Here is a 62295-nt window from a genome sequence, read left to right on the forward strand (position 1 = left end):
TCCTGAAAATCAGGACTTGGAACTGCTCTCCCTTGGGTGTAAATCAGCATGGAAATTGACTTAGTGTTATTTAGATGTAGCAGCTGTAGGCTCTTGTATTAGCTGGAAGTAATGAATACATTATTAACTGTGTTTTGCAGCAAGCAGAATACATTCATTCACACTACTTTTATTTTATGATTCATCTGTAGTTTTTCATCTGTACAGGGAATATGCATCATGCACATGAAAAAAAGCAAACAAAAAGATGTTTGAAAAAGTCTGTCATCAGGTTCCTCTTTTCTATACCCTTCCTTCTGATGATCATCCTTTTATGCCTGCATCATCACCATGCTGAAAGCAAATTAATTATATGTTTCCCAAATATCATTTCATATAACTGATTACCAGTTGAAGTAAACCTCAAAGGAATCTCAGTTCTTAATTTTGGAGGTCAGTAAGGAACCATTTGCAAATCCAGGGCTGTTTATTAATATGCCCTTTATTCTGGGGCATTTTTCTACCTTGTCAGGTCAAAGAAATCCATATTGAATATTGATTTATTATTTATTTAACACTATATATATTGTATGTACACTAATATCATAGGAAATAAGCAGTTATATGAAAGCTGCTATCAAACCAATACATTGGTACTGAACCTCAGAAATTGTGGATATCTTAAACACCAGTTTTGTCACCTGTGGTTGTGTCTATACTTTTGCCAATGCAAAAGAACAGGCATATCTGAGCAGGCCTTGAACTGTGGCACTTCAGATACTTCAGCAATCTCATTATAACTGCAAAATTGGCTGTAGATTGCACATTTCTCTGGAGTATCATTATGCAGTGACACTGTTGCTATGCTGTACCCATAAATGCATGGGTAGCAGTGTGGGGAGAGAAGAAATTTCTTTTGGGAAATGAGGGAAAACTGAAGACTAGGTCTTTTATCGTGATTGCAGGTGTGAAATTTTCATCAGTTGAGGAACACCATGGACCAGACCTGCTTCAGACTTCTCAGAAGTGCTTACAGGAATAGAGCTATTAACTCACTGTACTGATGAGGTCAGATTCCTGTTTTTTGGGGTTTTATGTCACTTTGTGGTTTCCAATGGAGAAGTGACAAATCACACCACTGGTCACTTTGCCGGCCTCCTCAGTGCTTCTCCCTGCCACAACAGTCTGCTCCCACCTGACAAGGGACATAAAAAATATTGGTGGGGGCAGACTTTTTTGCTTTTTCCCTTTCTGAGATATTTAGCAAGATGTTTCATTTCTCAAACTGCCCACCTGCCAGTAACAGAAATCTCGCTGGGGCTTGGTGCAGGCATTCATCAGCATTAAGAGAAAAGATTTTGAGACCGGGTTTTCTAACTACTTAACCTGATGATGCATGAGCCAGAACAGGATACAGGTCTTTTTCATCTAGATTTGAGCTCCACACTTAAAATAAATAAATAGAAACAATTGTAAGGAGGATAGAGGATATCAGATACTGCACACTAAGCACAGCGCTGGCACAGCCACTGCCTTGCCTCAGTGCTGCTCAGTGTGGGCAAACTCAGCTCTCTGCTCACAGAAATAACAGAGGGTTGTAGCTTTTGTAATCTTCTGAGATTCATGTTTGAAGACTAAAGACTCAGGTAAGCATGGTGCTCTTTGTGAGGTGCTAGCCTGAGTTTTACAATATTTTTAGTTGTCACCTTATTTGTCACTTCAAAGCACTGCAAATCTGTCTTGCTTCTGGCAGGGAATTAAAATATGGCAATGTAGATTTTGGCTGCCTTGGGCAGATGGAGGGACTAATAGCTCTTTCTCTTCTCTGATTTTTTTTCCCCATTTAATTAAGAGATTTATAGACGTGCATGCAAGTATTATGACACAAATGCTTTGACCCATATTTCCTCTCATATTAAAAAAAATTCAAAAGAGTCCAAGGGCACAATGGCTCTTGCTTCTCAAGTAAGAGGAAAAAAGTATTCAAATACTTGTGTAGGAACATGGTAAAATATGCTTCATGGTATATTTCCTGAAATTTGAGGTAGCTAAAGTTTGCAAAGTCATGTATTTTGTGTTTCTATAATTTTGGAACTCAGGGCAGTTGTGGTAATGAAGGGAGTTATTTAAAATTCAAAGGCAGATGATTTATTAATTAATAAAAGATGTTTGGTCTTGGGAAATGAAAAATTAAGATTTTTTTTCAAAAAAGAAAAGAAAAAGGGGAATGTACATTATTCCTGTTCTTACATATGTATTTCTTATTAAATTTGTTTGTTATTCAGACTTTCTAAGATTGGCTATCTAAAGATGCTAATGCATTCCTGATGTCCTTTTGAAAATAAGCTATCCAAGTTGTCCATGTGACCAAAATTCAATAGGTTGTTCCCTAGAAAAATGCCCCCTCTGAAGTGCAGACTCAGGTGTGAATCCCTAGTCTCTCAGTATGTGACTGAAGGCAACCTTTCCAAAATCACACAAGTAATTTGCAGCTTTACAGATTTTAGAAGTATTTCTCTCCCTCTCTTAAAAGCCAGTAAGAATTGAGCACAATGGATCTTTTCAAAATATGCTTGTCTGCAATATCTGACTAAGTTCGGACACAGTGCTTAACTCCTCTAGAACCTCCCCAAAATACCAAACGCACTGTGATCTCAGTAATTTTGAAAACTATACTTCAATTTCAAAATCCCTGCCATGATTTTTAAAATTTTGCTTCAAAACTGAGTATGTGAGATCTATAATATCTGATGTTGTTTCGTTATTGCCATTGCTCCTAGGTCGGTACAAGCAGGTGTGTGTCAGACCTTATGTAACTGTATATCTCAGTGTAATGCTCCCTCTTTTTCATGAAGTTTAATAGTGCTTGCTCAATGAAATGTAAATGAAGAAAATGTAGATTGAATTCAAACTGTCAACTTCATTTACTATTAATCTCTCAAGGTCAAGAGATTAACATTGTTATAAATAATTGATCCGAAAATAATTCAAACAAATTATTGACTTGTGAAGTGAATAAAATACTGCCTGTTAACCTAAAGATTTTAGGTTGTAAATTTTTATGTACTGAGAAACTAATCTCTTTTGAATTGTAGATCATTGTCAAATATATTTTTTGTCTTTAGAGCAGATCAAGCTGGAAAATAAGTGTATGTGTGCATGTATATATATGTATGTATATTTATATATATATATATAACCTTCAAAATATTAGCTCTGTAACAAGTGATACTCCTCAAAAAATATATTTCAGTATAGATTATGTTTTAAAAATCTTGCAGAGGGGTAAATTAAATAATGCAATAAATGGGGGATTAAACATGAGTGTATGAAAAGTGGGTTTGAAGACCAGTGTAAAGGTGCAACATGAGCCCACAGGTTTTCAATGGAAGGCTAAAACCAATATGTAGTGCAGAAGCCCTGACAGAAGAAAAAGTATGAACACTTAAGAGACATGAAGGTGCCCTCTGGTTTGCTCTCATTTGCATTGCATTTTGCTCTCTGCCCACATCTGTGGGGTGGGTGGGGAAAAAAGACAAAAATACCCCAGGTAAAACTTTCATTCTGTTTGTAATTTCCAAAAGGTTCAATATTTTAATGTTTGGGCAGTTTTATTGCTTTAAGTCTGCACACTGTGTAAGACAAAATCATAAGGAATTTAAGAAAAGCTGGTTTGTGGAACATCCATTTCTTGAAATCTGTAGAGGGAGGGACACTTTTTTCTTGCAGCTTAGTTCTTCCTAGCAAGCGAAAAGGACACTTTTAGATCAATGATGTGTGATCCTGTCTCTGCCCAGTCATTTGAAGCATCAAAGCACGATGGCATGGTCCAATGGAGAGTGGCAGAGAGGCTGTGCTGTGAGTTATTTGGCTGAAAAGGGAATGCATAGAATGACTATTCTCCAGAATACTCCTCCCCACCACTAAAAATTTGCAATGTAGGGGCAATCTGAGCCAAAGATGGGTTTCTGTGAAATAAATTAAATGAAAATTAAATAGGACAAGAGGAAAAGGTCTAGCGTTGTGCCAGGGCAGGTTTATATTCAATATTAGGAAAAAATTCTGAACTGAAAATGTTGTCAAGCATTGGAACAGGCTGCCCAGGGAAGTGGTGGAGTCACCATCCCAGGAGGTATTTAAAAGACCTGTAGATGTGGTGCTTAGGGACATGGTTTAGTGGTGGACTTGGCAGTGTTAGGTTTAAGGGTGGACTTGATGATATTAAAGATCTTTTCCAACCTACATGATTTTATAATTCTATGAACTAAAACCCAGCAGCTTACTTGTTTAAGTGTCAAGTATCCAGTGACAGATCTTTTCCTCCTAAAGGCTTTTTATGTGGGATGTGAGACTAAAATCTGCTGAAAAACAGGTTTCTGATCTACTCAAATCTTTTTTCCTCCATTTTTCCCAAAGCCCTTGCCCTGCTCAGAAGAGAAGGAGCAGATATGAATCTTGAGGCATGTATGACACTCTTCCATACTTTGCTGGCTGACAGGATTATCAGTGTGAGAATAAGTATATAGCAATTACCTGCTTCTCTATGGCTTATATTGACCTCTGTAATGCTTTTAATTAGGGAAGCCATCATGAGGAGTTGTTGAGAGCACACTGAGCTCAAGCCCTGGCTGCCTCACTGACTCATCCATTTACAGACCCAGTCCTCAGCTTTGCTTGGATGCAGATGCCCTTGGAATTCAACAAAGTGGTACCAAACTGTTAAAGCTGAATGTCCCACCTTGGAAAGCACTGAGATATTTTTATTTTGAGGAGCAAGTCAAACATAACAATTGTGAAGATTGGGGCTGATGGGTTTGAAACTGGTCTCTGAACATGAAGAGCAATGGTTAATCTTTTTTGTTATTCAGGTGTTGCCTACTTACTGACATTTATCACAATGTAGTGCCTCAGGTTCTACTAGCCACAACTTCTAGATAAAAAATAGCTGGGTGTCTCAAATACAGTATATGAAAGTTGGTAATTTTTGAGATACATAGGGAAAAGCTGTTTATTATACACAAAGATCTGCAATATCAAAAGTGACAATTTTGGAGGCACTTAATAGAAGCAAGATTTTTGGTTAACATGTGCCTCTCCTAGACAAGACCCAGTTCACACATCTGGAAATGGAATATCTGAGTCACTCATATTATTGCTAAATTCAAGGCAGTGGAACTGGATGGAGGTAAAATGAAGAGACACCCATGTCTGCACTGAGAGCTGCTCCGCCATGTCAGAACAGGGCAGAGTTGGGCTCCCCCTCTGCTGAAAGGGGATAAAAATCCTAACCCAGCTATGAGCAGTTCCTGGAGATTCAAGTAATTCTGCCATAACTCTTTCTAATTATTCCAGTTTTCAACAATATTTTGTCAAAAATTGGCACATTTTAACTTTCAATATGAATGGCATGCAAGTACTGTCAGAAATCCCCATCGGTCATCAGTCTTGTCCTCATTTAGCTATAGGCATAGCTTCCTACTCAACCTAATTGATATGCCCAGAAAATGAAAAGGTTCAGGTTTTCTTTTAATATTTACCTAGTGGTGGTGAAATGTTACAGACAGAGCTGCTGGCAGGGTAAGCTTAGGTTGGACCTAAGTGAGGAAAACAGGAAGGAAAGGAAGAGATATGGGAAGTATAATGACTACCTACGTGTGGGAACTGAGAAAAGGCTTGAGCAAAATTAACTGAGATGAATTTTACTTATATTACTATGTAAGTAGTAATTCCTGTACAAGTAGGAGCCTCAGTATTATGCACACAGGTACATGCATATGTGCCTGCATACGCACCACCACAACCTCAACCATCAAAGTGTTCCTATGTGGTAGCTGAGTAACCACCGCACTGTTTTATAACCTTTATCTTCTGCATTTTTGCTTTCTCTCTTGCTCTTCATTTCCTTCCTCCATTGAGTCTAAATACAGACCGCAAGCTGTTCAGAAAGGCTACCACGTTTCGTGTTGCTTTTTCAAAGGCAATGAGCAAATATTCAGGATACAAAATCAATCTCTCATTAGCCATTCAGTAGTAGCCTGCACTCATGCGTGGAGATGTCTGAAGCTAATTCTCTCAAGCAATGTGGTGGAAGTGATTTTTTTCCAATAGCATTTACAAAGCAAGAGGTAGGCAAACAGATTTCTGAAGGATGTTTCATGTAAATAGGAAAGAGGAAACTAAGGTGGAGATGGAAGGAGGACACAGAAAAAATAACTGAAACTGCCATTGCTAGCAATGCAGAATTAACAGGAAGGAAAACAAATCTGAAATGTCAGAGCAAGGAAGTGATAAAAGGCTCTGAAATCAAACGTGAGATGCTAACACAGTTGACCTTACCCTGTTTAATTTTTGATCCAGCTTATTACTACCTATATTTTATTCTAGAAATTTTCCATTAAAGTGATATCAGCTTTGCTTTTTTCTCTACTGTTTGTGTGGACTCTTGGTCCTGTAGAAGGTGCCGCAGTTCTGCAGTGACGCTGCCACAAAGTAGCTTTGAGACCTTAGTTTACAATATTTCCCTCTATATTTCTGATGTCAGCGTTCTTTAAAAAGAAGTTCTAAATTTTTAAATGAAAAATGCTAATAACACTATGAGCCAGTGAAAACAAGAACACAGGAATAAGATGAGCTTTAAAAGAAATGTTTTATTTGGTAAAAAATAAAAGTAATAAATTATTTCAAGACAATTTTTGGTTTGTATCTGTACATACACAGTATATCTATAACATAGCTGCTATGTAATCCAGGAATTCCATCTGAGAAAAAGGATTTACATATCAAGTAACAATTTTAAATGAAACCAGCAGTCTTCTACATCTGTCAGTATTGAAACCAACTTGATGGAACTTCTTTCCCTGCCGCCCCGCCCTAGAAGTTACCCAGTAATATCTATTCTGGGTCTTGTGTGTTTGTAGCACCTCTCATGCTTGTTTTGTGTCATCTAGATTAGTATTTCTCAGCTTTTTTTAATCAAAGAGCACCTGGTTCTTCTTTTTTTTCCTGCCGTGTTGGTGTACCAGCTTTCATTTTCAACTGGTAAAAAGTACATGATGAGTGTTCACTTATGACTTTATCTTCTGATATGACTTGTTTCCTTTGCTTTATGTGGAAACATGTGCAAAAACATTGTTTTGTCTGGCTGCATTTTTTCAGTCACCTGAATTCACTTCCATGTCACCTTTTGAAATCTTATGCCAGACATGATGTCAAAACATCGTGTTGCCATGGCCCAAAGAAAATAAAATGTATTAATATATTCAACAGTCTTCCAAAATACATCAGCTAGGACTACACTGAGATCTTTTACTCTAAAATCTAAAAACCATATATGCCTGGTGTTATGCTTTATCTAGGGACTGCCTAGTTTAAAAAGCTAAGTGTGTGTTTAATGCCTTGTTGGATCAGTTCCTCAGATTATTATTCAAAGGCTTGGGAAGCCGTAGACAATCACTCTGAATTTTGAGCATGTTGATTGCTAAATGAGGCAAGAACAGACAATGTACAACAGACATGCAAGAGTCCTGTGCCTGAATGCTAATAAATGAATTGCATTCATTTTTCAAACACAATAAAATATTGCCACTGGTGCGTAGTTTTAAAAATATTTCTACTTCAATTGTCAAAAATTTTGTCTGCTCTGGGAAGAAGTAATTTTTTCTCCCAGCTGTATTTACATAAGGAAGCAACACTATCAAAATAAATAAGTTTCATGGGCCTCTTATCAGAAGTGATTATTTCCCTCCCCCAACTGTCTGTTGCACTTATTTGTGGAATTTTTAGTTAGCGTAACACACGTGGTGGGGAAAAAATGTCTTCATAGTCTTCACAGCAGCTTCTTCTGAAGAGATGTCCAGTCATTTTTAGTAAACCAGATTCTCTTCCAGAAATATGTAAAGATATCTTCAAGATATACAAAGACTGATTTGGGAATCTAGCACCCTATATTCCCCTGGCTTTTCATAAATAGGACTTGACCACTTTTTAAAGTGTTACCTATAGGAAAACTGGTTTTAAATACGGACTGGGGTGAGGGGGGCCATTCTAAGCAAGAAGGAGGTTAAGGGGATTAAAACTTAATGAGTTAACACCAGTAAAGCAGAAATTCCCACTACTAGCTTTGCTTAACAGCAAAGCAGCTCTGTTCTGAGCTGTCCAAGATCAAACGTTTTCTCCCATCCTGTTTCTCAATACAGAAAACAGTTCTCAGAACATGCAATATGTCTTTGGCATCATGTCAGAACCTGAAAAATGGAGACCTAACTGTAGCTCCTTAGTTTTGAGTTGAAAACGAAAAATTTCAGACCTTATAAAAAGGTACCAAGACATATGTAAGCACCTGTAAGAAATAAAGAATGAAATGGCAAGATGGCCTTGCGAGCACTGCAGTCTCCCCTCTTGTCACTGGGGTGCTAATGGAATAGGTACTGATTCAAGTGAAGACAAAATTGGAGTAACATGTCTCAGTTATCTGTGAACTACTGTGGCTTTATATTGCTCTGACTCTCCTGACTTAAATGAAAACAAACTAAAAGACCCCCAAATACTGTACTGCATAGTATAATATTGTTATGGGGAATAAATTACACTAAGTACCACAGCAATCTCACTGATCTCTCTCCATTACACAGTTGCAAAGCTACTTGTTGTTGGTTGTACAGCTTATCCCACATAACACTACAAAAGAAAAAAATACATATTTATGATACAGCTTAGTGGAGCCATTTAAAATTTTATTTTTACATTGTCTTGCAACAGATTTTGGTACTATTTTTCTTGTGACTTCTTTTACAAATGACAACATTTCTTAATATGTTTTAGAAAGCTGCAAAATGATCCAACAGTTTCTTCTCTCAATAGTAATTTTTCACCTATCAATGCACAAACATCTATTGCCTGATAAGCTTTTTTTTTTTTCTTCTCAAGATTTGTAACAAATACTACTACCCTCCCATATTAAGACAGCTGGAGATTTAATTTTTCTTAATTTTTAACCTTTTTTTACATCTAGTTCATGTTTGCTGGATGAATAAAGATTGCAGTGCAAGTTCATTAATAAGAGAACAACATCTCACAATCTGAGAGGCAGTAAAAACTGTTTATTACAAGGCTGAAGAAATTAAGCAATTGATTCATTAGGTTTTATGACCGTATGCAGGGGTGGTTTATTTACGATGTGAACTGAATGGGCACCACATGAGGAGCCTGTAGCACTGCCCTCCGCTGCCGATGGTGCTCCCAATGCTCAGCATTGCATAACTCTGATCAGCTTCTGCACAGCCACCCTCCTAGGTCTATTATGGTCCTAATGGAGTTTTATTTAATGTGGAAATGACAAGTCATTTTTTTATGGGTTTCACAACTCCGAAGCCATTTGGCCAAATGACCGCCATGCATGGCAACAGCTATTACTTCACAGCCTTGCAAAACTGGGAGTCACACATTGGGTGTGTCCAGGGTGTAACAAATTTGCAATGTGCAGAGCACGCTTAGGACACATTGAACGAAATACACCTCCGTGGAAAAGAAGAAACATCAAGACAAGCTTTCGGAAAAGGAAGTTCAAAAATATACACTCTATTTTTCTCTCCAGAAATGTGCGTATTCTTTTCTTTTGCTGATGCAGGTATCTTTCCCCCCCAGTCCTTATCCTTTCTATTTTGTGAACAGCTGGATTCATATGAGGCATATCAGACAGGGCTGGGTGAGCACTGTTTTCCCACTTTTAACACACAGTTCTGGAGGGAACAAAATACAAGTTGGTCCTTGAACCACATGTGGAGCTCCCCACAGCCAGGGCATCGGGCTGCTCTGCCCATGGGGTTAGAGACTTGTGCTCTGCAAGCAGCACTGGATCTTATAACATTTCTAAAATAGTGGTGTTAGTACAGTAAGTGCCTGATCCTACTTCCAACTGAGGTCCGTAGTGGTCTTTTGCATTCATTTCAATCAACCTCAGATCTGGCTTTAATGTAGCAATATTCCTATGCAGGATCTCTGAGGAGAGATATGGAAAAAAAAAAAAAAAAAAAAAAAAAAGCTAGTTCTACAGTGGGGGTTTGTTTTTTTTTTTTTCATTATTAAGTTTATGAGCAGGCTCTTCACTGAAGGCTCTTAATCTTCTGTATAGGTACAAAATAAAAGTATGTATCTATAAACATAGATGACTTGGTAAATTAAAATATCTCCTTTCTCAGGACTCTCTAGTTAGCAATCTACTTTGAAAAATACAGTAAAATATTTCCAAACTATATCAAAATAGATTTACCAAAGTTTACTGCAAAATGGAAAGCACTGTCACTTCAAAACTTGCCCCAAGACCCTTGTTCTCCCTCTTTCATTTCATTCCCAAATATAGCACTGCCTACAAGTCTATGTCAGAGTTCATAAGAGTACAAGGGAAAACTAACGATCCTCCTAAAAACTACCCACATCATTTTTAGCACCCCCTGCATTTCATTAAGTTCCTTTGTTGCACTGTTAACTCAGGCACCATCCTGAATAACTGTCTGCCCTGCTAAAAAGCATTAGAGTTATAAAAAGTACATTATTGCATTGCTGTTGGCTGCATGGCTGTGGAAGTTGTGCCTATACTGAAAACAGGCCTGGAGCACGAAGGAGATGCTCCTTGCCTTGGGTCTGAAAATGCTACCTCTATCGGGACAGAATAATTCAGTATAAATGTTAATTTGGGAAAAATATCAACTATGGCATTTCAGCAAGGAGAGAACAAAGTGGCCAGTGTTCATCAAGAATTTAATAAAATCTCTTCCATGGTTACAAGTAAAGAGGAGACCTAAACTTTCAGCAGAGGATTGAGATGCAAGACTTCGTCACTCTCATAAATAAATACCATCCCCACAGTGAAATATTTATGGCTAACCTAATAAGGCTGCCTGAGAAACAGTTTTGACAAAAAGCTGACACTGCTTCACTGAAATCACTGACAATAATTATGGTGAGTTCACAGGAGCTAGAGCAGATTCTTGGTGAGAAGTAGGTTTCTGTATAAAATCTCTTCTCAGGGTCACAGGTAGAAAAGACAAATGCACTCAATCAAGCTGGTGCATGAAATGTCTTTTTGGTGTTTCTTTCTAAAGAATAAAGCCAAGACCTTCCTAGTGGGACTACTCCATAGACTGCTGTAGGACCTTTGGGATCCAAGAGTGGCCTCCTAAAACATGCTCCTGAAATATGAAGACTCTGTATAAGGATTATAAGGTTTTCACAAATTTCTGAATTAGGAACAAAACTGTTGCAGAGCATCTTGCAGCTAAATCGTTATGGCATTCTCCTAAGAGACAAACTCCACATTCAGGAGGGCGCGAGCCAGCTGGATGTTCTGGCTGCACATTGCAGATGAGAAGAGCAGATGCCATGCTGCTGCCCAAACACCCCACCTGTTTTTGGTAAGCACTAACCTGGCATAGGCACTTAGGAAATTTTTTATGACTGAGAGGCTCAGATTAACAAAAATGTGTCCCTCAGACTGTAGTTAGGTACATGAATACCTTCATTAAGATTAAACACTTGCTACTGTCACTCTTTGCTGACACTTTCTTTGGCTTAGGAGAGGTGCCTTATTGTTGACGTGGTGACTTCTACGAATCTCCTTTTTAGATGTCTAATCGCTTCTGGCCTTGTAATATTCATCCGGACATCAGGCAGCATTGCAGGATTGAGCTTGCAATCTTTCTCATACGCATGGTCCAAGCACTTGCAACCTTATTTAAAAACCTAAGTTATTAAAGCCAGAGTTGCAAATATATCTAGCAACATTTAAAACAGACTGTTTCATATGAAACTCAAAAACTTACCTGAGAAATGGAAGTCCATGGACAATTTTTTTTTTTTAAACACCAAATACAAAAATGTAACAAAAAGCTATTTTTAGAATACATTACAGAATACTGGCATGTTATACAAATGTAATTAACCCACTGAAATTTAAATTAGTTGTCATTTATGTTCAAGGCACCTTTTTCATAAATATTTTTTTAACATTCATCCTATATTCATGCAAGTTTAACCATGTAAACAAGTCTGTGAAAGCTCAGATTAAGGCCACTTTAAGATCTGTGTGATAAACATTTTAGAAAAATATCATATTACATGGAAAATTCAATAAAGTAAGATAGATCCATCTGCTGCCCAAACAGTTCAATAGATGCTATGGGGTAAATTAATAACAAGATGAATCCTAAAAGAGATTTTCAAAAACTAGTTTAAAGATAAGTAACATGCAATGCATTAAAATTTGTGTTTATCATTTGAAAGTGTACATAAATGCTGAAAAAATGTAAGCCACTATTCCTAGTGATATCCTATTTTTAAAGGGCAAATCTTTGGAAACAGTATTATTTGAAGTTTAAAAACATCCTCCATCTTTTTTCCCTCACATTTAATCTTACAATATGCTAGTACACACTTTCTTCACAAGGAAAATGTATAAAATTAATCTTACAATATCAACACTATAAACAACTCCCTCGAGACATCTTCTGGACACAGAATTTCTGTAAAGACTTCAGTCTAACAATTCTAGGATAATTATGTAAAAATATGTAAATTCATTCCAATGTCCTAGACCCAAGAAGAAACCCGAGTAAGCTCAACAAAAGTTGCCCATCAGTCTCGTCGAGTTAAGATTATGTCCAGCTTTGCTACTCTTGCTGTATTTCAGAATAATCAATGAAGTTTTACTTGCTTTTATGTAGGAAATTCCCAAACTTTTGCATAAATCCTCTCAACTTATTTTCATTAGGCTGCAATGGATGGTAAGCAGTTGAGTTGTAGCTGACCATGTGATTACTCCTGCCATAATTATTCCCTGAAGTCTTGCTTTTGATTTCCGAGAGATGCAAACTGCTGTTGAGTGCATTTCCTGCAGGCTGGCTAGCATTTTCCATCTTACAGAATGGCTCAAAGCGGCTATAAACACGCCTTTCACTCAAACGAGGTCTTAGCTCCTCTTGGCGTTTTGAGCTAGCCAGCTGTGGTGTCACTGAACTTGCTCTTTGAAGAGCAGAAACAGGGACACTTTCAGGAGCAGTATTTGTGGCAACTTCTTTTACATCTTGATACTGAATCTGTTCTGTATTAAACCTTGGGGTAGACGCGTCTCCTGCAGTTTCTATGAACTTACTTTCAAGGGAACACAACAGAGGACACTTTTTATTGCTTTCATCAGATGGAGGTTTTTGAGGTTTTGGGGACTTTGGGGACTTTGGAGACTTTGTTGGGCTCCCAGTGACATCTTCTTTACTTCTGTTCAAGCTACTTTGAGAATTTGATGATGTGTTTCTCTTTCTCCTTGGGGAAGAATCTGTCTTATTCTCAGATATCTTTGGTTTTTGATTCTCTTCTTCAGAAACCAATGTGTCAGAACTACTACACATTCTGTAAAAGGCAGGACCTTTGTTTTTTGACAAATTTTCCTTCTTGTCTGGTGTGAGGTTAAGAAGTGACCGCAATTTCTGGGATCCTTTCTTTAGAAAACTTGGGGAATTCTTACTTTCTTTCTTTGATGTGCAATCCTTACTAGACTCCTCTTTGCTAGCTTCAGTGAGAGCAGCCATAGAGATTGCCTTGCTAGCAGTTGGGCTCTTCAGCTCTCCTCTGAGGTTCTTTTCCTCCTGTGGCAAGTGGTTGGTCACACTGTGCAAACTTTTAGAGCTCTTCAGTGTGTCTTCTGGAAGTTTTGGACTAGCTGGCTGCTTAAGTCTATGCCTAGTCAATGTGCTGTAAACATAACTGGATGCATGTTTGTTAGCACCAGGGTCTAATATGGACTTTGAATTAAACATGGGAAAACTTCTCCTTTTTAGCATATTTTCATTTTGAAGGTTCTTCAAATTTTCTGCATGTTTGTCTGCATGCAGTGTTGTGTACAAGTAGAGACATGAGTCGCCTGCTGTATTTGAATTTACACTAGGTTTTGTGTTGTCTCCAATAGGAATTTTGTGGGTTTTTGATGCATCTGATTTAAGTGGGAGGCTTGTGCTAACCTCTTCTAAAACATTACCTGTTCCATTTTCCACACTTGGAGCATGATTAGATGACCCTTTAGGTGTTGCACTTCCCTCTGACCCAATTATAGTTGAATTTGAAGAACTTGCACAGCTGCTTACTTCCTGCTGTTCAGGTAAAGTTGGCTGAAACACCAATGATGATCGTAAGCGAGAATGAGAATACAGTGCATGAGCTTTAATATTTTCAGCTGTTTCATAGCTATCATATCTGTCACCCAAGGCTGATCCATTAGACTCCACCGGATAATCTGATTGATCATTCAAATATGACTTAATTCGCCAGTTACGTAGGAATGACTTTGTCGTGTGTTCGAGGGTCGGCATCCTTTGCTGCAGATGGCGGATATGATTATCAGTCCCATTAAAAGACCTCCGTACAATTGAATTTCTTTCTGCAAGATTTACCTTTGGTCGTGAAAACTGATCGGCAAAACTTTGCTGGGGTGTATTGTAGTTATTTGCATATCCTCCTCGTAGTGAAGAAACAATACTAAGGCTATCAGATGGCATTTTCCAAGTATTTGATGGATTGTTGGCTCTATTAATAGCTCTGTTGAGCAATAGGTAAGGTGTCCTTTCTGGCTTCTCCCCAGCATAACTATGTCTCTTCCAGTGCTCATTTTTTTCACTAGGCTGATACTGCTGGATTGGATTTTGCATATTAAAACCTGGATGAAATGGTTGTTTATTATACGCTTGATTTCTCAAGCCATATTTATCTACTTCATTTACTGCATATCTTCCACGACTTTTCCAGCAAACAGGATCTATCTTGTGAACCGCGTCTTGCCTACCAAAAAGGTTTCTTTGGCTAGAAACCGAAGCCAAGGAAGAAACTGAGTGTTGGTATGTATCATTATCCCAGAGTGTCCTGTGACTGTTTACCCGCACTAATTCTGGGGCAAATGAACTAGGAACAGAAGAACGGGCATACAGTGTCCTGAACTCTTCATCAAAGGATTCAACCAGCTGTCCTGTGATAACTTGAACCATACTGAGGTTGGTTTTTTCAAATGACCACATAAAGCTGAAAGAAGAACAAATGACCATTAGAAGCAGTTACTTTGAACTGAAGTATTACACTGGTCCTTCTTGATAAGAAAGCTTTCACTCAAACCTGGATTTTGTACATGTACCTTTCTAAAGAAATAAATAAATTGTGGGCTTGATTCATGGAGTTTGGATTTGGAAGGTCTAATCTAATACCAGTCAAACTCAGCTGGAGACTTTCAGTGGGAACAGAAATGAGTCTAAAACTACTGAATTGCCCTTATAAAAAGTGGATATTGCAAAAAAGTATCCACAAATGTAGAAGAGTGGAGTACAAATGCCTAACGGCACAAAATTACCTCTACAAAGACTAAGCCAGGATTGACTAGACCCACTGTCTTTACTCCTGAGTCAGAGAACGTTAATGTGTGGTTATGTTGTGAAAGAAAATGCATTTGAAATAACAGGAAGAACTGCTTCAACAGTTCTGAATGTACTTCACTCTAAACACATTTTCAAAAAGATGCACCTCAGAATTGTTAAAAATTTTACATTTTCTACTATGCATACCAGATTGGATACAAACATTTCTTTTAATTGCAATGATTTTCCTTTTTTCTATTGCACTTAGAAAGGGTGAACGCACGCTGAAAGCTAAGGAGCTATAGCTACTTTATAGCTACAAATGAGATAAAATACATTAACATGTACATTAAGGATGTTTCAACGAGCCTAATATCATGGTGTCAAAAGCATGCAATTTGTAGATTACAACAAAGAAAAAAATCTGTTTTTCAATCCTATTTGCATGCAAAAAAGAAAGAGTGAAAAAATTAAATAAATGACCTTGTTTTATTTGCATTTGTTCTTCTGGATGTTAGAAAATATGTTTGTTGTATTTATGTAAATAGCTTGCTGATTTAATTTTGTTTTGTTAATTTTGGTTTTCAGGAAAATAGTGTGCTGAGTTTAAATCAAATCATGATGCATAAGTTTTTTCTATTAATTTTCATAATTAAGAATAATATATTATGTAATATTTGGGAAAAAAAACCAACTTGAAATTGAGTTCAGAGAGTGAGAATTCAGAAAGAGGTGTCCTTCCTGTTACAAATTACTAGATTCTTTTACAAAGCAAGCTTAATTTCTAAAGAAATTGAAAATTCCAGCTTCTGTGGTACTAGGTCTTAAAGCAGTGTTACTTTTCAAAATGAAATGACAAAAACTATCATATTTTCACAGACTCTAACACTTTGTGCAGATGTCAAAGCAGGCAGACTCTTGCTGGACAATCTCACACTTACTCATTTATGAATTTGTCACTTACCTCACTACCATTTATATACATCAGTCTGAATTTGGGGATGGCTGAGTCTCAGAGGAAATAAAAAATCAGATTTTTGAAAGCTTACAGTGGTGGAAATCTGTGAAAGTCAGTGGCTGTGGATCTGGGACCCAGGCACTATGCTGGCAGAAATTAATTCAGTAGACCAAGGGAGAGCATAAAAAGAAGGAAAATATTTAATAATGTGTGAGATAACACTGTCCCTGCTTTCATGTCATGTTTTTTTCAACTCTGCAAAGCTCTAAGTTCTTCCAGCCTATGCTTTGCACACATATACTGAAACTAAAATGGAAAGTAAAATAAAGAAACTTAGTAAAATATAAAGAGAGACTATGTCAACTTCACTTGGCCAGTTCTGAATTTGACCATCATATACTAGAGAGTGCCACAGGATAGATCTATGTTAGCTTTACAAAATTATTATGAGGAGGAACTATCCAAGAGAGCTTATGAAATATTTTTGTTAGCCTTTTCTGAAGTGAATGTTAAACAAGAATAATTCAGACAATCTAAGACAAATCAGGATTTTTGTCTCTTTTATCAAGTCTTCAGCTGTAGTATAAGCTATATTCTTTATTTCTTCTTTGTGAAAAACTAATAGAGGACCTCAAAATTTGTCTCTGTGTTAGGCTACTTAGCATTAAATATCTATGGCAATTTGTTAAATTACAGAAAAGATAATTAAATCACCCAGAGATCTTCCTGGAAAAATTTTAAGAAATAGAAAAAAATTGCAAGACATCTAAGTGACTGGTCTTACCTGTAAGAACCATATATGACTTTCTTACAGTCAACAAGAAGAAATTTTTGCTCCATTTTTCCATGGAATTTTGCTCCTGTTTTAGAATAGTAATCTTGTCCTTTTACTGTTCGCACCCTCATGTTCTGAAAAAGACAATTGAAATACTTTAATTGGTATAGACTATATTCCATATTTAGCGTCTGGGGGGTTTAAAAGTCAGAGGTACTGTAAGAGAATAATTAAGTTACTGCATATTAATAAACTCTGCAGAGAAGTAAACTCTAATCAAACTTGTCCCCTAGGGACCCAAAATGGTAAGTTATTGGGGTTTTTTTCCCAAACTGATGAAATTTCTTAGGTCAAAGAAAACTGAGTTTCACTTTTCCATAGCCACCTCCCAGAAAGGAGGTCATGGCATAAGACATCTTTGACAAGAGAAAGGTTTTGTACTGAAAAAAAAATATTCTTTTCAGCATTTGCTGTACAGTATTTGGAAGACTTCCAAGCATATCAGCTGATCAGAAATAACATCTAAAGAGCTAGGTTCACCTTCCTTTTAATTGAACAAGGCTGTTAGATCTGCAAACCCAGACACCCTACTCTGCAATGATCCATTGACTGATACCACTTGGCCCCAGAATCCCTTGCAGTTTTACCATGGGATCAATCACATTTCTAAATTCAGAGATGCTTTCACAGCATGCATAGGTAGCACAAACTCTATGTGGCAGTTAAGTTTGTATTCCAAATTATCTTCAGAAGCTTTATGTTTTACTCATGCCATCACAGTAAATTGCACTGGGAAAATTTTCTGTGATGGATCTCAAAAATGTGCTCAATTTTTCTCCCAGAATGTGGATGAAAGTGAATCAGCTAAGCTAGCATCTTTTTTCCTTTTTCTCTATTGTCCCTTGTTTTTTTTAAGCTTCTAGAAATAAAATAATTCAAAAGAAGTGTTACAAAATCTTCTGGACTGTACTAATAATTTTCAAAAAGTTCTTACATGGATGTAGAAAAAAATCAAAAAGCATTTATCAGAAATTGTTATAGAAAGCTGCTTATTTATAGAAAAAAAAATATATTCAATGCAAACCGACCTACAGCACTTACCTCATGTGGCTGTGAGATAAAAAGTACTTCACAAGACATAAAAATGGCTCGGAATACAGCTGTGAGTGATCACAATATTTACTGTAGTTTCTAGCCTTGCAATATTTGTTCTAGCAACACTAATTTGCGGTAATTTGTAATTTACAAGTATTCCAGTGAGAGTGAAATCTGTAGTTTAATAGTGGCAGTAAGAAAACAGAATCTATATGATTACTACATAGACTGTACCTACAGAAAGAATGGAATGTAAGACTTGTGAATATAGACTTGCTTCATGGGACTGCTACAAGGGCAAGTTGACAATTGCAGCAGGCATGTGCTCTGTTCATGAAGCAAAATGGATCAGACTGTGAACAGTGTAAATTCAGCAAAATCAGGGGGATAAAATGTTTAAACTTTAAAAAGCCTTTAGGACTCCAGTCTACAAAGTATGACTGAGCATGCAAAATTTTAATACCTAAAGTTACATAAACCTTTATTGTCTATGGGAGTACTTAAACATTTACCTAAAACATATAAAGTTCTAATAGACATGTAGGAGTTGTAATGATACAGTGTGTACTGCAGTCCAATGAATTTTCTCTCTCCAAACAGAAATTTTAAAAAATTAGGAGAAAAATTTCATTAAATGAAAGCACATTTCCAAATAACACATGCTTTCTAAATCACTATATATTTTACTGATGCTATCTTAAAACATTTATCAAAAGAAAAATCAAATCAAAGAAGCAAGAGTTACGCTTAAAAGCCGCTGAGCTGGCAAACTGACTCAAGCTATCTAAGTTCTTTAAATTGCATGTATTAGGTGAGATTTTACTTAGCATTTTTGTCAAGCGGTATTTAGACAAAAATGCAACTCAGTTAAAATGTACAAAGACAACATTTAAAAATTATTTCTGTTTCTGACCTAAATGTCTTGCAAATTCTATGAAATGTACTAGAAATATAAAATGAAGTTTATCTCTTAACTTGGCATATCAAATTTATCACAAAAAAGAAGAAATAGTAAAATTTTAAAAGGTATTTGGGCTCAGTAAAAATACAGGTGGATGCTTAGGTATGTTTTCAGAAACAGATAAAAAAGAATAAATGAAAATAATGACCCAATTTACATTATTGAATGGGAGGTTAACATTACATGTCACTTTGCATCTCTAACTGCTAATCACCTTTGACAATCGAGCATTGTGTCCTTTGAGTTTTCTCACTTTGATTTTAACCTGGAACCTAGAATAAAAAAGTTTATTTTCCTGCTTTTCAAGTGCTGTTTTTGTTGAAATTTGAACAAACCAATCCTGGTGAGGAAAATTATCCTTTCTCCATCAAGTACTCAAGCTGAAAGTAATTAAATAAAAAGTTTTTCTGAAAATTTGAATTTACTAGAATGATTAATTGTTTTACAGACTCCTATGGACTATTTAATTATATTTATATGTCAGGTTTATATTTAACTATATTAAATTATATTTATGTCATTATCATTTGAAAAAGGTACCTTGAGAGGCAGCTTACACATTTTCAAATAACTATAACAAGTAATGCTGGCCTAAACACATGCCAGTTGAGCACATCAAACCTCACTGAGATAAGGCCTGATCAGTATTGGATAGAATATCACTTGGGAATCTGGAATGCTGGAGGCAGAAGCAAAGCTAATGGCTTGCAAATTACCACACTATATATAAAAAGTTTTGCCTTAGGTACTCATAAGTTGAAATATAATTTCAAGCAGGCATATCTGCAATTTACATTAAATTGCTGCTTTTTAAAAAAATCCTAGTCACTGCTTCCTCTGTTCTCCTTTTTATTTTCCTTCTTCACTATTATTCCTCCTGCAGTTTTTCCATCCTGTTTCCTTAATCCTGCCAACTCTTTCCCTTTCTCAGTAGGTCATTCACTAACAGACAGAAACGTGGCATTACAAAGGCATGTGCCAGAAATCACGCTCACTTTTCTCACATAACACTTTCCTTTTCCTCCACAGCTCATCTGGCATTGTTCACCTACTTCAGACCCTCTAATTAGGTTCCAGGGATGCATACTTTGAATAATCACCCAAAATACAGGCTATATTTGAGGATATATAGTAACAGTGCATTTCACTTAGGATTAGAAGCAGTAGATACGTATGTACTGAATTACAAGCTCCATTTGGTATGAAATGCTGAGCTTCACCTTCCTACTGGGTTTCATCCTAAGGCTATAGGACTGCCCTGCTAACAGTAGCATGTCAGTGATCACTGCACAAATGTTACACATCATTGTGGATAAAGAAATAATTCCTTTATGAATCCTGAGAGGAAAACTATAGAATCATGGAATGGTTTGGGTTGGAAGGGACCTTTAAAGGTCATCTAGTCCAACTTCACTGCAGTAAGCAGAGACTACTTCAACTATATCAGGTTGCTCAACTAGATTAGGGCAAACCATAAACCACACATCAATGAAGGATCCTGGCTAGCCTGATGGAGACACACAAAAATATGCAAAATTTGCCATAGCAAGTTAAATGGAAAGTCTGTCTCGTCCTGTAACCTATTTTTGCCTGAGACTGCTCGTAGATGCATATGGAAGAATAATTTAATCAAGGACTTGATGTTCAGGTTACTGAAGCCAGACACAAGATCTTCTCCGTCCTCTAAAACCAGGCTGTAGGATACTCAGGGACATTTAAAACATCCAGTAGCTGCAGTTTAAGGATGGCCATCAGGGCTGTCCAGTTAAATGACAACCAAATGATGAACAGGAAACAAACTCCAACGTATCCTTTTACGTATCTCTTTATGTAGCACTGCTACCTTCCCAGAGAGAGACACATCAGTATGAGTTAAAACCGGGAAGCATAATTCAACTGTATATATTTAGTTTCATCAGTGAAACCCCTCCAACGTGATAGATGAGTACAGCGAATATACTGGTTTCAAACATTCCACTTCAGTACTTTTTATTTGTAGAGTCTGTTTTTATCAGCGTTCAATTACTTACCCTGTACTTGCTGTCAAGAATACGAACAACGAAGAAAATGGATGTCCACCTAATACTTAGCCTAACAGCTTTAAAGAAGGAAAAAAGTCACATTTCTCATATTGTTCATCATTACTAATGTTATTTATTATCCTGGGTCTCCCTTTTTACTAAGACATAACAGTTGCTGTAAAAATGCTAAGTAGTTTTCAAGTTCACTTCTATTCTGACTTTGACTCTGATCCAATGACCAATGAAGACAAAACCTCAATGACTTCACTGGAGTCTGCAGTCCCTTAGCACAGAAGCTTGCTCACAGATAAAACACTATGCTGTACATGCCTATTTAATAATCAAATTTGACTTATATTTGGGAGTACTGGAAAACTTTTGATGACTGGTAACACTGGTGAGAAGTAACAGGCTGCAATCAGGTCTCAAGAGCAGCTCCTACTATGCATTTAAACATGCATATCTGGGAGCAGACTTCATAAAAGGAAAATAAAATCCATTTATTAGTGGTTCTATTTTCTCATTCCTACAATTCATTAAAAATACTGAGAGGAGTATCAGGCGATAAACAGTTCCTGCCAAATTGCTTTCAATTTCCTCCTGTAGCAAGATGATTCTTCATTACTGGCAGAGAAGTAAAAACAGGTTTCTGCAGAGCATGAATCCTCTGTCACATGTCTCACTTCATATTGAATATAAAATGAAGATCTGGCATCAGTTGAGGAGGTTGGTTGACTTCTTGGGCATTAAACAACATTGCCTACATTAGTTCTTTGTTTCTAATCCAAAATTAAGTTACTGCACTGAGCATTCTGGTGGCTCTGGGGACTGTTGTCTTGGTGCTGCATTCTGTAGTGCAAACCTATTTCACAGTTTGCTGCAGCACCTGTTAGTATCAGAAAAAAAAGCATCTCTTGAAAAATTTAGCTATTAGTTTTTGAAAAATCACCTGAAAAAAGTCTGAATCTGTAGCAATGCTTCAAGTTCCTATGCAAAGGAATTGCTGATTGAACGAGTCAGACCAGTGACAAAATTAATCAAAAGAAGCTTAGGTAGAGAAGAGAAAAAAAGAGAAACACATTCATTACTATGGAAAAATGTAGGACAGTCAGGAAAAGATAAATGAAACTAGGAAAGGGAAAGAGAAATGGCAAAGTATAGGAAAGGAGTTGTTTATCTGAGTTGAGTTCCACTGGTGACGTTAAGGTGAACATTAAGTAGAAACCAACACACAAGAAGAAATACTGAAGAAAAGACTCAAAAAGCTCCTAGTAAACTCCTAATCTCATATTCTCCTACATGAAAGCCACAAAACTATCGCAGAATATATAGTCTATCAATTTTTTCAGTTATATCTTTCAATAAAGAGGCAAACACGCCCTGATATGCAGTCACACTACAGATAAGGAAAACTACCTACACAGACATTTAATGTAGGTTTATGAATAAAATCCTCTTTTTCCATACAGAAGATTACTGAATTGGAAAGCTGAATTAAAAAATACAGTTTTGCTCATCATTGCATCTCATTTTTTACTGATTCAAAGGAAGAGAAAAAGAACCAGAAAAGCCACTGAGTCAGAAAAGCTTTACAGAAACTCCTCGTCATGAGTTCATGGCATGAGGAGTGTCTGCCACACTCACTGCAAGACTGAACCAAATCATGCCAGAGAATAACAAGACCAATGTTGCCGGTGCTACATCTTGAGGAAACGAAATAGATCCATACATCTCTGTCCTCTTCTTGCTTCCACTGAACAGAAAGGGAACACCAAAAGCCAAAGGCACAAGAAGCTGAAGATGGTGAACCTTGAGGTGATGGGAAAATGGGAAAGGGAGAAAACTTTTCCAAAGTACTGACTGTTCTTTCATAGTCACATGCAGTTTCTCTTAATCCTCAAGAAAGGCACCGGAGAATTACTGCAAGGAGAAGTAAGCTTCTATTCTCAGAGCAACAGTCACTGGGAGTAGCATATGGATGAGAAGACCACTAATTTTAAGAGCTTATTACAGTCTAAACTGGAAACCCAGCACACAACAGGATTACTGCTTAGCTCTTTAGCATTTTTTTTGTCAATTTCTGATAAAACTCGAAGTACTGTAAGTAAATCTTGCAGACTAAAGATGTATTTTATTTCTGCCAATGTTATGAAACAGAAACATATAAAACATAAAATCATTGAAGAAGCCAAGTCAAAACCTCTCCAATCCACACTAATCCATACAAAATCCACTCTAATTTATGTACATTAATTCTTTCAGCCTGTAGGTCTATAAAACCATACTAGAAAGACAACCTTGATTTACCCAAAAGAAGTTAAGCTTTTGAAACAGCTGCAGATATACACTGCACAGAATTAATCTGAAAATGCATACTACGGCATTTTTTGAGATATAATTTGAAATGCATGTTCCCAATTTCTTTTATTCTGGGAGGACAAAATTCATGCTATAAAATGACATACACCATTTTTGGCAACCTCTATGGCATAGTTAACCCAAGTAATCAGCAAATGGTGGTATCCTAAGTTCCAGGGTATGGATATACTGCCAAATACTGACTTCATGAAGGCAATCATGACCAGTGTTTATAGAACTACAACATTTTGATGTTTTCTTTCCAAAGCTCTGTGTAATAGCCAGCAGAGGGCAATCCCACACACTCATACACAAGCAACAATTATGGAAAGTGTGTGGGAATACTTATAGGGACCCAAGTCAACACTCTAGAGCAAAAATTGTTACAAAATATGTGCTTCCTCCAAAATTCTATCAGTATGCCCTCTTTAGCCTCACAAATACACCACATCTCTATCTGATTTTTGGACTGGGTTCTTAAAATGGATGCTGCTAAGAAGAGCTTTTGTAATATTTTTGCTTGGCATGAACATAGCTGAACTAGTTACAGAAACAAGGAACTGCAAATGAAACTACGAGGAAGTTGAGCCAAGGCAGTGGTCAGAGCTCTGCAAAGAAATGTCCTTGGAACTTCTTCAGTGCTATCTACAGTACAGTAAATCTAGAATTATATACAAAGTATTTACTTCAAGTCAGTGCGGGTCGTGGTTTGTATTCTAATCTTGTGAAAAATGTAAACGTTAGTCTTTTTGTTATCTTTCTTAGAGGACAAAATTACATATTTTATGTACAAAAGTAATACTCTAAGACATGATGCAGACATACATGATAATATGGATTTTCAGGAAAATACTAAAAAAATAGAATCTTGGGCCTTTAAAAGTATTTTAATACATAATAACTTTAAAGAAAAAGATCATAAAATTAAGTATGCAATTTATTAATTTGCATAAGCTTTATGACTATCTGCAGGCTACTTTAAGAGAAAGCAAAAAGAAATCTAGGTTTTCAAACATGCAGTACTCCTAAATACATAATAATGGAAAATTATTTTATAAATAATATATTGCTTTATAAATAATATATAATAAATACATATAATATATGTAAAATTATGTCATTCTATCAAATACTCTTGTTTTGACACATGAAAAAGACATAAATCTTTCTAAAGAGAAAAACATTTGTAGAGAAGGTTCTGCTGAGAGGTTACTTATTTATACCTCATTGTCACTTTGAAAAAGCAGTATTTGATAATCACTTTTTGAATAATAGTCCCTTTTCAGTGGGTTGTGGAGGAATGAGTAGTGAATGTTCATGTGCAGGAACACAGCAAGCCTTACCCTGAGCCTCTGAACTTGACAGCCTTGTTTCTCTGTCATTTTCAAAAAGTGACCAAAGTTTGACTCATCAAGCAGGAGATAGACTGCAATCCCTCTAGCAGATGCCTCCACAATTTCTCTAAAAATATCCACATCTGTAAACATATCCATAACAATGGCAATGACCTGAATAAAACAGAAAAGACACAAATTATTGTATTGTATAAACACATATATAAAACTCGTCACTGAAGCTGGCACTGGGCAGCTAACACAGATATTTTTTACACATCAAAAAGTTCTAATATTTTCCATGTGGTACCACTTAACCTGGGAGGCTTTTCAAGGCCACTGGATTTTCTCTTTGACAAGTCAAGTGATTGCTTGAGTGACATTTATCAAAAGTACCAAAGTCTGGCAAAAAGTCGAGTTGTGGGTGTGTGTAGTGATTGGTTATACGAGGAAAAGGAAATCCAGTGGAAGAGAAGGGAAGGGGAAACAGTAATGTGGATATAGTGGAAAAAATTAAACCATGATAATACTGCAGTGTACATTAAAAAAAAGTTTCAGATAACATTTTTGTACAAGGTGCTTGTTCATCTTTCATTATCTCTAAAACTAATGGCTCCAGAGCTTGCAGGAGGAAATAAGCAGACACCGAAGAGCTGGAAGAGTTGAGGACTTCAGGATCCATACCGATTCAACATTTCTTACTGGGATGAAACTTCCTCAACTGGTGAGAGCTTGGTTTAAGAAGATTAGAGTTCTGAACACCAGCTACTGATGCCCTTCTGCCTATGGGGATAAAATAAGTGGATCTGATTGGGAAAAGCAATGTCCTGTTAATGGTATTTTGGAGATTATATACTATCGACATATCATTAGCAACTTGGACAAACTAGTATTGAAGTTAGAGGAAATAACAGATGGAGAACAGGTATCTGTGTAACTTTTAAAGATAATATTCTTATCCACTACAGTCTTCATTAAAAGCTCCAATGAGATATCTCAGGTGCAAATTCAAATAAAATAAAGCCTTTCACAGGTATCAGAGCAGGCTTCATAGTAAGCACGTGTTACCATTTTCACTAATCTTTAAACTACCTGTACCTCAACTTTAATGGTGTAATTGTTAAGTTACAATCACTTATCTTATTCTGGAACAGAAACATTTACCTCACTCACAAAATTTGGTAAATGCTGTTGCACACATCCAGGTAAAAGCTGTGTTGCCAGTCAGTCGTCAGAACTACCTTTTTGAACCCTACCTGCTTAGAACTAAAACACTAGCTTATGCCAAACGTACTTAAAACAGTAGAAATATTAATGAGAGCTGACCTACAAAAAATAAAAGTAAAATAGCAATGTCATTAGGAAAGGTAAGAAGAGAGCTTCTGAAGTAGTAAAAATAAAAAACTTGGCCTTACCATAACATGTCACCTGGGGATAAAAAGATTATTTTCAAATCCATCAGTCAAAGAGGAACTGAATAGCAGGAAATAATAAAATTCTTTCAAAAATGTAAGGCAATATACTTTTTGAAAATAAAGCCTAACTGTGATACTTTTTGAAAATAAAGCCTAACTGTGATTTTTAAATAAAATTCTTTCAAAAATGTAAGGCAATATGCCCATGCACTACCTCATCCACTTTGTTGACTTTTTGAAAATAAAGCCTAACTGTGATTTTTTAACAGTACAAATTATGTTTCTTTATCTAAATTTGAAAGGAAAGACTGAAAAACACAGAAGTTTATCATGATTCTACAGACCTCATTGCTTTTAGACTGCATCTTCTTCTCTGTCTTGTTTCTGAGACACACAACATTAACTGAACATGACAACTCTACTTATTCATCTGCCCTGTTTCACTTATGTCTGAGTAGAAATCTGCCAAGACAGATCAAGTGTGTTACGTAAAAAGCCCAAAGAAGAAAGTCTGTTCTCAAAAAGTTCTGTTTCATCACGTGTCCCTCTCCCTCTGAACTCCCTAATTTCTTCCTAACCCTTCCTCCAGATCTTTTAGAAATAGGTGCTCATTACATTCAAGGATCTATTTTAATGTGAGAAATCCTGAATAGATTCATTAGTGTACACTGACATGAATACACAAAATACTCAAAATCAACAATGCAGCCTTCAAAAAACATTCTAACATTTTCCTACCTAAAATGCTAATTTGGTTGCAGCATTTGTGGTTGCAAAGGCTGATATACTCAAAATATACAGAAAAGAAAAACCAAGAATGATTAATAAAAACTAGAATGGCCATATATATCTTTCTGAAGAAGGGAGGCGAGAAATAAATACATAAGCAAGCAGGCCAGTAAAAGTTGGTGGAATGAAAGGGATGCATGTGCACTCCTTTGCAGATATATCATAACTTGGGAATGAACAGGTAAACACCCTTAGTCTTCACAGTAGAATTGTTCTTAAACCATTTAGCTGATTAATTTTGGAGTTAATTCTATAAAGTATCAAAGTAGTCTTGCAAGAAAAAGTAGCTTCCACTTCCAGAGCTGGAACAGGGATTAGATTTTGAAACGCAAAACTTGTGATAGCTGAAAAATCCTCACCAGTTTTAAGGACAAGTATGCAAAGCCATAGCTGTGATTTGACAATCCACTGGACATCCATTTTTGCATTCCCTAGAAACCAAAGATGACTCTTGTTGTATGCCCTCATTATCCTGCCCATTCACTCTTAGCATCACTCAATCTAGCCAACACAAACATAATTAGGCTCAATTGCTAGGGGAAGAAGAGTGCCAAATTTGAACAAAGCATATGACATACATTCATGAGTTGATGATCTTTGTGGGTCCCTTCCAGCTCACAACATTCTATGATTCTATGATTCTATAAGTAAAAAGTCATTTACAGTGATAAGGCCATTTTTGTATACTGATTTCAGACTAGTTTTTTGACCACAAACTATAGATTTTGATGCAGAAAGAGTAGATCCCATAAATTTAATAGAATATTCTGTCTTTAAAATGTACTAAACTTCGTTTAATTTTTTGTTTGTTTGTTCTTGTGGGGGTGCATTTCCCCATACATTTGCCTACTTTGTAGCAGAAGAGCGTATTGAGCTTGGTGAAAGCAAAAGCCAAAATGGTATTCAAGGTCCCAAGTTCTGATTAATTAAGGAGAACAAGACTAGGCAGTTACTTCAAAAGAGGTATTCTATAATGTGTATCTATGTTTAATTAAAGCTGTAATAACAGGATTAGTTACTTGCTGCATCACTCTGGAAGAAAAGATTTTACATTTGTTTTTGCAACTGCAGAGCTTATTTCCACCCTGATACTTGTAAGAAGTCACATAACAATGAAAACTATCAAGGAAGAAACTGATAGAATTCAAATTGCAGAAAATAGGTCATAAAATTGCCTGTTTCATAAATTCAGTGTCTTTTGGGCAAAACAAAACGCTATCCTGTGTCAAGAAAATCCCCCAAGGCAGAATACTCCAGTGTCTTACAGTAGGCTTCCTTATAAATGGCCATTTTCTTTCCAAAGCATATTTGTTTTCCAAAATGCAGATGTCTTTTCAAAAGCAAGCACAATGCTTTTACAGGAAATACAAAGGCGATCCAGCCGTGGAGAGGACACTGGATGGATGCAGTAGTTTTCCCCTGAAAGCACCAGAATTCTGGGAGAACTTTCCAAACCTTGAGAAAACTGATTATCATCCTGATCAAAAATGACTCTCAGTTGGGAATAATTAAGCATTTTACACTTTCAGGGATGAGAAAATACTTGTCAGAGCAGATATATCCTGTGCATAATATCAGATAACACTGATATGCACAGCAAGAGTGAACTACCACCACTTGATTTGGTATTAGATAGAAGAGTACATTTCAGTGATCAACTAAAAGTGAAGACAGTGAAGAAAATAATCTTTATACTATTCTTCTTCCCCCCAAATTAAATTTAAATAATCTTAGATTGTCACTACCAATCTTTTCATCTTACCTACCAATTCTTATTTAAAGTGATGAATTCTCATTAACACTAAAATTTGCTTTCAAAGGCATCCTTACAGAAGAAGAAAATCTACTGAAGTCAGTAAGCACAAAATTACTCCTAATAAAGATGACAGTTTTATGAATTTAAATTACGGCAACAGTAAAGCCATATCCTATTATTCTTACCACTATCTTGACACGAAGGCTACAGTTTGCAATAGAAAAGTAAAGCTTCACATATAAACATTTTAGAAACATTTAAATATAGGCAGAAAAGTATAATTTTGTTGAACAGCACTATTTTTATGCAAATACTTTAAAACATTTATTTTTTTTGGTAAGCTGATGTAATTTATTTAATTCACACACTATTGAGTAAAGTAACATTTTAAAACTCATTACCTTTAAACTATCAGGTCATTTTAATACAAAGTTATTTTCATTCTTTAGAAGTTTTTAATAATCCCCAAATTCAGGAAATGTCTCACTCCTACGTAAAATACTAGTGACAAGATTCGTGAAAGACAGACACACACATATTTTGAAGGTTAAAATAAACAGCTATAGTTGAAACTTCTTGCAAAATTATGCAGACCATTGCAAAACAAGAGCTTAGTACATGGTAACATGCTGTGCAGTGCTTTTGAATGCCACCACCAGGCTGATGCTCAGGTCTGTTGATCGGCCAGTTGTTGCTCCCAGAAGTCACTAGTTTGGGCCCATTCGCATGCATTATATTTGCTTAAATGGTTCTCATTTTCAGAAACTAACTCTGTTCAAAGGCTTATCTAGAAAGAAGTTGCCAATCCCAACAGTACAAATACATCTATCACTGAACACCTCCTGAGCATGTCCAGGGGAGGGCCACCAAGATGTTCAGGGCTGAAACATTTTCCCTGTGAAGAGTACATGAAGGAGATGAGTTTGTTCAGTCTGGAGCAATGGTGGCTTCAGGAAAGATTACAGCAGTCCCCTGTGCTTTACAGGGAAGGTCTCGAGGAGACGAAGCCAGGTTCTTCACAGTGGTGGCAGCACAAGAGACAATGGTTAAACTGAAACAAGAGCAGTTCTGACTGGATATAGGGGAAAAACCCTTATAGGGTTTAAAACCTTGGAGGTTTTCAAGACCCTGCTGGGTAAAGCCCTGAGCAACCTGGTCAAATCCTATCGCTAGTCATGCTTTAAGCGGGAGGTTGTACTGGAGACCTCCTGAGGTCCCTTCCAACTGACCAAATCTGCAACTCAAATGATTCAGATATCTCCACTCCCATCATTGTTAAAATCCAAGCAAAATCTGCCATGTTTGGTAGTAATTCTAAACCTTGCTGTGAAGCTTAAAGAAAACAAACAGAGACTATGAATAAAGAATACTGAGAAGTAAAGTAGTTTTTTCTGCTTTACTTCTCCCATTTTTTGTAAGAATTTTGGTAAGAAAAATCTTCATAGCTCAGTTTTAGGACCCCAAAATCAACCCTTTTAATGGGTGCATGCTGAAATTAAGGTATAGATGTAATGAAAGGCCTTTACTGTTAGTGCTCTGCAAGACTATTTTGTGAACTACCGACAGTTTCATTACCCCAGTACCTTCACTCCTTTCACAAGCACTAATAAGAATTCTCTAAGAGATATCTTGCAGAGTATGTAATTTAATGCCTCCTTTGCTATAAACAGAAAAAAGATAAATCCTCCAATGCAACTGCTTCCTTAGGTCTGGCTTTACTAAAGAGACATTCACCATTATATCAATAACCTAGTAGGGAATAATGCTAAAGACCTACACTACACTGCAATAGTGTTGATTTCTTGTAACCTACATGAGGCTTACTTTAGGCATGCTATGACAAAAATCCATATTGCTGCGCAGTGCTTTTGAATGTCACCACCATTCCTCATCCCAGGACTGAAGAACCACATTTCAGATAGAAATGTTAACTCTTTTTTTATGGACATTTTCCCTGGTACTCTGGCCAAATTCCTTTTCACAGATCTCTGTTTTGGAGAGAATCTCCTTGGCACTATCTGAATCTGGCCTTTCTCAGAGAGCAGGCTGGTCATGACGCCTGCAACAGTGCTGAGAGAAGATATGGTACTGTATACCTTGCTGTTAGCAACAGGAGGCAAGCAGTAAATTGACCGGGTGGCTTTCAGACACCATAAAAGAAAGGGAGAGAAGTTTTGTGATCAATGCACATAGCCTTCTCACTAGTAAGCTATATAATAAGTCCCACAAATTGCTGTGAGGTTTTTAAATTATGTTATGCTGTTGTTTATGGTTGAGGGTTGAGATCCAGTTTATGTTTGCTACAATTCGTATTAGCAGCATCCTAATAAATCATCTGATATCTTTACAGCACTTTTGCTAACAGCAGGGTGCTTCTAAGATGACAGTTCATTAATTTCGTATTAATTCTCAAAATTAAACACAGCCCTGAAATGCTTTCTACAACACATCCTTCCACTGCAAAACATACTTTGAAACTATTGTGCGCTGCACCTGAAAATCTCAGGTCACCTTCGGGCTGGCTGAATTGCTGAGTTCTCACATACCAAATGTAGCACATCAGAAGTCTTGAAATTAAGCATCAAAGAGCAGTATAATGGAAGCCCTCCTCTATAAACAGAGTCTAGATACAATAATACATATAGTAATCAAACATCTGAGTATAAGCCACTCTCCTACAGTTACTGTGGCAATGTAATGGAACAGATACTCAGATGATTTACACTTATACAACTCCCATGAAGTTAATGTCACTACTTGTAGTATATTATCATCAAAATTGTCTCCCTGAAATTATATTTAATTTATTTAACTTGGCTCTGCATTCAGAGAGCAATAGACCTTAACCATAAAGTATACTTCAAAATGTTCCTCCATTATTGCATTCTTTAAAAACAATTTAATTAACTATAGGGTGAAGTCTAGCACTTCACCATAACAGGCAGCTACACTACCTTAGGGGAAACTCTCATAACCCTCACTATCCTTTTTCCCTCATCCTGCTCCAAAAGAATGTTTCCACCATCAATTCTGAGCACACACAAAGTGTACGGCTCAGAATGGAATGTCTCCTGTTCTGATCACCAAGCCTCAGTTTATCATGTCACATATCACCTACACAACGTAAGCATTTTAAGGTGAAAACTAAGTTGTAGGAAGTTGTAGATACCCCTTCCCTGGAAGTGTTTAAGGCCAGGCTGGATGAGGCTTTGAGCAACCTGATCTAGTGGAAGATGTCCCTGCTGATGGCAGGGGGGTTGGAACTAGATGATCTTTAAGGTCCCTTCCAATCCTAACCATTCTATGATTCATTCTATGATTCAGTTCTGGGCCCCCCAACATAAAAAACATGGACCCACTGAAGCGAGTCCAGAGGAGGGTCATGAGGATGATCAGAGCACCTCTCCTGTGAGGACAGGCTGAAAGAGTTGGGGCTGTTCAGCCTAGAGAAGAGAAGGATCAGGGGAGACCTTATAGTGGCCTTCCAGTACCTGAAGGGGGCCTACAAGAAAGCTGGGGAGGGACTTTTTACAAAGACAGGCAGTGATAGAACAAGGTGAAATGGCTCTAAACTGGAAGAGGGTAGGTTTAGATTAGACATTAGGAAGAAATTCTTTCCTGTGAGGGTGAAGAGAAACTGAAACAGGTTGCCCAGAGAAGTTGTGGATGCCCCCTCCCTGGAAGTGTTCAAAGTCAGGTTGGATGAGGCTTTGAGCAACCTGATCTAGTGGAAGATGTCCCTGCTGATGGCAGGGGGGTTGGAACTAGATGATCTTTAAGGTCCCTTCCAACCCAAACCATTCTAGGATTCTATGATAAATTTAACTGTGTTTAACTGTGTAGCCTCATCTGTTCCGCTCAAGACATGCAAGATGTGTGGTAGAGGAACTTTCTAGCCACCAATAATGGGGAAAAAATTCTGATTCTTGCAGCAAAGAATTATATGCCAGTGAAAACAGCAGCTCTGAAGAAGGATATGATTTAACTTTAAAATACACTGGGAAAATCCATTTTTTACAATGTAACATCTTCTAATAACTACCTGACAATTCTGCCTTTTGCTAAATTTGGCAACTTTTGTGTAGCTTAGCATGTCTCTTAAAATGTAGATCAGAAGATCAGGATTAGCTCTTCTACAAATGAAACTAAAATCAACACAAAAGTTCTCTGAAGTGCAGGTAAGATTGTTTTCTCTGAAAAGTGAGTGTACAATAATCTTCTCCATTACCTTTCAGAAAGGTACTGCCGGCTGAGCTAGCAAGTCATACATGTACCACCTTAAAAGAACACCTTCAGTTACCTCTTTAAATTCACACAACTGGGAATTTTACAGGTGAGTATCTTGCAAAACATATGGGAGTGAGCTACATTAATTCTATAAATGTGATCTGTATCTATGGGTTTGGTAGTTGTCATTCTGGCTGAAGAACTCACCTTGGGCTGACTGAATTACAGGAGACACCACCTCACTGTGGTTGGCAGCAGAGGCGATAACGTCTCTCAGACTTTACTTCCGCACATGCAGAATTGAATTTCAGCAAGTCACAGAGACAAGAGGGGGACATTCTGAGGATTCTTCATGGGCACTTTCCAAGAAGCATTTATAAACCTAACCCTTGGAAGAAAGGATTTGCAAAAAAAAGTTGCTGCCCAGTGACTGGCACACTGTAGACACGAAAAGATTTACCTAAATCTGCAAAGAACCGTCACACATTATTAAAGCAACAAGCATTCACAATGTTCAATTTTAACACTTTCCTTTCTGCTTGCAATGGTCCCATCAATAACTAAACCGCTTTTGGTATTTAACAAGCAAGCCGTGTTCTGTCACTGTTAAGAGAAGCGGGCAGAAGTCCTACAGAGCAGCATATAAGGCAGCACAGAAAATCCTTGGCATGATGGAGGGGACATGTTTGTGAGCTTACTCTGCCCTTTCTTCTCTTGCCATTGATGTCGTTGCTGTATTCTCAGTGCCATGTGGGCTGCAGCTGGTTGGGTAGCAAGATTTTAATATTTGTATTTAGCTCTTCAGAATGTTCTTATTCAGTAGTTACTTTGGGAAGCTGCCAAGCTTTTCCTGAGGGAAGCAAACAGAAAGGAAATGCCAGGATTTTCTGTCAGCCTACGACTCAGCTATACCAGAATGGAAATTCATGACAAAAATAAAAGGTACTTCTCTAGCCTCTGGCTTTCTCTGTGATGAATTTCAAAGACTTGGTATTTCAGAAATAATTTTTTATTTAAAATAGCATTAACAGCTTTAATATGTGGGTTCTCACCGGATCCCTTAATATTTAGGGAATGTTCAGGCTACTTGAATTAGTATTATAATGTTATACTTTTTATTTTAAATTTGTTTGTAAGTAGAAGTACTCATTTATTCATGTGTGCTTTACTTAGCGACTGCGGAAAAACAAACAATGTGCAACCATGTGATAAGCCTTAATTATTTTTTTTTAAAGTGTCAATAGTAATTAGAACTAAATTCTTAGTACATTTTACTTTTTTGATCTGCCGTGCAGGATTGAAAACCTCATACAACAACCTCAGAGACCAGTCTAAGTCTTGAGACTTCCGCCAAGTAGGATTACTAGTAAGAGCAGGAGATGATCCAGGCTAGCTTCTACTTAGCCAAAAGAGGTATGAGATGACTACCAACTTCCTTCAATACTTGAAGCTATGAATGGCTACAATGCCTTGCCAGCTAGGAACATGGAAAAAAGCTATCTTAAAATCTGGGGGGAAAAATGCAAATGTACAAAAACATTTTTAAAAATTTACTAAAATTGTCCACTAAAATTGCTCCTGCTTACAAATAGTCTTCATGCCAAAGTAAACTAGACTGGACAACCAACACTTCTGAGGGTTCTTTCTGAGATTTCCTCCAAGAAATCTTAAAACAATTTGCTGTTCATCAAAGAGTCACAGTAAATGTCTGAGATTTCAGCTAATCTGGATAAAAAATCCTGAAAAGATTTTATTTTTTTGCCAGTTTTAAGATTACATTTTGGCAGGATTTCTCAGACTGGGAATGGAGAGTCAGTCTGCCTTCCCTCTGCTCCATTCAGTTTCCTCAAGAATCTTGCATAAACACATTGTCAACACTGAACCCCACTTCCTGAGAGTTTACACATTTTAAAACACTAGAAAATGTATAGAAAACCACAATGTTAATGAACACTTATAGGTTGTTGACTTTTACACTATAAAAAAAGAAAAATTTCTTTAAAGTATACAACTTTGTTGGCATTTGTTAATTAGACACTTGGAAACAATGAAAGGTTCTCTTTGTCAAAGGCAGATTTATAGAAAGAAGAGATGATTCAGACCCACTTTTCTGGACTGGGAAGAATAGTTTTGCTTTTAACTTTGCTTATGCAAGAGCTGTGCACTCTTTGTCATCTTTGAGACCTTAATAGTAAACATGTTTCTGACATGAAATGGGAAGAGATGAATACCTAACATTCATATTTTATAAATAAACAACATATTTAAAATATCATGCACAGGGTTCAGTGCATGTATATAAATTCAGTGCTAGTATATAAATATTTCAGACAAAAAAAAAATCTAATAAAACATAACTATATTGTTTAATTGTACAATACTGCCTGAATTCCCTTTTTGTTACTTACAGGAATGAATATGTACTACAGGTACAATGAGTATATAACAAAATAATCAAAAAAGAAGGGCGGGGACTGACAGGCTGAAAGAGTTGGGGCTGTTCAGCCCGGAAAAGAGAAGGTTCTGGGGAGGCCTTATAGCAGCTTTCCAGTACCTGAAGGGGGCCTACAAGAAAGCTGGGGAGGGACTTTTCATAAGGGCAGTTAATGACAAACAAGGGGAAATGGTTTTAATCTGGAAGAGGGTAGGTTTAGATTAGATATTAGGAAGAAGTTTTTCACTGTGAGGGTGGTCAGACACAGGAACAGGTTGCCCAGAGAAGTTGTGGATGCCCCCTCCCTGGAAGTGTTCAAGGTCAGGTTGGACGAGGCTTTGAGCAACCTGGTCTAGTGGAAGGTGTCCCTGCTGATGGCAGGGGGATTGGAACTAGATGATCTTTAAGGTCCCTTCCAACCAAAACCATTCTATGATTCTATGACTTAAGACAGAGGTGGAAACAGTGCTTCCATAGTAGGCCTGGAAAATAATGGAGCTAGATGAAAATAGGTGTTTCAAAAGCAGGAAACACTTTCTATGTTTCTAGGCACAGGAAGATTTTGGTGGATCCAAGTCAGCACACAAACCCAATGTGTTTCAGAGTTGCTTATGATTCAGATAGGTGGATTTTCGAATGCCTATGTGCGGTATGTTAACCACAGTTCACAAGGATGGCCTATCAAACATCTTTACTATGTGGAAAAATAAAAACATACCGTTGCAGAGGATTTGTAAGCCATGTACTGGTAAGTCCATGAAGGAAACCCATACCAGGGTGATCTTACAGCAAACAAAACTTCATTAGAAGATTATTACTTTCTAACATAAAAGACAATGCATCCAAGAGAAAATAAATCTATTTTGGATGGTAGTGCCCAATTAAAAAAAAATACTCAGTTGCAAGATTTCACATTAATGGAAGCCTAAAGACCAATGAGCATGACCTGATTATACTTAATAGGGAGAAAAAAAGCTCTAATTATATGATTAGTTGTTGGAGGTTAGTCCTCTACAGACACCCAAAACTTCTTGCAAAAGGTAGATTTCATAATCCTAAGGAACACGGCTAGTGAAAGTGTCTTAGGGATAAATGTAGAAGAAAAAGAGGAATAAAAAATTGGAAGCACTTGCAGAGGATGTTGTTACATGTCCACAGAACCTCAACTGAGACTAGAACCAATTCTGGTTCAAAACCTTCCCTAGTTTATGTTATAGTGAAGGTAATGCCAAAGTGGAAAAAGCAGTCCTCAAAAGAGGTGCCTGTTGATATTTGCAAAGAAGTGGGATGATCTCCTTGTCTTATAAAGACAAGGAACATTACAGTTCATTGCAATAGAGTAATATTTTGCACAATAATTGCCATTAGCAAACCTGGCCAGTCTGCACCTAAGACAGTGAAGGAATTCCCTTGCTCTGCTGTTGGTCATTTTTAATTAAACTTTGAGTATCACAAATATAGAACTCGTGCAATATTCAAAACCAAGCTGATGATCAAGTTGGTTGCTCAGCTGACTTCTGAAAGGAAAACCTACACAAGAGTCAATGAATACAGAAATAAGGGCTAATCATATATTTAGGAAAAGGTAAGTGGAAAAACCCCCAACTTTAAAAATATTGTTTATTTAATCCTTTTTCAAGATTACAGCTTTTGTATTCAGCTTCATACAGTGGTTAAGAGTCAGTAATAGACATGTGAGGACTGGTTAATGGCCAGATTTTTAAAGAAGTTGTCCTGTGAAAACATTTTGATCCCCCCTTCCTTACTTCTCCCCCTTCACTCCCTTAATTCTTTCTGTCCCTCCTTCCCTCTTTCAAGAACTTCAAACTCAGTTAAATTTGAAATTGGGGAAAAAAAAACAAATCTGATTTTGGACCCTGAATGTGGGCTTAAAATCAGCTCCTACACATTTTATGCAAACTTTAAAATACGTCACTTCTTATTGCACATTTTATGACCATATCATTACAGTATTCACAATGAAGCTTTTGCATCCTGCTACAGATGCTATTTACTTCGCTGCCACTAATTTTAAACCCTACAGATGTACCTAATTTTGTTTAAAGAGCTCATTTCAAGCAGTAATATTGTTAGAGTAAACCAGAAAAATAGAGCATCCAGTTTAAAATTACTGGTCACAGGTCAGTGATGGGTCAGTATGAAGGAAAGCCAATGATCCTCCTGTATAAATAGAAACGTATTAAATAATGAGAAGTTTCTTCAGGGTTTAACTCTGACAAACTCTCTGTTCATTTTATATATATCTTTAAAATTTTTCCAGTTCAGCTACATGATATAGTGAAATGCATTTATAAGTAGAAATACCATGTCTGGACAAACACCTGTAGTAACATTTATATTGCTAAAAAAACCCAATAGTAATTATGTCAGATCACTATTGTGCAATACATATTATAGACATAATGTATGCCTGCATACGTCCATATGGCACATAATTACATCTGAATGCCAGGTAAATAACCCAGCCAGATGATCTGTAACTATTTATTTTTTTAAACATGATGCCACTTGAGCAGGAACCTTCCCTGGTATTTGCGAGAAGTGGATTACACCTCCTCCTTATAGAGTAGATGATACAGTTAATGGAGCACCATGTTGCTAATGACTGTGTGCTGGCAGGCTGCGTTTCCATTTCACCTATTTTAAAGACAGGTTGTGAAACTAATTAATTAACTATTGTCTGCAAATGAAGTTGAGATCCTCAGGTGAAATTCATTACCCTGGCATGCTAGATTATTTATTATAGATTAGATGAAAAAGGAAAAAAATAATTGCATAGCAGTCTGAAAGCATCAGCAGAATGTCCTAAAGATAAGAAAATATTAAGCTAGTTAATAAGTAATTATGTGCAGCTTTTCAGGAAGAAAACAAATTCAAATTTTTATGCACATTACCATATGGAGCAAGATGCCTGAAATAGCAGGGAAGTATAATTCAAAAAGTCTGGCTCAAACCTCCTGTGAAGCAAACTGAAATGAGGCAGATAAGTAATTCTACAATTCTCGTAGACCTCAGTGCAGTAGATAGGGAATTGGAACTAAATAAGGAAGTAAACAAAAATTTCATTATTGGATCAAGTGCAGTCAAAAGAGTTATAATTTCAGCAGCAATGTTACACTTTAAAATATTGTATTTTTAAAACAATGTTTCCATTTTGAAACCCTCTAAAAGCTTTTTAAGAGAGCTGGACAGTTCTTGTTCAAAGGTGAATTTTCCACAGATAGTGAAGCATTTGAGGGATAGCAAGTCAATGGATAAGAAAGGAATTTCATAGAAACAAGTTTAAAAAATGAAAAGAAACACTTATTTCTTATTTCTTTCTGCCAGATTTTTGCTAAGCTGATCTTTTAGTCTCTGTGTCAGTTGAATTTTGAATAACCGTATCTGTCAGACAACAACAAGCCACTCAGCTTTAGAATGATCTTGGTGACACTTTTTTTTTTTTTTAACATGCAGTTAGCATCAGCTTTCGCTGTTCTGCATACAGTTCTTCAACAAGGCCACAGGAGAAGTATTAATTCATCTTTTGCAATTTGATACTGCAATTATGCAAAATCACAAGAAAGATTATTTGGTCTTTATGATAAAGTTGGATGTGATAATCATGATGCTCCATCTTCTATATCTACTAGTCTTTCCATTTAAATGTAAAAGTTTATTTTTAATGTTTAAAAGTTCTAATAATTATTCAATGTGTTCACAATATTTTCTTAAATCAGAGTCCTAGGCCACTTCCAGGATGAGGTGACATACAGTTGGGCTGCAAGACAGAGTTCCCTGATCCAGACTCCATCGCTTCATCCACAGACGGCCACTGTCATCCTATGCTCATAGGCTGCTCCTCCAATTTTTCTCACCCTCACAAGGATGATGTGAAAGACTCATTCATGAATGAATAAAATGAACAGTTATACAAAGAAATGAGTTATCAGTGTGCAAGTAACTTGCCTTAATTTAAGTCCATGGGTGTTTGGTGGGTAGTTTTTGTGCTTTTTGTTCCTTATGATTAGACAGGTCCTGTTTTCAATGGCAAAACAACGTTTTCCTCTCTACCCTTCATGTTTGCAAGCACACATACCCCTGAGGTATACATCTATTCAGCATGGGAATGTTTTATGGCTGCAAGGGCCTCACTGGCACAAGTACGCAGCAAATCTTTCACAGAAATCTGCTGAAGAGCTGCACTAGGTGCCCCTGAGACTGATTTTCTTCTTCCTCCGCTCTTAAATCCAGGAGCCTGCTGTGATGTTTTGGAAGAAACCTCCTTGCCCTCGCAGAGGCTTTGCATTTGTTGCAGGTGTTCAGCACGCTTTATGATTAGATCTCTGATTATTATTACCCAAATTGGGGGCGTGCCTGTGTGAACTGGCAGGCAACACAGAACAGGAGGAATATTTTGTAGAAAGGGGAATGATCTCACGTATATCAAGTTGTACAATGGAAGACTCGTGATAGTATATTTCTCTTCTATGTATTAATAAAACTCCATTAACTTACCTTTTTGGTCACTATCTCAAAATTGAGCATTCTGTTGCAAAATCTGCTCTTGAAAAATGTGCCAAACATGCTAATAGCTTAATATACTATATGACTTGAATTGCTTGTGATAAGGATGGAGATGAGAACCTGCAATACCTCTGTGGAGGAAAGGTGAACATTTTATTCCAAGAACACTTTGGAAAATAACTGCTTTTTGGATGCAAACTAGTGACTTTCAAATAAACATTTGTTCTTATGAAGCACCTTTCTGATCTCAGGAAAGACTTTCCTTTGAGTAACCTGCCCACTCCAAATTCACGCCAATAAGGCTCTCTGTGCCAGACTGCTACGACTCCTGTGCATGTGTGCATACCTAGAAACCACGCTTGCTTTAACAGCTTGTACACATGCACATAGAGGATTGCATGCACATACACACACGCTGACTGAAAAAGAAATAATTGCCTCTTTTCTTTAGACAAAAAAAGTTCAAATCAGTATTGTATCCACAAAAGTATGGAAAAAAACAGCACTTTCGTTTTATCCTTTTTTCTTGCTCACTTAAAAATGTGTACATCTCTTTTGTTGTTCTTCAGAATCTTTCCTTGTGATTCTGAATCTGGTTTCAGATGCTGGTGCAGTCTGCACTCACTAGAAACACGAGTTGCAGCTGTCAGAAAGGAAGGAATTTTTCAGGGAGTTTATAATTTTTGGCCAACTGTGACCACTAGTTCATCACTAAAAGATACTCCGGTCTCTTATCAAACATAAAAAATATAATATTCATCATCTTAATTGACACGGGAACCATTTTTGCAGTTAAGTCAGGTATGCAACAGTTAAGACTTGTATTACATTAACATGGGTGACTGAGCATTCGCTGAAATGCAACCTAAAGCAGAAACAGTACTTTGAGTTAACAACAAAACCCATATTTTCTTGTTTCTCACAGCTGCATAGAGGAATACTGTCAGAAAAAAGTAATAGTAGAACACGGTCAGGTAGTGGGGAAGCAAACAACTCTCTGCTTCTTATTTGGATATGACTGAAATAGTTCTGCTTGAAGACTCTAAAGGAAACAAAGAATCTCATGGACAAAAACAAACACACAAATATAAAGTTTTAAAACATTAGAAACACCTGACAAGGTGGATTCCAGCTTAAATTCTTGAAACTGTGTATACTACCCCTAGTACGAGTACCCCAAATTACATATGCCTTCACAAATCACTCTGAGCTAATCACATTTACAGATGAGAAGTCTGTGTCCTATGAGGAATTTGCATATGAGTCTCTCAAGTCCTAGACCAATGCTTTTAATCACAAGACTTCTATATTCAGCAAAAATAAAATGATACAAAGAATGACATTTTTATATTTTTTAAAGTATGTAAAAGGTCTTTAAATTTATAAAAATGTATGGAACTAGAAAAGCATGTGAATCACTCCAAAAAAGCATTTTAGCTAGGTCTAGAGGTCTAGAAGATATTAGCATAAAATTTTTTTAAAATAAATTAATGTTATTCATGGTCTTCCAAATAATCCGTGGCATAACTAAAAAAATTAAAACTTGCTGAAGTCTGCTACTTCTCTGTCATAAAAGACTCAGAAAAATTACCAGAAAAAATAAGCAGCTTTTTGAATTTCTCTTAAATTACTTAACAATAACACTTAAATACATATGGAGAGTTTTTCATATATAAAGCACAAACCATTTCATAAATGTAGGAATAACATTATTACATCTATTTTTATCTGGGAAACTGAAAATATATAGAGTGTGTGCATGTGTGTGTCACACTACTGTCCCGTGCAGGGACATCTGAGTCAGCCCATCATTAATTAGTTTTGTGACTGGATGTCTAGTCCCAGTCACGCTAAGGTGATCCCCTGGGAAGGTGAAAACATCCGGCTCCTTGTGAATCTCTTCACTGCACTTTATCGTGCCATGTGAATAAATCCTCAGAGGCTAAAGGCCCGTTTTTACAGAGATGCTGAGCATCCCAAAATCCCTCTGAAAGCAATCCCTGCAGCTACGCAGCAGCCCCAGCCTCACCTCACCCTCCAGTCCTGCATTTAAAATTCTCTGCACCTTCTCTTTTGGCTGACTGTCGTGTTGAGTGATGAGATGCACAAGCAGAAAGCTCAGGCAGGCTTGGTCTGGGCTTGCAAAATGGGTTTCTTCCAGCAAATTCCATCATTTAAAGTGATGGTACAAAAAAAAAAAAATTGATCTCCTGAGCGATTATGAATTAGTTACCCAGAAGTGCTGACTGTAAGGCTAGCACTCAAGTGTTTTAAGGTCAGATTTATTCTTAGCATCAGGTCTTTGAAGATGCAACAGTGTCAGGCTTGTGTTGTGCAGGGAGTCAGATTTCATTATCATAATGGTCCCTTCTGGCACCAAAATCTGTGAATCTCTCCATTTTATCAACCTCATCTGATTTTGCAGTCTGGAAATGGCTGCAAAGAGGAATAGGGAGGGCCTCCAAATCTGATAACAAGCAATGAGTTTTAAAAGGATACAAATATTGATTATCGTTTATCCTGTTATTTTCCAAAATAACTATCAATAAAATCAATTAGAAAACTGTATCTCAACAGGAAAACAATGACAGGGCCCATGGAGAGGACACGGGAATAGAACAAGCAGCAGCATACAATCAAGAAGTAAAGAAGACTGATTTATACAAAAAATCGTATTCATTAAAATATCAGAATCACAGCTAGTTTTGGGGGGGAAGAGATCGCAACTACATGAATGAGCTCAGAAGTAAAGCCTTGCCTCTGGGATTTTGAGGAGAATGAAGCTGCAGCACAGGGAGTCTCACTGGATGCAGTGCTGAAAGCTCATTCTCTTCAAAATACCAGGCACAAAGCACCCAAAAGCATGCCTTCAAACAACCAAGCAAGCAAAAACTGCAAATGAAGCACCAAGGAACATTTGGCAACCTGAAAACAAATGAAACGTTTAATTTGAGATTTTCTTGGTTTTGTGGTTTTGAGCAAATTTGAGAAAAGGAAGAAAAATATAGTTTATTAACATTAGAATCCTTCCCGGACAACCTGCTGACCTTCAAGAGCCAACCATGACTTTGAAAATCAATTAAAAATGTCCTAAGTGAAATGCCACTCTCAATTTTCCTAATGTGTTAATTTAGTTAAATATGTTAATAATTACCATGAAAGAATTTTCACATATATCATATTCATGAGTGTTCTGCATTTCAGCCTCTGTGGTGCAATATTTACTGTGGCAGCTGCTGACAGTAAGCTTTTCAATGAAATTCCAGTGTGTGTGTGTGCGTATTTATTTACAGAAATATCGTGTAACTTCTTTACACAGATCATTTGATATTTATTTAATGTCATTTTTTTTTCCTTTTTCATAAGTAAACAGATTTCTCCTATTGTGTTTATATAGTTTATAGTCATCAGACTGACCAAGCTTTACGTTTTAATATTTCAGGCTAAAATCCCATCCAGAGCCACACATAAGCAATTTAAAAACAAAATCAGAACAGATCAAGGACTGTTACTTACATCACAATTGCTATGGACTTTATTAATAGCTATTCAAAAATTGATATAATATAATGGGAAAATAAAATTCAGTGTATTTTTACTGTAACTCAGCACCACAGGATTTAGAGACAGTGGAAGACACTAATTCAGAAAAAAAAAATGAAGTCCTAGATTATTTTTAATTTATATTATACAAAATTTGTCATTTTTTTTTAAATTCTCCTGCCTAGAGAAATAACTCAAAGCCTGGTCAAAGCAATTTTTTGCATCATTTCCAAACAGGAGAATATTTAGTGTAATTATCAGTAACATCCCACTTTAGGACAGCAATGCCTCCAATAGGCATCAAAAAGTTTGTTTGAACTTCTGTGCCTAAACTTTGTGACATACTTACATTCAGCCAAGTCTGGTCAAAGAGTCTGCCAAAATTTGTATCTATTAAGCAAGAAAAAACTGAAACCTATGTCAATTTCTTTTTGCATTCATTAAACTATGCATCCCCATATAAACTGTATGAAAACAAGCAGCTTTGCAGAAGTTCCATTTGGGTTTTTAAAACGACAAACTCTGTGAACATCAGGATCAACTGAAATGCAGTGAACAATGCTATCGTTACTTCTGAGTATCTTTAAAACAAGACAGAGAGATTTCTGTATTTGGAACTAAAATGCCACAACATTTTGCTTCTTATTCAGTGTAGTATTTTCACATCGTATAATGCTATAGAACTGTGCTGCTGGAACATTTCAGTCAATGTACTTTGCTGGAAATCCCTCCAAAATCTTTAAACATCTATCTTCTTGTGTTCTTAAACTAATTACACTCTATAGAAAAATGTCTGTCAAATATAGTATTTTAATTCTGATTTCAGATACACTGCTCCGCTTGGTTAACTTCAATGCCTGCATTTAAGTACTGTTATTACAAATTTCAGCAATTCAATAATTTCTGGTTTTTAAATATCTGTATTTTTGTTACACATAATCTACTACCTTAAAAATAGGCAGTTGGGTTATGCACTAGAGAGTAACAGATTGAACTGAAATGCTTTCTTTTACTTTTTAACTCAAGAGGGACTACTTTGTATAATTAAATGTAGCGAGTCACCTCCTCAGATAGTATAAGCAATGTGTCTCCATGGAATTTGCAGATTATGAAACTCTGATCCCTTTGATTTTTTGAAACACCACTAACAAAATTCAGAATAAGCATGTCTATCTGTGTACACACAATTTTGCATTAGCATAGTGTCATAATTGTCCATGAAACTACTTATCATGGTTTGTTGGTTTGGGTTTTTGAGGGGGGGTTTTGTGTTTTTTTGTGGGGCTTTTTTTTTAATTTAAGAATATGCAGCATTTAAAAACCAAAACCCATAAAATATTTTGGACAGTTTTATCATAATAACTAAATTCCAGATTTTCACTTCTTACCATTTTTTCTTTCATCTTCCTTGCTTGCATGCCAGCATGCATGAAAAAGTGCACGTGTGCTTTCAATATATATTTTGCAATCATTTCAGAAGCCTTTGAGAAATTGAGAAACTTCCCTATGGAATTTTCCTTGTACTGTGTATGAGCTCAGTAAGCATGTGTAATGTGGCAGAAGATAATGAAGCCTCTATCCCCAGTACAAACTCTTTAAGGTTTAAGCAGTAGACTCAACCATTTTGGTTGAAGATATTTATACAAAGTTAGAGAAAAAAAAAAAAGTTTGATAGACATTCTATATCAGCAAAAACTATTTTCACTCTTTATGCACTAACCTGATAAATTAGTCTTGCTCCTGAATTTCTTTTTAAGGGACCAGCCTATCTCCTATAACATTTATATGTGTGTCCATTCTTTTGAGTTAGACTTCCATGGGACCTGGGCCTGCATGTGCGTGCTGTAAGGGGCAGAATAGCATCTAGGGAAGGGAAAACCTTCCATCAGTTTCAACGCCTTGCTTGGGTTTCTGATATTCAGTTATTCAACACAGGTTCCATTTAAAATAAAGAGAAATCACAGCAGTCTGCTTGGACACACATTATTCTTTTTTAGTTGCTCACAGTGGATGCAATCAACTGAAGACATATGCTCATTTTTTACTGCAAGTGTATTGTGGTATGATTTAAGAGAAAGTATTTAAATATTTAAAATAATATTCTTAATGACACATGATCAGCTCCCTAGGCACCAATGCTGCAAACATATATGCATGCTAAGTTAATGGAACCTTTCATGTACAGAGAGTATTTAAACCCTCTCAGGATTAGGTATCTAATTTTGTTTCAAGAAGCAAAACTATCTTCTTTGAACAAGTATTATTTTTTCCTCTCTCTTCCCTTTACTAAATACCTATAAAATTTCTTATCAAGTCTTATTAGAAGTATTGTTTTACAAAATTAAATTTAAATTGTGCATGCAAGTAATTTTTGTAATTAAATAGGCTACTGTAATTTCTGATACACAAATGCTCTATCTCTAAACTTCATCCTTGTTGCCAAAAACTTTAATTTATTGCAAAATAAAACAGAGGACAAATAAGACAGTCCTATTCTGAAAACAGACTTTCTCTAAGATTTAATCTATTAGATCTACAACTGATAGTAAATATCAGAAACCTGATAATAAAATTGAGTGATTTGACTAGCAATTCAAAAGCATTGCTGTATTTATAACATCATGACTGTGTTTTACCGCTTCTTACTGGGAGATACAGAGGATGGGGAAGAGTCTCAAACCCCCCACTGCAAGCACTTACTTCAGGTGTGCTGCCTGGCATCCTCCAAGGCACCCATGTTTCTTTATTGACATAAGAGGAAGCTCACATTCCCATGTCACACAGAATCACAGGGGCTGGAAGGGACCTCAGGAGATCATCTACTCCAACCTCCCTGCCAAAGCAGGTTCCCTACACCAGGCTGCACAGGAAAGCATCCAGGTGGGTTTTGAACATCTCCAGAGATGGAGACTCCACAACCTCTCTGGGCAGCCTGTTCCAGTGCTCTGTCACCCTCACCGTAAAGAAGTTTTTCCTTAAATTTGTATGGAACTTTCGGTGTTCCAGTTTTTGCCCATTGCCCTTTGTCCTGTCACAGAGTACTACGGAAAAGAGCCTGGCCCCATCCATTTGGCCCTCACACTTCAGATATTTATAGACATTTAGAAGGTCCCCTCTCAGTCTTTTCTTCTCCAGGCTGAAGAGTCCCAGCTCTCTCAGCCTTTCCTCATATGGGAGATGCTCCAGGCCTCTTATCATCTTTGTGGCCCTTTGCTGGACTCTCTCCAGAAGATCCCTGGTCTTTCTTGAACTGGGGAGCCCAGAACTGGACACAGTATTCTAGATGTGGCCTCACCAGGGCAGAGTAGAGGGGGAGGAGAACCTCCCTTGACCTGCTGGCCACGCTTTTCTTAATGCACCCCAGGAACGCCTGCACTGCATTCAAGAAAGATGCCAAAAGTTCCTAGAGCAGGCAGTAAATATTCACCTCTCACTGAGGTGTATGGAGAAAGGAGAAAAGGCAGAGGAGAGAGGGATGTCCAAGAGGATGAGCTGGAGTGGTGAGGTGAAGAGGGAGCAGAAGGGAAGAGGAACTACAACCAAAATGTATAGGTTTCCCATAAGTACAGTCACTTCAGGGGGTGAGAGTAGAAATGCCTGCATACTACAGACATTAGGCACAATTTTCTTGCCTTACTTTCATCCATTTGATACCAATTCTTGTGGAGTTGCTTCTGCTCTAAACACAACAGCACGGAGCAGATCCCAGCTAAATTAAACATTGGTCCATCCACATGTGTCTTAAACTGTCTCCTTTCACACGATACTTTAAGACTTAAGTAATTCAAAGGTTTTAATTTTCACCCTGGGTGCTGACTCCAGAGTGTTATGGTCCCTCAGGAGGTCTCAACAGCATTTAATTGCTGCACTGGTTTCCAATAGGAAGCCTCCCAGCAACCGAAAAGACTAGGAGAGATCCCTGCTCCTCTGACATGCCTTTTTCCCCGAGTCCCAAGAACAGCATGTCTTTTCCTTCCTTTTTATCCCTCCAAAAGGCAATCGGAACCCTGGCTTTGCAAGGCTCTGATGTTTACACAGAAAAGTTTCTGGGGCTCTCAAAAGTACATTGCAAAGACACTGAGCTTCTGAACACAGACACCTCTAAATTTCAAGTCAAAGTACCAAGCCCTTCCTTGGAACAGAAATACTGTAACAGGAGACTGCAATCCTGTTATGACAGCACTTCAGATCTGGACTGCACTATCATCATTAAATTTGACTTATGCACACAAAATCAAATCGTCTGGTTAATTAAGTTTCTGGCACAAGTGTCTTACTTTCAGTCAATAAGCCCAGAATTCATGAACAAAATAGATAATAACATTACTACAAAAATAACTATTTCAGCTACTGCAAAAGTAACTATTTCAACATTATTTAATTCCAGCCAATCATGTAATATGTCAGCCTGGTGATCAAATAGCACCAAGACATTAAATAAGGTGACAGCAAATAAATAAACAAATAGAAGAATCAGTCATAATTCCCAGTTTCATCTCTATGCTTAGTTTTCTCATTTCAAATGTACCTCCTTTGAGCAAAGTTATATAGTTTTTGTTACATTGTAAAGCAGCTTTCTGTACACTCATAACAGTACATATTACTGTAAGAGTTGTATCCGCTGACGGTTGATATTTTTAGGCCCATCCTCAGCAAAACCAGGTTATAGATCTATATCAGACAGACTCTGAGCAGCCACATATACCTGCCTGTTATTTAAAAGAAACCCACACGCCTGACAGTGACTTCTCAGGCAATTATTGTGTGCCTGTGCTAATCCACCATTAGGCAGTGCCAAGAAATTATAAGAACAGCAGACAGCTTCAGATACGATTGTGCTCTGTCATGCTGGATGGAGATCTGGTTGCTTTGTCAGACAATATCCCCCTGACATTTGAGGGAAATCAAATTTTCTGGCTGACACTGTCACTTCTGTTCGCTGCCTCCGATGTCTCTGATCAGCAGGTTCACTTCACTAGCAGCGAATTCTGCACAGCTTAAAAAGGGCAGTCCCACGGTGGGTATTTCTTGAGAAAGGTCCCACGGAGAATCAGAGGGCACTTGCTCTTTTGTGCTGGTTATTTAATCTCATCCTCATTTTTATTTCTGGCTTATTGAGCATCAAAAGCCTAGCAGGAAAACACTAACTACAATACCTTCCATGGGCTGATGCCACTCAGATTCACCTGAAATAGAAGGTGATGTCTAGTGCTTAAGCCATGAAGGGAGCTTATTGAGCTGGAGTGCAGCCTCCTTGGCAAAGAGTGCCTGCAGCTCCAGGAAACAGCATGAAAATAAGGCTGAGATGTTATAGTTGCCGTTTGAACTGAAGGCACACCCATTTGGCTACCTGAACGCACAACCCTCTGCTACTGTTTGAGCCTGACTGCTAGTGGATGAAGCAGATATCAAAGTTTTCTTTTCATCTCTAAGAGATACAGTGCATAACTTCTCACATTATCCTATCACCCAGCTTAATCTCTTAAAGCAGGGTTGCTGGCAGAAGTGAAAAAGCCTGAGGAGATCTGGTGCTGCAGTTAGCAAAAACCCCTGGATTAAAGATGCATCACAAAACGTTTCTAAAGGCAGCTTCGGGATCATACGCCTTGCCAGGGAGAGCAGGGGTCACCGTAGACCCTGTTTTTGAGGAATCTGGTTTCCTCATGTCTTACATCTTCTGAGCAGTCAGTGCAAGCACTCCAGACCAGGAGACAGAACCGGTTAAGATAATCTGCTCTTAACTAAGGTATGAGAACCTCCTGTATATGACTTGAAGATACACCCTCTTTATCTGAAGATAAGAAAGGACTTTATGCTTTTACAAATATTTTTGAAAAGTAAGCACTACAAAGCTACAGTTATATATGAATGCAAACTTTTTCTGAGAAGTACTGACGTTCCTCAGAAATTAGTTTTCATAACTATAACACTAAATGGACAAACACAATTTTTTAATCAACCAAAACCAGAGAGACAAGAAAATAAAAACTTGTTATTTGGCCCCTACATGTTCTGAGCACTGTTTGCTAAGTATAATGCTCTCAGGCTTTTGGTTCAGAATTGTATTTCTTTTTAAATTGTGATAACTATTAACTTAATGCTTTTGTGGCTCAGTATTCTCATCTATAAAACTGCACACACTTTGGTCATGTTCTTTGATGACTAAGGATAAAGGAGAACATACAAATTCTGAACGCAATGTTTATACTGCAGTAGAGGTATATGTATACTGGCTGGCACCCATCAGGAAGCCTAAGACGCCAGTAAACTGTATGATATACAGACAGGCAGCAAAACATATTGATGTTTACAGCTTAAGAAAACAAACACCCAAGATACGGGAAAAGATGGCAAACAAAGGCAAGGCAAGCAGAGATGGTTAGTTTGTTTCCTTCCACTTCTATATTTATAATGCATATAGCACTACTGTAAATTCAACTGGCTTACTGATCAGTAGACTGTACACTGAAAAACTGTTTACTTTATTGATCAAGCAAGCCATAGCTTTATCTTGCAATTATTTATTTTGAACAGCTCAATTGACGTGAGTCATTTTATGGATGTCTACAGATCCTACTATAAAGTAGCAAGCTCAACACCAGTTACACCCCGTTACTGTTGTGATGGCCATCGCTTCTTTCCTCTCTAAAGTAAATTAGGGTAGGACTTTTAAGAGTAAAAGCCCTCTGGGGTCTTAGGCAAGCTAATTGCACTTTTGAAAATGTAGACTTTAACTTTTATTGTACAGAATAGCACCTCTTTATTAGTAAATGGTTATAGACATACTTTATCAACAGGCTAAATGAAAAGGCATGATCACATAGGTATCAGTGGCAAGGTCTGTGGTTCTTTTAGAGAGGTAAATACTAAAGTGTACTTTGACTCCTCTATCACCTGCACTGGAATACTTGCAGTACTCCTCGGGGAAAATAACACAGCATTAAGCAAATTGTTCTGAAATAATGACAAGTGAAGTATATACTTGTACTCAGATCTGATCTATGAGGACACTTAATACAGGTAACTTGGTGGCATTCAATCCTGCTCCTTCCAAACAGGAGAATGGGAAATTCTGAACTGGCAGCTCTCCTTGCATTTTTGTGCTTTCTGTTTTGCTCCACGTCTGCAGTTCTTTACTTTCCATGTAGTTTTTATCATACTGTATTACACAAATACTGCTGCAGCATTGCAGGTACCTATATACCAAGCTATGCTCATTTAAAATTCTGTCGCAGATAGTATAATAGAGTATGTATCAGAGTTTCCAAACTATGATACATAACAAACAATTTTAAAGTTTAAAATTATCCGAAATGTGCCCTCCATCCCTCAGAGTATCACCAGCTATGTTGGAAAGCTACTAGAGATCAAAAGCTGTGCTAAAACTGCAAGAGATCAAAAAAGAGTTATGGCAATATGAATGTGAAGTGATTAAGCCTATAGTTCTTCAGGCAAGATTGTTCCCTGGCTGAAAAAAATAGGCAAAACTCAGATCTCTTGAGGATAGGAATGCAGAAGAACAAAAATAGAACTTCAACATTAACAATTTTTTGTTGTCGTTTTTTTTGCAAGCAAGAAAAGGAGAGGGAGGAAACCCAAATACACTGGATTTGGCATTGAAAGAAGAATTCTGTCTGGGCAAAATTATTTTAAATTAATGGTTTGGTATTTATAGCATATTTTTACCTATAGTCACTTCAACACATTGTAGTACAAAGTTATTGTTGAATATGATTAAGAACATTTTAATCTACTGAATGTGCAAAAAAGCATATATGACTTTTTAATAGCACTTTTGTTTTAACTGACAAAGATTAATGTCAACGAGAGAAAAGGTTTTAACGAAAAAATATTGCTACAAAGCAATCTGTATGCTTACTTCTTATGTATATGGAATGAGACAGACATTAATAAAGAAATACAGCTGCCTGCAAGATTTGGCCTTTAATTTTCCCTATTCTATTTTTAAATCCATCATGGATGTGTGATATTTTGATAGCACATTAGCACACTTGTGACATTAAAACGGCAATACCTATAAATTAGTTAATTACATCTTTTAATATAAAATATGAGTATCAAAGACATCTACATAGTCTTGCAAACCTTTGATCTGATAGAAACCTGAATAAAAAAAATCACTGCAAGTGATTAAAAATTATTTTATCAGATTCCCATTCCCCAGGCTAGCCCTACCCTCTGCTTGCTTTTCAGTTTTAGATCCTTCCCATCTAACGGGGAGGGCTACCAAGAAAAACTGTGTGTACTAGTGTAGAGCAACTGTGTATAAGAAATGCATTTCACACAAGTCCTAGGTTTTTTAGATTACAGAAGTGCTTGTAGACATGTCCCATTGACACCAGTCCTCTCTGTCTGCATTAGAAGTCACTCTGACTGCTCTGGAACTATCCTTATGCAGAGGGAACAGGATGGCAGGGGCAGAAGGGGACAGGCAAGTAAAATTGTGTGAGGACTCCAAATGCAAATCCAAGCATATAAAATACCTGAAATAATAATGTGTTGGGAGCAGATGACATAAAATTGATACTGAGTCACACAATAATAGCACCAAGAGGAAGACACATGTTCTCTTCCAACGCACGGCATGTGCCCTGTGTGATTAGAAAAGCTGGGACATGACCTCACTCTCTCTAATAAATCAATCAAAAGCTAAAAATCATGTTTCACCTGGAAACTATAGGCATGACTGACATGCCGGTTCTCAACTAACAGGAAGTCATTTAACAGAAGGTGAGTAGAAATGAATGATGAATGCACCCTTCAGCATAGCAGCTGAACCAAAAGCACCTCCTGAAACCCTTGTGGGACTCTTTGGCAGGGAAAATGTTGCCTATACATCTTTAGCTGAGAACTGAGTCGTTCTATGTGCTACTCTCAGCTTAAAAGATTTCCATTGTTTAAAAGAGCTCTACAGATCATATAGAAAACTTTGAGTGGGATCACTATTGTATTCATGTATTATTATCTCCCTGAATTCAGCAGATTGCTCTAGATGTTGCAAACGAAACAATGCAGCCCCTCTCTCTCATCTGTTTGGACTGTTGCAATTAAAGAGCTAAGATAAGCATTGCCACAAACGCGATTCATTACCACTGTTCCAGTCTGTGTTCAAATTGTATTTAAAATAGTTGGCAAAGAATATTGTTGAGCAAGTAAAAAGATTGTTCAACAAACACACATTCTACAAGTTTCTGTCTTTATGAAACATCACTCATCATGCAGGCATATAAAGAATTTTATTTTCTTTCATACTAGACTGCAACCAGAACTAGATCATTATTATTGTATTATACACAGAACAAAACTACATCAATAGTGAATAATATTTTTCTTTGGTAATGCACAACCTGAAACAAAACAAATCAAAATGAAAAAAAAATCCATTCTCAAACTAGGAGAAAATATTTTCCTTTTTATATGATTGCAAAAGGAGTCAACTCTTTTTGTTTATTTGCCTAGGTCCACTACTCTAGAGGACAACACAGTTTGTACCTAACTCTCATGAGAATTCAAAGTCCTCTTTGACTTATTAAATGTCTACCTACAGTGGGTCCAGCTAAATTTAATAAAAAATTGCACTCATTTACAGTGTAACTTAATTCTTCCCAAAGGCTCCAAGTTTTGCAACTCCTTCTCAAATTAAAAAGCCTAATTATGAGCAATGCAACAAAAACATCTGCCTTTTTTGAGTTTCCTAAATGATAATACATTAACCATCTAAACTTCTAGATAAGCTTTTAAAAACAAATAAAATTTTTAAAATTCTCACAACTATCACTGATTTTATGAACTCAGGTTTAAGACTACTAGTCTATTTTAATAAAATAAAATCAGTGAAAAGTATTGCATATTTATCAAATAGTGTGCAACTTCTTACATTCCATCAGAAATTCCCTAAAGTATGTCAGGGAAATCTTTCAATGTTTTCTGGCTTGTGCTGCAAACCAGCAGTGCTTGGGTTGTCTAAACAACATGGTTCTTTAAAAAAAACAGGTTTGAATTCTCTCCAAGAAGAGCTGATCCTTATTTGGCTATCAATCTAAAAGACTCAGAGCTATGCATTCTCTCTAAAACTATGTAGGAATGTCTCCGATGTGGAGAGAGGAATCCAGTTAATGAAGCAAGAGAAAAACACACTGCCAGAAGGACCCTTTGGTGCTCTGTCCTGTCCTTTCATTGTTGACTCACCCTGTCAATCATGCCTGAGAAGATAGTATGAGCTGTTTCTTGCACATATGTACAAGTCTCATAACCGACAGTTTTGAGGCAACTCTTATGAAAAATCATACAGGGAGAGGACACTTCATTATTGACTTCTCTGTGTTACTTTATAGTAAGAGAAGGAAGTTTCACATTAACCCAACACAGATGAGTAATCATCTTGATATCATTTCCCAGATGAATAATCTTCTCAGGAAAAACTGCTAAATGTTATCAGTTGCGGTTCAGACAGCCCGGCCAGGATGAGTCAGGCTGTAGGAGCACCTCAAGCTTCAGAGAAGCCAGAAACCTGCCAGTGATTAAAGGTAGAAGCCTCTAAAATACACAAGGAATAAGGCTACTGGCTTATTTGCAAAAGTCCGTCCATCATTAAGGTCAGACAGACCTTGCAGTGCTTTTTTCCCACATGTTTATATCAATATGTGAAAAGACTCATGTCTCCCCAGCTGACACAGTCGCACCAAACAGCCTCCCTGTATGAGTACAGGTTATGTTGACAGAGGAGGGTGGCTGGCAAGCTGTATCATTTGCAGATGAGGTCTATTTACATCAATGGTAAACCCATTTTCTTGACATGTTAGGTTTGACCTAAGGCACTCTGGTAACATCACATTTATCCCACAGAAGTGCTATAGTATAGACTGTAATGTAATACCATCCTCTTTATGATACAAGTCCTCTACTCTAAGTTAAGAAGTGTATCACAAGCATAAATTCACCTCCTTAAAATGGTTAGCTCATTTTTCTAGGATTTAATAATATTGATCCTTTTCTGTAAGAAAAACTCCATTATTATATTGACTGTACTTGCCATGAAGGTGATGTGTATAATTTTTATGAATATTATACATTTCAGAAACATGTAAATGACAAGATTTTCTTACAACACTTTTTCATAGTCACTGTTTTTAGTCTAGTGTAGCATAGCCTTACAAATGATTTTCCTCTTTCGTGAGGAAACATCACTGTCAGCAAGCAAGTTGCTTAATGTTGTTTACAACATGTCTTCTTAAGGTCAAAATTAACATATGTAATGATCATTTAAATGACTGACACTGTGATGCATCAAGCATGAAAGAGGTCAAGAGTAAGTCTACCAATAATGTCATCTTATCTGTACCTATCTCCAAATATTCAAAAGAATCTAGGTTTCAGTTGGCTCAGTCTCTTTCATGACTTTTGGGGCTAGTACATACATATAAATAGGTATCAAATGGTTTCCTTCATGGGGTGAATCAGTGCAGAAACATTCTCTGCCTTGCCCTTGTAAAAGATGGTTTCCTACTGCACCATGTGTTCAGGCAGCCCAAGGAAACCAATGCCTGAACTCAAGCACCCAGGTTTAGTGGTTGAAGTTTGGTGGCATGAATATGCCTGACTACAGAAGTCTGTTTATTTTCCCTCAGAACTTTGCTGAAATTCCCATAGATTTTGCTTAGAGTTGTATCGGTTTAACGTGACTTGCTGAAGAACTTGTTTATTCTTTACAGGTTTCTGTTTTTCATGTGTAACCTTTTCCTATTTCCTTTGAATATTCTCATATGACTACACATCTCCACTACTACATAACAAAGAACCTGCTTAATATATCTATATTTTTTTAAGTGGCTTAGGAGAAGTGAGTTAGCCTGTGTACAAAATGTTTGCCTGATGCAAGCATGTTTTAAATACCTTACTTTAACTTACTTACAAATCCTTTAAACTGTTCTATGCATCTGCAGACAGAAGAGGCTGTTATTTAGATTTAATTGCTGCTTTCTGAAGCAACCAACTCGTATCACTATCAAAAGTGTTATGGTTGTTGCTGTTGAGGTTGTGCTGCTCAACTAAACAAACCTTTCAGCTGTCAGATTTGACAGTGACACATTTATAACATCCTCTTTATAAAGTGGAAGTGGCACAAGCATGTCAGAGAGCCAATACATTATGCCCTCAACCTTTTCCCGAAGAGGGGAGAGAATCACACCTATTTTTTTCTCCACAGCTGCATTCAGAGGAGGCATATTCCTTAAAATGGTATTTTACAAGGCAGCATCACCAGCTAAGAGAGCTGTTGGAAAGGGGCTGGATTGCATGCAGCCAGCCTGCTAGGCACAAAAAGCATGGCAACCGACTGGAAACAGCCTTTCTTCATGGCATTTCAGGACCTTGTAGCAAAACTGAACTAGTCTTGGCAATGGAGTCAACTGTGTTTTTGTGAATTCCCTTACAGTGAATACATTGGTAGCTCAGCAGCTGCAGATGAAAAAGATCATGGAGTAAAATGGTAAGTCCCGGTCAAACCTCACTACATACAAAAGCAGAAAACGCCAAATCTCACTCTGAAAGGGACAAAGAGGGGGAGAAGTAATTAATTCTCCTCTTCCTTGAGCATACAGTCATTCTAGACTAAACTGCAGGATAAAAGGCCTAGTGATAAGTCTATTATGGCAACAAATTATATGCTTTATCTAAATAGAGGAGAGACATTGTAAAAAGATGTTGTCCTTCCCTTCCCCGCCCTTTTCAGTTTATTTCTATTGCATACCTTTACGTGCACTTTTCAGCCACTGATGTGTTTACGGATGTACTTGAGCTAGATCCCATCCTACTGACTTACAGCCCATAGAGTCATGCAGAACCCAATTTATTTCATGAGGAAGAAAGGGGAGCATGACATACTTGCTAGGAATACTTCTGAAACCTTGTCATATCTGTCTAAAGAGGTAACATGGCCCAGGGACAAACAGATCTGCATGATAATATATTTTTGGTGGTTTTTTTTAAATTGACACTGTAAAGCAAAAGGTGGTTTGTACATACAGCACCTTGTCACTGGGTGGGCCTTAGGAAACTCAATATACAAGTGCCCCTAAGTGGAGAGAAGTACATTTGGAGAAGTGTTCACATTTCTTATAAATTAGTCATTAGTCCTTCTGAGCTCTTTTTAATACTTCCTGACTAATTTCTGCAAGGACAGTTGACATGCAAAATCACAAAACCTGAGACTCTCAAGGTACACCAGTCAGATGTCCACCTAGATGTTACTTTCTTATAACAACTGGTTACCACACCACGTTCCCATTCACAAAAGAGAGAAACTTTCAGGAATCCTGAAGTTAAGATAGAATTGTATCACTCAAGGTATATTCAGCTGAGGTCAAAGAAAAAGTGTGCTGATTATCTACAAATTTCTCATGGACTGGTCAGCATTACAGTAAAAGGGTAATCATACTTCCTTAATCCCTTCAATTAATCCCTGATCCCTTGTAAATAATGTTAATAACATTGGTGCATGTAATACGAAGGGACTGATCTCAGTCTGGGAAAACCTTTCCATTTGAATTGTTAGCAACTAGACTGTTTTTTCCTGCCAGAAGGGGAAAAAAAAAAAAAAGCTTCCAGTAAAACACCAAACACCAACTAGATTATTATTGACACAGTTTTTTCAATAATATTTCTCATGTTTACCTTTCTTGCATCTCGTATCATCTTCCGAACAGTTTCCTTTATGGTATAAGGCTGTGCTCGTGGTGGATGAAAAAGCAGATCAATATTCGTGCCACCAGAAATTCCAGGCATCAAGTAGGGCCAACCTAAGTCAAGATTTGGAGCTTCCACATCTGATTCAATAGGCCAGTAGGTTCCCGAGGAAGAGTTGTCATCAATGGCATGGTTAGAGGAATAAATTGTAGTTTGGGGAAGTTTGTGAACATTGTTCAAAATATAATCAATTTCCTCATCTGCTAGGAACTCTGAGCATCTCTCCTTAGAAAGAAATTCCTTGTAGGCTTCTAAACCTCCTTCAATTAGAGCATCAATAGCTACTCGGTACCATTCCTTGTAGTGAGGTTCAATATAGTTGTCTGATCTGCATTCATCATGTAAGGATGACAGCAAAGATGATGTTTCCATTTTCACACGTATTTCATATAAAGTCTCTTAAACTTCCATTCATGAGCTGATGAAGTGTATCTTTAAAGAGAGAAAAGTAAGAAAATCAGAATATTTCCAGAGATCTATGACACACACACAGATATTATTCAAAAAACTTTTCCTGGTAATGTTGCTCTAAATTTTTCTAACACGTTACAAGAATTTAAAAATGTTTTGAAAAGGCTCAGGGATTAATATTGCCAAATGAACATTAAAGAGACAGATAAAGAGCTCCTTCCACATAAGGCAAAACTAAAAACACTAAGTGATTTGATGAAGTTCTTAAATTAAAAGCTAAAGCAGAGCTCATAGTGCACTGAAGATCTGTACCAGTAACACCAATACGTACCCCATGCATATTCCAATACATTACTGTAGGTTGGGTTTCAAAACTCTCATTGTCACAACTGACAGAGTAGTGTTCAGAGAAATGCTTCAGAAACCAATTATATTTCCTACTTTTTGATGCATTAATCTTTCTCTGCAATGCATTCCTTTTCTCTGGCTTCTTTGAAACAACAGTCATTCAGGTCTCTCTTCTTATCTTCCTGTGATCTAATCCATTTGCTGGTCCCAAGCAGGACCAGCCTACCTCATTTCAGTGAGTTATGAGGAACTCCAGAAAGATTTCTCCTCCCACATCTGGGATCAAACTCTGAATCAGCAATCTGATGTCTAGTTTCCACCCTGCTCATTCCTCCTGCCAAAAGGAGTGGCTCCTTTAATCTTACCTTTTTTTTTTTCCAAAACACTAATAATAAGTTGTTTGCTGGTAACAATTTATAAATTCATTCTTACCATCTTTTCACTTAATTTAATAAGGGCTCAGACGATTGGTTTCTACTGTGACAATGTGGGATTTAAGGTAGAGACATTTCTTCCTTCATGTTTGTGCAACCCTATGGGACTCCAGCAACCCTGTCATTCGCCTAAAACCTAAATTGCAATGAACTGCACTGGACAGGTAAGCCACAAAAAAAAAAAGGGGGGGGGGGGGGGTGTTGGATTTTCATAAGAGTGGCATGAGCAAGGCCACCTGAAATAGAAAGATGATATATGGTAGCACGGTAGTTTAAGAGGACAACAGAAGTAGGAAGAACATCCAAGAAGGCAGAATAGTTACAAATAGCACATACAAAGTATAGCTTGAAAGTTAACATTGGGTTTCCCTACTTAATAGTATAGGAGTGTAAAAGGAAGGAATAGTCATACGGAGTTCTGATGTCATATACTGGCATATAAACACAACACAATTCTCTCTGCATGTCAAGACCTTTCAGATAATCTTGCAAACAGTGCATTTGCTTTCCACTCTCTGCTGGGAACAGTTTAAATCTTCTTGAAAAGAAATGTAAATTAGCTACGTTAACCTAAAGGAATGAAAATAAAAATCTCCATACACTACTGATACTCTAAAATCCAATTAAATGTTCAATTAAACCAAGATTTCTGAGGAACTTGGGAAGTGTGAGGTTAAAAAAAGACCAAGAAAGAAAAATTCAGCTCTGAAGCTGGCATCAGCATGTCATATGAAATAATTCCATTTGAATTCTGTCTCTTAGCCAAGTAGCAAGGTAGATCTTCCCAGATAGGACTGCTTTCGAGCCTGGGGGAAAGGAGTGTTGCTGGCTGCTTCCAGAGTAGCTTTTTGCGGTGAACTGGAAAGCAGCAAGCAAAAGGGATCCAACTGCTCTCCCCCGACTGAGAAGTACATGTATTCCTGTGACAGATATTAAGGGCTTCGTTCTACACTGCTCTCACTGGTAGAAATAAAATGTTATAAACCAGGAGTGATACCATTCCATGTTGCCCAGGTGCAGATACAGCCTGCGGTGTAAGGTGACGGAGGACCACGGACGCGGTACAGACAAGGTAGATCGATTCAAAGGTCAAACTCTTACAGTCTTGTAAAATTAAAACTTTTGCATCAGTGTCCCATGGAAGCATATAATCTGGAACAAGTTTTCAAGACATTTTAGATGAAGAATTAGAAACTACTGAGAGTACAAAATGCATAGTTACTCAGCTGAGTTGCTCTGAAGAGTATGAACACTAATACAGGTTATAATAATAACACTGAGAATCCAATACGCCCATCCAAGAGGACATGTAACTTTCTAAATAGTGTAGTAAACAGTCTTATTACGACATTTAAGACTAAATCTGATTTTACAAAGGCAAATGAAAGATATTTCTAAAATTCTTATTACTTTGGAAGGGATATACTTCTAAAATAGGAATTTTGCCACCGATTTCATTTATACAGTTGAGAAAGACATAAGTGTTTATTTCAACAGCTTTTCTAAATCCCTTTTTTCTTCTTCTCACTCTTTCATTTGAAAATAATATAGAGGAACAGGACTATACTTAATAAGTACAGTTGTGCAATATAAAATACTGAATGTTATGAACAAATAAAAGGCAAAAAAATATTGCATGTGTGTGTTGGCTCATGTGTGTTTTTTGTTTGGTTTGGTTCTTTTGATTTTTTTTTTGTAACAGTATAGTATATTGTTTGACTTTTCATTGAAAATAATGTATTAATTAATTGTGGCATGGGTCAAATGCAGTAACTTATGCTCAGACTTATGCTGAAAGCAGGGTATAAATATACCACAATTTTGGAATGGTGAGGCTTCCAGTGCAGCGACTTCCAAACAAGAAAAGTTATTTTACAGTGAACATCTCTGATGTTGATCTCTGATCTGCTGTTTATAAAAGGAGCTTAAAGCAGTGCACATTTATTTAAGAAAGTAAATGTAAAATATGTCAGCATGGAAATAAATCACAGAACTGATAAATCAATCTAATTCTGGTTTTTGGAATTAAGGACATCAGTATAGAATCACAGAATCATAGAATGGTTTGGGTTGGAAAGGACCTTAAAGATCATCTAGTTCTAAACCCCCTGCCATCAGCAGGGACACCTTCCACTAGATCAGGTTGCTCAAAGCCTCATCCAGCCTGGCCTTAAACACTTCCAGGGAGGGGGCATCTACAACTTCCTTGGGCAACCTGTTCCAGTGTCTGACCACCCTCACAGTATGTGATACACTCATGAGAAGAAACAAAATAAAACTCGCAAATTAAAATGATGGCTTCAGGTATATTTGACAAAAGCTCTAGATGTCTTGACTCAGGCATTTTCCTCCTTAGAATGTAAAAGCTACAAAACGTAGGAAATGTACCTATGAAACCAATATAATTTTAGATAGAGAAGCAGAGGTTTAGACAAAATTACAAAATAAACTTTTTAGTGTTTTCTTCAGCCGTGTATGATGATTCCTGCATAATCAACTTGATTCTTCAAAGATCCTCCTCAGGTCAACAATTCTCTTAGCAAGGTTGTGCAGAACAAGGCTCATCTCTGGAGGCTTCCAGAGCGCTATCCGACTTAAGGTACATGACTACAAATCTTATCAGCATCAGGAAAGCTGATGCTCATCCTCTGAGAAATAACCTTGGCTGTTAATCCCAGCCCAGTGTATCAGCCACCCTCTCTGCTTGGACACAGGGATCAATTACTTAAAACTTTTTAATTAAGTGCCATTAATAGGCTTAAATTGAATTTAAACTCCAATACAGTTGCTAAAACTGAAACTTTTGCTGAAGAACACAAGTTCTGAATCCTGCACTGATGTGGTCATCTTGTCCTTCTGTTGACAATATGCTTGGACCTTCCCAGTGTCATTATCAGGAACCCTGCAAGAAGAGAGCTTTTTCTTTGAAAGAAAAATAAATGTGCCTATTTGTAGAAAAATACAGAGAGCAGCCCAGCTTCCACAAAAGCAGCAGATGACAGATGCCCACTGAAGAAAACAATGCAACATTCTATGATTCGGCAGTGGTTCCAGGAGCACAGTCCTCCAGACCAGAGCTAAAGACAGTCAACTTCCCCGCCTCACTAATATTCTCAGGATTTGAAAATTTTCCTATTCAGCAACTTTGGGGAATTGCTCTAAGCTCAGGATCATTCAGCCAGTCCTTGGCCAGGCCATGGCCATGGTGCTCTCCTAGGGGTGTCCTTATCTCTTTTCCAAAGGAAATGTGATTTCTTTCACAGTTTCTGCACAAAGTTTCAGCCTTGCCACCACAGTGAAGGGAAACTAAAACCATGGGAACCTCTTGTCGCCAGCCCCTCTCTCAGGTAGGGTGCTCTGGTTTTTTGGGGCACCCACCTGAGCACCTCTGACCCACGGCTCTGCTGAGCAGCCTCCCCACTGCTTCGGGGCCTGGTGTGACCAGCCTTTAACAGAAGAAACAGGTGCTTTACGACAGCTGCCTTCCACCAACCTTCGGATTAAGGACTTGTATCAAGAACAAATAATAATTACCTACATTAGGCGATTATTTCATTATTAATGAAATTACAGTATTTTCTGTGGATGCAAAAGGCATCAAATTCAAGTGGAAAACAGCACTGAAGCTTCGTTCCTGCCTCGTTCCTTCTTTTTTTTTTTTATTTATATTTATTTATTTGTTTGTTTTACCCAGAAAATGAACTTTTCAGGCCAAGCGGGGGCACCCAGCCCTGCCTCCGCCACGTGCTCGCGCACGCCTCAGCCTCGAGGACACCGCGCGTG

The 62295-nt window shown here is 37.2% G+C and overlaps 1 protein-coding gene across 1 annotated transcript; it reads right to left on the bottom strand.

The window, feature by feature from the left end:
• Positions 1–12677: 12677 nt before the first annotated feature.
• SACK1B (scaffolding CK1 anchoring protein B) lies at positions 12678–57691 on the bottom strand. The gene is made up of 4 exons (XM_010174331.1): positions 57248–57691; positions 24874–25038; positions 17105–17229; positions 12678–15036 (listed from the first exon to the last, which is right to left on the bottom strand). The coding sequence occupies exons 1-4, from the start codon at positions 57689–57691 to the stop codon at positions 12678–12680; spliced, it is 3093 nt and encodes a 1030-aa protein (XP_010172633.1).
• Between the last annotated feature and the right edge of the window lie 4604 nt (positions 57692–62295).

This window comes from Antrostomus carolinensis, unplaced genomic scaffold, assembly GCF_000700745.2.
Source record: "Antrostomus carolinensis isolate BGI_N321 unplaced genomic scaffold, ASM70074v2 scaffold6008, whole genome shotgun sequence".
Lineage (NCBI taxonomy): Eukaryota > Metazoa > Chordata > Aves > Caprimulgiformes > Caprimulgidae > Antrostomus > Antrostomus carolinensis.

Excerpts from the sequence above, each read along its gene's own strand:
- SACK1B (XM_010174331.1), bottom strand. The coding sequence starts at position 57,691 with ATGGAAACATCATCTTTGCTGTCATCCTTACATGATGAATGCAGATCA. Across the intron at positions 17,230-24,873 it reads GTCAAGTTCAGAGGCTCAGG|AACATGAGGGTGCGAACAGT; the intron begins GTAAGGCTTGCT and ends TGTCTTTTTCAG. Across the intron at positions 15,037-17,104 it reads GTCATATATGGTTCTTACAG|CTTTATGTGGTCATTTGAAA; the intron begins GTAAGACCAGTC and ends TTCTTCTTTCAG.